Source organism: Rhinatrema bivittatum, chromosome 2 (genome assembly GCF_901001135.1).
Source record: "Rhinatrema bivittatum chromosome 2, aRhiBiv1.1, whole genome shotgun sequence".
NCBI lineage: Eukaryota > Metazoa > Chordata > Amphibia > Gymnophiona > Rhinatrematidae > Rhinatrema > Rhinatrema bivittatum.
The window spans coordinates 203,840,811-203,912,899 of record NC_042616.1 but is presented as its reverse complement, the minus strand read 5'-3'; the positions used below and the strand labels follow the sequence as shown (position 1 = coordinate 203,912,899).

At 44.9% G+C, this 72,089-nt stretch overlaps 1 protein-coding gene across 1 annotated transcript; it reads left to right on the top strand.

The window, feature by feature from the left end:
- The first annotated feature begins 13,067 nt into the window (after positions 1-13,067).
- Positions 13,068-54,043, top strand: TWISTNB (TWIST neighbor). Its single transcript, XM_029589044.1, has 4 exons — positions 13,068-13,449; positions 22,201-22,342; positions 35,236-35,444; positions 53,646-54,043. Exons 1-4 carry the CDS (start codon positions 13,211-13,213, stop codon positions 53,890-53,892), a joined length of 837 nt encoding a protein of 278 aa, XP_029444904.1. The 5' UTR covers positions 13,068-13,210; the 3' UTR covers positions 53,893-54,043.
- Positions 54,044-72,089: the final 18,046 nt, after the last annotated feature.

The window sequence follows — 72,089 nt, the reverse complement described above, 5'->3', positions numbered from 1 at the left end:
TGCTCCCTAGTCTTTCTACTATCCGAAAGAGTAAATAGCCGATTCACATCTACCCGTTCTAGACCTCTCATGATTTTAAACACCTCTATCATATCCCCCCTCAGTCGTCTCTTCTCCAAGCTGAAAAGTCCTAACCTCTTTAGTCTTTCCTAATAGAGGAGTTGTTCCATTCCCCTTACCATTTTGGTAGCCCTTCTCTGTACCTTCTCCATCGCAATTATATCTTTTTTGAGATGCGGCGACCAGAATTGTACACAGTATTCAAAGTGCGGTCTCACCATGGAGCGATACAGAGGCATTATGACATTTTCCGTTTTATTCATCATTCCCTTTCTAATAATTCCCAACATTCTGTTTGCTTTTCTGACTGCCGCAGCACACTGTACCGACGATTTCAATGTGTTATCCACTATGACACCTAGATCTCTTTCTTGGGTTGTAGCACCTAATATGGAACCCAACATTGTGTAATTATAGCATGGGTTATTTTTCCCTATATGCATCACCTTGCACTTATCCACATTAAATTTCATCTGCCATTTGGATGCCCAATTTTCCAGTCTCACAAGGTCTTCCTGCAATTTATCACAATCTGCTTGTGATTTAACTACTCTGAACAATTTTGTGTCATCTGCAAATTTGATTATCTCACTCGTCGTATTTCTTTCCAGATCATTTATAAATATATTGAAAAGTAAGGGTCCCAATACAGATCCCTGAGGCACTCCACTGTCCCACTCCCTTCCACTGAGAAAATTGCCCATTTAATCCTACTCTCTGTTTCCTGTCTTTTAGCCAGTTTGCAATCCACGAAAGGACATCGCCACCTATCCCATGACTTTTTACTTTTCCTAGAAGCCTCTCATGAGGAACTTTGTCAAACGCCTTCTGAAAATCCAAGTATACTATATCTACCGGTTCACCTTTATCCACATGTTTATTAACTCCTTCAAAAAAGTGAAGCAGATTTGTGAGGCAAGACTTGCCCTGGGTAAAGCCATGCTGACTTTGTTCCATTAAACCATGTCTTTCTATATGTTCTGTGATTTTGATGTTTAGAACACTTTCCACTATTTTTCCTGGCACTGAAGTCAGGCTAACCGGTCTGTAGTTTCCCGGATCGCCCCAGGAGCCCTTTTTAAATATTGGGGTTACATTTGCTATCCTCCAGTCTTCCGGTACAATGATGATTTTAATGATAAGTTACAAATTTTTACTAATAGGTCTGAAATTTCATTTTTTAGTTCCTTCAGAACTCTGGGGTGTATACCATCCGGTCCAGGTGATTTACTACTCTTCAGTTTGTCAATCAGGCGTACCACATCTTCTAGGTTCACTGTGATTTGATTCAGTCCATCTGAATCATTACCCATGAAAACCTTCTCCATTACGGGTACTTCCCCAACATCCTCTTCAGTAAACACCGAAGCAAAGAAATCATTTAATCTTTCCGCGATGGCCTTAATCTTCTCTAAGTGCCCCTTTAACCCCTCGATCATCTAAGGGTCCAACTGACTCCCTCACGGGCTTTCTGCTTCGGATATATTTAAAAAGGTTTTTACTGTGAGTTTTTGCCTCTACAGCCAACTTCTTTTCAAATTCTCTCTTAGCCTGTCTTATCAATGTCTTACATTTAACTTGCCAATGTTTATGCTTTATCCTATTTTCTTCTGTTGGATCCTTCTTCCAATTTTTGAATGAAGATTTTTTGGCTAAAATAGCTTCTTTCACCTCCCCTTTTAACCATGCCGGTAATTGTTTTTCCTTCTTTCCACCTTTCTTAATGTGTGGAATACATCTGGACTGTGCTTCTAGAATGGTATTTTTTAACAATGACCACGCCTCTTGGACATTTTTTACTTTTGTAGCTGCTCCTTTCAGTTTTTTTCTAACAATTTTTCTCATTTTATCAAAGTTTCCCTTTTGAAAGTTTAGCACGAGAGCCTTGGATTTGCACACTGTTCCTTTTCCAGTCATTAAATCAAATTTGATCATATTATGATCACTATTGCGAAGCAGCCCCATCACCGTTACCTCTCTCACCAAGTCCTGTGCTCCACTGAGAATTAGATCTAAAATTGCTCCCTCTCTTGTCGGTTCCTGAACCAATTGCTCCATAAAGCTATCATTTATTCCATCCAGGAACATTATCTCTCTAGCGTGACCCGATGATACATTTACCCTGTCTATATTGGGGTAATTGAAGTCTCCCATTATTACTGCACTACCAATTTGGTTAGCTTCCCTAATTTCTCTTAACATTTCACTGTCCATCTCACCATCTTGACCAGGTGGTCGGTAGTATATCCCTATCACTATAGTCTTCCCTGACACACAAGGGATTTCTACCCATAAAGATTCAATTTTGTATTTAGTCTCATGCAGATATCATGCAGATATCAAGACATCCACCTTTGGGAATCACGACTGATCCCTTACCTTTGGATCCAAGGGGTGGAAACCCACTAAAGCACACTCCTCTTTAAAATTTGCCTCTGGGGCACCCTATTCAAGGTCAATCAGCTCTTGAATTGGATCTAGAAGGGAAAAGAAACAGGATGCCTTGTGTAAAATGACTAATATGGGATCCTTCTTTTGCAAGTCCGCAGCATCACCCCATCCACACCGAGAATCTTCAGGGTCTCAGTCAACTCGGCAACTCAGCTTTTTAAAAAAACTGGAGCAGAGTGATTCATTTCCAAATCAGGTGAAATTTCTCCCTCTTCCAAAGGGGAGAAACCAAAGTCCCTATCAAGAGTCATCCGAAGTACCATGATCCACATCCTCTGGAACATCACCAGGGACAGCCTTCTTATGGTGCTTGCCTGCAGTGGCTGACAAATGGGAGCCTGGAGCACGTAAACCCTTCTTAGTAAGTTGCTTCAGCTCCACAGGGCGCCCCTGCAAAAAAGCCTGCAGAACCTGGAAAAATTCCACCCAGGGAAAGGAGGAGGGATACAAACTGGAGATGCTCCAACCCTTTTGCCAGAGATGTCTCTGTCATCGGGAACGAGGGGGGAAGAGAACCCATCCGTATGTTGCCTTTCACCCCACTCCCCACCTGAAGGTATGGCCCAACATCGTCAAAATCTGAAGTGGCCAAATTGCCTTGAGCATCCAAGCAGCACTGAGACAGGCAAAGAGAAAGTGATGGCTGGATTGTCCTTATATGGCAACTGTCAGAGATAGCCAGGCTCTTAGACCGTTTTGTCGCTGGCACCATAGTCTTTCTGCACTGGGCTCTAAGTAGCCTCCTGCTCACCCACCACCACTGTCCTGGAGTAAACGCACAAATAAGCGCCCAAAAAGAAGGCTACAGTTGTACGCGCACAGGTACCCCAGTGTGTAACGATGCAGCCAAAACTAGGCTACTGTTGTACACGCACAAAATACCCTCGTGGCATATATGGGCCACGGTCTCACGAGCTTACGTCAGAACACCGCCAGGCAACGAGACTGCACATGTATGCCTGCACTTGGGAAAATCTCCGCAGCCTACCACACAGTTGACAGGACCGAGCCTGAGTGGGGCCTAGTCAAACGATGCTCAACCCGTGGAGCCCAAGCTGCCTCCACTCTACACTAACTCCCTACAGAAGTGAGAAGGAAAGGGGGTAAAGACTTAGAGCCATCAGCACTGAGAGAAGAAGACCCGGTAATGAAAAAGAGAGAGGGACTAAAAACTTTTTTTTACCTGAGCTCAGCCCTCTCTGGCTGAGAGCACGACAGGGTCACTGGCTATGGGGGAGAGGGCACAAGCTTTTAGTGTTGAGCGCTCCCTCGTCTACAAATTGCTTGTTTTTTGTTTTTAAGTCTATGCCTGTCCGGCTCCCAAACTTAAAATGCTTAACTGAGGGAGGGACCAAAACGTGGTGTCACCTCAGGAGCTCAAGCGGTGCCCTGAAAACTTCTATCTTCTCCTTTCTTCTTTCCTTTTTATTTATGTATTTTTACTATAAGCAATCTGCAGTAGGGAGATGCATGTCCCCCACCTCCTGGAGAATACTGGCGGGCCGATGTCAGGGAAGGGCTTTATATATCCGTGATGTCAACAAGTCAGTTTTACTCTGTATCCATCTACTGGTAGATGTGCATAAGTCACTTGTGTGGATTGGCCTGCCTGAGTTCAGAGGAATTTCATCTGTCATTCAGATGCCCAGTCTATTAGTCTCACAAGGTCCTTCTGCAGTTCCTCACAATCCACTGCTGGTTTAACAACTCAAAATAATTCTGTCATCTGCAAATTTGGTCAATTCACTAGTGCCTTTTTCCAGATCATTTATAAATATGCTAAATAGCACACATCCCAGTACAAACTTCTGGTGTTGCAGTCTGACACTGCAGGTGAGGGAGTGGACCCTTGGGCCGGCCCACCTAGAATAACAGGGTAGGCCTGGAGGCGGAGCCACAGGCTGGCGGTGTTCACCCGGGAACCAGGAACCCCCCAGGAGGAGCCCGTATGGTCCTGGAACCTTGGGACTTGGGCAATAGGCTGAATGTCCAGTGGCAGGGATGGCCTTAGGCCGGAGCTGTATCGAAGGAAGTCCAAAGGTATTTGGTAGTCCGAGAACCGGCTGTACAGGTAGGAGTATAGTGATAGGAGTATACTACCGTCCACCTGGACAAAATGGTCAGACAGATGATGAAATGCTAAGAGAAATCAGGGAAGCAAGCCAATTTGGCAGTGCAATAATAATGGGAGATTTCAATTACCTATCAATAAAGAGGGAAACCAATTAGAATTTAAATTTTCGCCTATAGTGACGGTGTCATCAAGCCAGACGCTGTGATTTCAACCCAAAATCCAACCGGACCTCTGGGTAAATGTAACATCAGGACTTGCTAGAGACATAAAGTTCCTGGATGTAATAAATGATTGCTTCATGGAGCAATTGGTTCAGGAACCAACAAGAGAGGGAGCTATTTTAGATTTAATTCTTAGTGGAACGCAAGATTTGGTGAAAGAAGTAACGGTGGTGGGGCCACTTGGGAACAGTGATCATAACATGATCAAATTTAAATAACTGGAAGGGGGACAATAAGTAAATCTGCAGCTCTAACACTAAATTTTAAAAAGGGAAACTTTGATTAAATGAGGAAAATAGTTAGAAAAAAACTGAAAGGTGCAGCTGCAAAGGTTAAAAGTGTTCAACAGGCTTGGACATTGTTTAAAAATACAATCCTAGAGGCGCAGTCCATATGTATTCCGCACATTAAGAAAGGTAGAAGGAAGGCAAAACGATTACCGTCATGGTTAAAAGGTGAGGTGAAAGAGGCTATTTTAGCCAAAAAAACATCCTTGAAAAATTGGAAGAAGGATCCATCTGAAGAAAATAGGATAAAACATAAGCATTGTCAAGGTAAGTGTAAAACATTGATAAGACAGGTGAAGAGAGAATTTGAAATGAAGTTGGCCATAGAGGCAAAAACTCATAATAAAAACTGACAGAGGGGTTAAAGGGGCTCTTAGGGAAGATAAGGCCATTGCAGAAAGACTAAATGAATTCTTTGCCTCCGTGTTTACTAATGAGGATGTTGGGGAGATACCAGTTCCAGAGATGGTTTTCAGGGGTGATGACTCAGACGAACTGAACGAAATCACTGTGAACCTGGAAGATGTAGTAGGCCATATTGACAAACTAAAGAGTAGCAAATCACCTGGACCGGATGGTATGCATCCTAGGGTTCTGAAGGAACTAAAAAATGAAATTTCTGATCTATTAGTTAAAATTTGTAACCTATCATTAAAATCATCCATTGTACCTGAAGACTGGAGGGTGGCCAATGTAACCCCAATATTTAAAAAAGGCTCCAGGGGCGATCCGGGTAACTATAAACCAGTGAGCCTGACTTCAGTGCCGGGAAAAATAGTGGAAACTATTCTCAAGATCAAAATCATAGAGCATATAGAAAGACATGATTTAATGGGACACAGTCAACATGGATTTACCCAAGGGAAGTCTTGCCTAACAAATCTGCTTCATTTTTTTGATGGGGTTAATAAACATGTGGATAAAGGTGAACCGGTAGATGTAGTGTATTTGGATTTTCAGAAGGCGTTTGACAAAGTCCCTCATGAGAGACTTCTACGAAAACTAAAAAGTCATGGGATAGGAGGCGATGTCCTTTCGTGGATTACAAACTGATTAAAAGACAGGAAACAGAGAGTAGGATTAAATGGTCAATTTTCTCAGTGGAAAAGGGTAAACAGTGGAGTGCCTCAGGGATCTGTACTTTGACCTGTGCTTTTCAATATATATATAAATGATCTGGAAAGGAGGTTATCAAATTTGCGGATGATACAAAATTATTCAGAGTAGTTAAATCACAAGCGGATTGTGATACATTACAGGAGGACCTTGCAAGACTGGAAGATTGGGCATCCAAATGGCAGATGAAATTACTGTGAACAAGTGCACATTAAATAACCCTTAATGTAACCCTTGCTGTAGTTACATGATGTTAGGTTCCATATTAGGAGCTACCACCCAGGAAAAAGATCTAGGCATCATAGTGGAAAATACTTTAAAATTGTCAGCTCAGTGTGCTGCAGCAGTCAAAAAAGCAAATAGAATGTTAGGAATTATTAGGAAGGGGATGGTTAATAGAACGGAAAAAGTCATAATGCCTCTGTACCGCTCCATGGTGAGACCGCACCTTGAATACTGTGAACAATTCTGGTCGCCGCATCTCAAAAAAGATATAGTTGCGATGGAAAAGGTACAGAGAAGGGCAACCAAAATGATAAATGGGATGGAACAGCTCCCCTATGAGGAAAAGCTGAAGAGGTTAGGGCTGTTCAGCTTGGAGAAGAGACGGCTGAGGGGGGATATGATAGAGGTCTTTAAGATCATGAGAGGTCTTGAACGAGTAGATGTGACTCGGTTATTTACACTTTCGAATAATAGAAGGACTAGGGGGCATTCCATGAAGTTAGCAAGTAACATATTTAAGACTAATCGGAGAAAACTCTTTTTCACTCAACGCACAATAAAGCTCTGGAATTTGTTGCCAGAGGAGGTGGTTAGTGCAGTTAGTGTAGCTGGGTTCAAAAAAGGTTTGGATAAGTTCTTGGAGGAGAAGTCCATTAATGGCTATTAATCAATTATACTTAGGGAATAGCCACTGCTATTAATTGCATCAGTAGCATGGGTTCTTCTTAGTGTTTGGGTAATTGTCAGGTTCTTGTGGCCTGGTTTTGGCCTCTGTTCGAAACAGGATGCTGGGCTTGATGGACCCTTGGTCTGACCCAGCATGGCAATTTCTTATGTTCTTAAGTGAACCGGTTCAGTGGTGTCAATAAAAGTTCACGCTAACTATATAGGGCGCGTTTAAATGCATGTTTCAAAAGATAGTGTGGATCACCTCGTGCTTCAAAATGAGCCGTCATAGAACGGGCTTGAATAATAAAGTCATCACGTGAGTAGCAAAGGCGTCATAAACGAAAGAATTGTCCGACTGGTATATTTTCATGGAGACACCTCGGGTGAAAACTAGAAAAATGGAGAAGTGTATTACGATCTGTTGGTTTATGAAAAATAGAGGTAGAGAGAACACCAGAATGAAAGGTAATAAAGAGATCCAGAAAGGAGATGGAGGACGAGTGTATATGTGCCTGGAAACAGAGATTGGTATCACAGGAGTTCAAAAAATCTAGATACATGTAAAATTGAATATAAGTGCCTGTCCATATAAAGAAAACGTCATCGATGTATCGAAGCCATGTGATAATGAACCCATAAAAGGAAGAATTGTAGACAAATATCTTCTCGAAGTTATCTACATAAAGACACACGATATCGGAGGCCATAGTCGCGCCCATGGCTTTCCCCTTTCTGTTGATAAAATTGGCCATCGAAACAGAAAAAATTGTTTGTCAAAGCGATTCTAGTGAGTGCGACCAAGAAGTCCGTACGTATAGGGCAGGGGGCATCTCTACGGTCCAAGGTCAACCTCACTATCTCAATGACCTCCTCCTGCGGAATGTTGGAATACAAGGACTCAATGTCTAAAGTAACTAGAAAAAGTGAAATGCTGGGTAGAGAGAGAGCCTGAATCAAGCCAATGAAATGACTGGTCGTGGACAAAGGAGGGAATGAGTGGGACAAAAGGAGCAAGAAATTTATCAACAAACATTGAAAGTAGCTCAAGGAGAGAGCCTATACCGGAAACTATGGGACGACTAGGGGGTTGGTGACAGATTTATGAATTTCCCCCTCCTTCCCCTCTCCCCCTTCTCTCTTCCCTCCCCCCCTATTGCTTTCGTGCCTCTTCTCGCCCCTTGCTCCACCTTCTCTACCTGGGATGCGACTCCCTTCGGCTCTGACAGACAGTGCAGCCATGGCTTCTCTCTGCCTCTTGGTCCCGGTTCCCCCGGGCTGGCCTGATGCTACGGATCCGCCATGTTCCCGATGACATAAGGGCGTGCGCGTTCCAGACTTTGTACCAGCAAGGGCGCAAACCTCAGGGGCATCCCCCCGTAGTGACATCGTCCATTTGCACTTTAAAAGGTCTTTGTTTGCTAACCTCTAACGAGTTAGCAAGGAACTCCAACGGGACTTGCTTCGGCAGTCCACGATACTTGCAACAACGATTCGAGTCAGCCGGGGAACCCATCCCCACTGCCCAGCCTTTTCAAACTTACCAGGAGTACCCCGCTCCATGGGGGCTCCGCTCTCTCTTCTTGATTTCAGATTGCCAGAACACTCGGAAGACTCCTCATTTCCTGGAAGCGATCGCGGATGTGAACATATTGAGTTCTATTACATAGCAATCGGTACTTGCTCCACGAGGGCCTACATTCCTATTGCTCTGAAGACTCCCTTCCGTCCAAGACGTTATCACAGGTACAGAGATCAAGAGTTACATTGGCAAGATTACAGATAGGAACCGGTACTCGCTCCACGAGGGCCCATGTTCCTAGAATCTTATACAGACTCTCTTCTACTCTAGAAGCCATTTCATATACAGCAATTGTGAGTTCTTATTACAGACTGTTTGTGGGAACCAGTGCTTGCCTACGACTTCTGTTCCTGAATGTACTGAAGACTCTGTGGCATGGAGACCATTGCAGACATCTACTATTGTGAGTGTACCATCTTGTATCCAGTATACCCTGTCTACTCACTACTTCTAGTCTCTCTCTCTACAGCTCAGCGACCCAGAGATTATATTCCAGTATCAGAAGGACTTCAGTCTTTCCAGACACAGCGACTCACTACTGCTACCTCTGGTGGTCCAGCTTCCAGTCTAATAAAGAACTATTGTGTTTATCTCATATTCTAGCCTAGCCGGAGGTTCCTCTTAGGATCTCCTCCTGGGGGCGCTGTCATCTGCCATCAGCCCAGGGATTCATCATTTCCTCCAAGTGGTCATTCTTTTCATTATTGTCACCTTGTGGGAGCCAACCACTACAGACCACTGACTCCGCTCACGGAAGTATTATATAGACAGCTACTCCTCTTTCTCTGAGACTTGCCAGCAGCTTATATATATATATATATATATATATATATATATATATATATATATATATATATATATATATATATATATCTACAGATTGCTACTCCGAGGCGGGGGGCATGATCGACTGCTATCTCAGTAGCGAAGTACTATATACCTATTGCTAACTCCTCTTCCTTGGAGAGTTGATCCATAACAGATTGCTACTCCTTAGCAGATTGGTAACAGCTTGCTACTTCCTTTCCTTACAGGAGCATCTAACAGCAGTTCGCTAACAGATCTACAGATAGCTAACTCCTCCCCTCTGGAGGAGCAGGTCATGTCATATCGCTACTCCTTCCCCTTTCAGGAGTACAGCAGAACAGCTTGCCAACTCCGCCCTCCTGGCGGAGTGAGCGACAGCAGATTGCTAACTCCTCCCCTCTGGAGGAGGCAAGCATAACAGAATGCTAGCTCCTCCCCTTTGGAGGAAAGCGTAACACCCCCTTTCCCCCTCCCCTCTTCCCCCCCCCCCCCGTTCTCTCCTCTTCCCTAGATCATCACTATTTCTACCATATTCATTAATATTTGATTTTTTATCAATTTTTGTTTTTTTCAATTTCTTTCAATTTTTTCATTTTTACCCTCCCTTTAATTCACCTGCTTCTAAATATTGCCGCTTCTCATAGTTGAGCGCTTTTTTCACTCTCCCAGTTGGTTCACTATTACACCGGATTTGCCTTCATCTGTCAAATTTTCACGCATTTCTCTTGCTGTCTCTTGCGAGAACCTACGCCTTCTCTCCCTTTTAAAACCGCGATATACCAATGCGGCAGCAGCCCTGCAGAGCCGCCATACTTGTTCGTCGAATCGGTAAGTCCCTTTGTTTTGATTTATCTGTTTCATTTTCACTTCTCTTTGCTTTTGTTTTGATTAGCCCCGCTCTGCTCTTCTTCAGCAGTTTCAGCCACTCCTCTTATCCCTTTTACTCAGGCTAAAATTTGAACATTTCGTTTGAAACCCTTCCTTAAGGAGATGCTGCTGCTCATATTTGCAAGATACCCATTTCACTATATATTTCATGTTCATCCATCATCCTCTCCGAGTTTGGTTTTAATGTTTCTATATGCTTTTGTTTTTTGTTTCCAGTTGCTTTGGATCCCCTCCATAGGGCTCTACACCTATTCCTGACGTTCAGCATCCAACACATTTCACCTTGTCAAGTTACACATTTCACCGATATTATTTCTCTGTTTTTTGCTTGTCCTTTGCTCTTCTCTGAGTCTTTCTGCCATGCTCTCACCTGTTTCTCCTTCTTTCCCCTACCCTCTCTCTTCCCTTCCTTCCCCCTCCCTTTCCCTTTTTTTTCCCTTTTTCTCTCTTCTTTTAGATTATTATTTACATGCTTAATTCTTATGATTTACACATCAATATAATTCTCTATTGGTTTTGTTTTGTTGTGTTTATTTTTTATTATTATTTACTCATTGTTAGTCACCCAATTTCCATGTTACCCACTGTTCAACCACATTTATATGTATGCTTTATGTTGTCAATCATTCATATGTACTGTTGGTATCTTTGTTATTATTATGGTTCCTTATTAGAGTATTGTTTTAATTTTGTCTTTTTAGTTCTACCATTGGGCTTTGTTCCTCCTGATGCAGCCCTTGTGGCGAAGCACGATCCGTGTCGGGGGACCTAAAGATCTCTCTGCAAGAATATTATTTAATAAATGACGGATGTGTTGATCTCATCAATCTCTTAAGTTCGATTTATTGAATCCTTTAAAAATTGGATCCATGAACCTTTATAGCGCTATACCCTCTTTGATGGTGTTTACCTAACTGTATACCGCTCATCACCTCCACTCCTTATTAGCCTATGTATATACATAAACATATGTGTGTGTGTGTGTGTCTGTTACCCTTGGTGGAATTCTGCGCGTGGAGCAAAGAATTTGCGCACAATTCCTCTCCTGCGCAGAATATCCATTTTCTGCACAGAATTTGGAGCCAGCTCCAGCTTGCCATGAGTGAAGCCCAACCCACTCGTGGCAAAGATGGAGCAAGTCCCAGCGGTCGTGAACTGAGCCATCACACTCCCAGCAAAAATGAAGGCCCCACTTATGGTGAGGATGGAGCAGGGCATGGTGAGAGTCTGTATGTAGAGGTGTGTGTGTGAGACTGTGAAGCTATTGTAGGATATGCGTGTGTGTGTGTGAGGGTGGATGGGTGTGTGTGCCAGAGAGAGCTAATGTGTGGAGATTGTGAAGGCGTGTGTATGTGTGTGTGAGAAATTGGGAGCTGGTGTGCAAGAAAAAGGGATTGTGTGCGAGGGAGTGAAAGTGTTTGTTTCTGAAACAGGGAGCCTGAATGAAGGGGTGCATGTGAGAGAGCACCTGTGTGAAGGGATGTGTGTGAGGGAGCCTGTGTGTGAGAGGCAGCCAGAGTGCAAGGGTGTGTGAGAGATAGGTAGAAACATATATATATATAGAAACATAGAAACATAGAAATGACGGCAGAAGAAGACCAAACGGCCCATCCAGTCTGCCCAGCAAGGGTGTATATGTGGGAGAGGGAGCCTTTGTGGGTGGGTGTGCAAGAGAGAGGAAGCCTGTATATGTGGGAGAGGGAGCCTTTGTGGGTGGGTGTGCAAGAGAGAGGAAGCCTGTGTGAGGATGTATGTGCAAGTCAGATGGGGCCTTATGAGGGGATGTGTATGTGCACGAGAGGGACAAGAGGCACCTGTGTGAGGGGCAGTAATGAGCGAGGGGTCAAACTCTGGGAGTGGATATAGAGTGGAAAGGGTTGAGCTGGGGGGGGGGAGCCATAGTGGATGGTGGAGGAATTGGGGCCTGAGAGGGCAAAGTGAAAGGACAGTGGCCAGTGCAGTAGAGAAGGAGGGTAGAAGGGGCACTCTTACAGTGTACTTCTAAGAAAATTCTGCTCAAAATATTTAAATCTCTGCATCGTTTAAGTAATAACTTTTCTCTGTATTACATTTTAATCATTTAAAGACTGACCCAATATAAAATATGCAGAATTTTAAATTTGTTTGCAGACATTAAATGATTTTGCGCAGAATTACAAGCTTAAAGCCGCTGGTGTGAAGGAGCTGTCAGAGCATATCAGTTAATTAAAAAGGTAATGGAAAACCGCATCACTCTGACAGGCCCCGTGTCTCTCCGTCACTTCGCCGTTTGTTTTAAAGTTGGAAGAAACTCTGGGGCGGCTTTCACTGTTTCCTTAAGTTCTTCTTTTGGCCATGAGTCCTTTCTGTATTTGTAATTGCCTGCTTCGTCTAGGATAGTGTGCCTCACAAATATTTCATTATTGCAGGCGTACCTAGGTCTTAAAAAGGTTGGGAAACACGCTACTAGTAACCAAGCTGCACCATGCAGGCTTCTCATTTTAGCTTTTACTTCATCGTCAGTTATCCACAGTGAAGTCTGAATTTTGCAGGCTGACTTTCAAAAATAGTTTGCTCTCGACCACTGGCGCCCCTCAAACAGTTTCAAGTAGAGATTATTAGCCTTTTTAGACTAGCCTATCACGCCACACCCTCCAAGAAGCGCGCTCCAGTCCTCCCAGAGGCTAATGCACAACAACACATCAAAGCGCGTCAGAGAAAATGGAAGAGGAGGAGAAAGGGCAGAGGCCTGCGGCGAAAGCCAACGTGCACCGTCCCACGCACTTTCTCCAGCGACGCAACGGGCTGGTGCGGGACGCGTTTCTGTGACGTCTCGGACAGACGTAGCTGCAGCATGGCAAATGGAACGAAGAGTGCGGAGGCACTCGGAGAGTCGGGGAGGGTGGAATCCCTGCCTCAGTGCCTAGAGGTGCCGTCGTTCGCGGCCGCTTCCGCCCTGCTGAGCCGCCGCGGCTCGTGTCTGGTGCTGCAAACGCACCGCAGGCATCTAGCGCTGCCACCCCGACACCTGCGCACCAAGCGGACGGGCGTCCGGCAGGAGCTGGACTCGGAGCTGCTGCGCTACTCAGACGGGTACGGCGGGCGAATACCCAGTCGCCCTCGATTCGGGTCACAGACCTGGCATGGATTCCGGAGGTGGGGGGGGACAGCTAGCTCCAGTCTTCCGTCCAGGCTGATCCAGGCCTAGTTTTACCGCTTTGGCATGTATGGAAATGTACTTCGAGTTTCCCTTAAGAAAAACGGGACTCTGGCTCCGCTCCTTCAATTTATTTATGACAATGTTTCTTTGAATCACCTTGTTTGTGGTCAAATCAAGGGTATTTACAGATTTTAAAATACAAACTAGCATTATAGGGGCGTGAAGCCAAGACTGGATCACCGTGGACGGAAAAGATGGAACTAGCTGGCTACCCTAATGTTGATGTCTGATTGTACTAATAAAAAACGTATCCAAAGATGTAGGTGAGCTTTTGAAGCCACACATTTCTTTATTCAAATGTTTAGAAGGTGCAGTCTTCCAAGCTGAGCTACTATGTCATCTTTGGATAACTAAAACATTTCACATTCAACTTTTTTTTATAGTGCTGTTGGGATACTGTACTGTACATGAGTAGTGTTAAAGTCACTAGGTTTCACCACCAGTATGGCAGTTTAGCATTGTGTACAGATTTAGTGTGAGGAAAACCGAATATATATGTAGTGATAGTTTTAACAGTAATATACACATTTGTTATTTCTTATAAAAACACATACAGGAAGTCCTCAGACATAAGTCACAATTGTTTCTTGAAAACAAACAGGCTGATGCAATATTGGCATGCAGAAAATGAGTGTTTATGATTGAGCACCCGTACTGCTAACCTGCACCGAAGCACCTATCTGGAGTGCCCGATTGTAATATTTAAATGGGCTGCCGCGATACAAAGGAAGCGCTAGGGGAAACTGTACGGTCCTAGCACCTCCTCTGCAGCAGGCGCACTTGAGAGGTGGCTGTCAGTGCAAGTTAGGAAAACGACACTCAATGAACGAGCGTCCATTTTCCTAACCTGTGGCGGTGCACAGGTTAAGAAAATGGACACTCGTAAAATTGAGTGTCCATTTTTCTAACCTGACCACCGGTGACTTTAAAAAAATTGTTTTTTCCTTACACCTTTTTTCTGTTCCAACTTAATATCTCCACAATATTAAGTCAGAGGAGCTGAAAAGAGGGACAGAAAAGCAGTATTTTCTGTTTTTCTCTTAATTTTCGAGGAGCCCCTACAGTTAACACCTGCTCCAGGGCAGGCATTAGTTTTCAAGAGTAAAAATGTGGGTGCTGGGTGCACTCTTTCGTTTTGGACATGCTAATCTATTGCATAAGAGGTTTTGGACATGCGTCCAAAACATGCATCTTAAGCAGCACACTTAGCTGAGCGCACTATGTTGTGTTGGCCTGATTGTCTTTAGTCGAAATGACTGAAATCAAAACCACTTTTGCCATTGAAAATGGTTTTATGCATTGGGAATGGTTCCAGCACCAAGGCCCAATACCTTGGCTTCACCAAAATAACCCTGAATTTATTACAGAAACAAATTCAAATTCAGTCTTAAAATTCAGTCTGAGAGCTGCCTGTACATGTAGATCAGTTCTGTATGGATTTTGTGAGTGGGGGTATACAAACCTTAAACAAGAGGGTAGGTGTGCTTGTGATTTGGATTGATCACTGTTGGGAGACAGGACACTGGGTTTGATGGACTCAGAATGTCGTATCTTATGTTCTTATCTCCTTCTGATGTCCTCTTTTGTCTGCTGCAAACATATTGCCCTGTTCAATTTTTCCCCATTCATGTTTACAATAAGAATTCACTGGAGCAGAAAGCTGATATTTTAAAGTTGTCATCTCTCCTCCTTTCTCATCTCCATTCTAATTTCACAGCTTTTCAGTGTTTCAGGAAGAATGGTGATGGAGCGAGCTGGCACCACAGCTCACTGGTCAGTGTGGGGCAGGGTCTCCTGATGCAGAATCATGTCTTCCCCCGCTCCCCCCCCCCCCCCCCCCCAATGAGTTCCTCCTGCACAATGAGCAGCAGAATCCATGTTTAGGAGTGCTGACATCAGTGCCCAACTCCTCCTATGTGCTGCACAGTGGGCCTGAGTTTAGTTGTGCTGAAGTAGATGCCTGGCCCTGGGGGAACAGGTTTAGTTGTGCTTGAAGTCAGCACCAGGTTGCCAGCAGGTCGTAAAGTGACTCATGCGTTTCAGTTATGAAATAGGGTCTAAATTTTGCCATGACATAACCGTGGGATGTTGCAAGTCAGATGATCGAGAGGATCATGACATGAGGTTGAAAGGGGCTAGAATCAGGAGTAATCTTAGGAAATAGATCATTACAGAGAGGGTGGTGGATGTGTAGAACAGCCTCCCAGTGGAAGTGATGGAGAAAGTATGAGATGAATACAGATCTCTAAGGAAGTGATGAGAATTATAATGCTAAATTAATTGGACGGATGGGCAAACTGGATGGGTCATATGGTTTTTTTTCCTGCTGTCATGTTTGTTTGTTTCTATAATATGTTTTATCATTTTGAAAAGGTCACATACTGTTTTTCTTGCAGGTTTCAGTTGCGTCATGATGCTACACAGTCTGTTTATATGATAATGCGAAAAGGGTTCAGAGGTCAGATAAAAGACAAAATGAGGAGTGGGATGGGGAAGTGTATTTGGATGCATATGGGTATTTATACACTCATCTACCCAAGGTGGAAGAATCTCAACTGGGCAGATGAGGTGGTCTTTTTCTTAGAAACATAGAAACATAGAAATGACGGCAGAAGAAGACCAAACGGCCCATCCAGTCTGCCCAGCAAGCTTCACACATTTTTTTCTCTCATACTTATCTGTTTCTCTTAGCTCTTGGTTCTATTTCCCTTCCACCCCCACCATTAATGTAGAAAGCAGTGATGGAGCTGCATCCAAGTGAAATATCAAGCTTGATTAGTTAGGGGTAGTAGGGGTAGTAACCGCCGCAATAAGCAAGCTACACCCATGCTTATTTGTTTTACCCAGACTATGTTATACAGCCCTTATTGGTTATTTTTCTTCTCCCCTGCCGTTGAAGCAGGGAGCTATGCTGGATATGCTTGAAGTATCAGTTTATTCTTCTCCCATGCTGTAGAAGCAGAGAGCCATGCTGGATATGCATCGAAAGTGAAGTATCAGGCACATTTGGTTTGGGGTAGTAACCGCCGTAACAAGCCAGCTACTCCCCTCTTTGTGAGTGCAAATCCTTTATTCCACATTTCCTCTACTGTTATGTATACAGGGTGGGGTTATCTGATTGGCCAAATACCTTGAAAACCAGCATTTATTAAATGTATATAGTTATTCTAGTGGACTATAATAGGTGGGTAATAAATCCAGATAAAAATAAATGCATAATTTACTTTTCGTATGGGCCCCAAACAGATACACTTAAGGACATACATGCTTTTACTTCTCAATAAATTGTTGCAGCTCACCTGAGCATTAAAGGGAACTCCAAGTAAAGTATAGGGTGCACAGATGGCTGCATGACAAATCACAAGAGGCTGTCAGTGTGACATGGCTAGAACAGAAAAATCCATTAGGGCAAGCAATTTTCTAAGGCATGTAACCAAATCAACATGACCAGATTGAAAATTGCCTGCCTCAAATATGCAAAGGTTCCAAGCTGCACTTACTTTTAGCCATAGGAAAAATAGGCATTTCTGTGGGCATGTTTAGGTCTCTGGAGGGAAACAGCATTTGTACATTTGATTTTCAAATGTATGTGTGCTATTTTGCTCCCTTCCCCTATACATATAGCAAGTACAAAGTACGGAGATGCTTTTAATACATGTACTTTCCGCCTGTTAATTTTCAGAGAGAAACATGAGCAGTTTTTCTGAAAATTTGCATTAAGTATACATGTTTAAAAACAAAACACAGTTTGCAACCACACAGGCTGTTTGAAAGTTGCTCCCTTAATTACACTGTCCACCGCTTACTGTATATTACTTTCATAGAATCCCTTAACTCCTCTGTGCTCAGACTAGGGGCTTGAATTTGGAAGGGTGTGTACCAGAAGCAATGTATGAGATAAAACTGGAATTCATCTGATTCTTTAGACCAGTGCTTCTCAACCGGTGTGTCGAGACACACCAGTGTGTAGCCAAGCACTGGCAGGTGTGTCATGTCTTCCGGTGTCCTACTGCCCCATTGTACTTTCTGTCTCCCTTTTTCCAGCCCTCACGGACCAATTGGAAGCCTCCTTTCTTCTACCCCCACTGCCTAATGGGAAGCCTCCTCCCTTCTACCTGCCAGTAGGAGTAGGAAGAAGGGAGGAAGCCTTTGATTGGCCGGTGAGGCAGGTATTGCATAGGGTGGGGTGGGAGGAATGGCGCCGGTGCGCCTATGTTCAATAGGCCTACCGGCGCGCGCAGACCCCGGGACTCGCGTAAGTCCCGGGGTTTTCCCGAGGGGGGCGTGTCGGGGCGGGCCCGAGCCGCACGGCGTTTTGGGGGCGTGTTGGCAGCGTTTTGGGGCGGGCCCGGGGGCGTGGTTACGGCCCGGGGCGGTCCGGGGGCATGGCCGCGCCCTCCGGACCCGCCCCAGGTCGCGTCCCGGCGCGCTAGCGGCCCGCTGGCGCGCGGGATTTTACTCCTCCCAGAGGGAGGCGTAAATCCCCCGACAAAGGTAAGGAGGGGGTTTAGACAGGGCCGGGCGGGTGGGTTAGGTAGAGGAAGGGAGGGGAAGGTGAGGGGAGGGCGTTAGAGGATTCCCTCCGAGGCCGCTCCAATTTCGGAGCGGCCTCGGAGGGAATGGGGGTAGGCTGCGCGGCTCGGCGCGCGCCGGCTATACAAAATCCATAGCCTTGCGCACGCCGATCCAGGATTTTAGCGGATACGCGCGTATCTACTAAAATACCACATACTTTTGCTTGCGCCTGATGCGCCAGCAAAAGTACGCCTATTCGTGCGGTCTGAAAATCTACCCCTTTTAGTATAGCTTTACAGTTATTTCTGTATGGTGCTTGGCTTATTCTGTTTTCCCAATAGGAAATGACTTAGTGATTAGGGCCTGGTTTAATAGTTGTATTTCTTAGATAGGATTGTTACTTTATTTATTTAAAGGTTTTTTACCGACATTTGTAGGTACATCTGAGTGTGTTCCATAATACAGGTGTAACTTTGTGCGGGTTAGTTTGTGTGCATTATTGCAAATCCTGAGGTTCACACTGCATGCAGAGTGGCATTTTTTGTTTACCATTCCAGTTTCTGTCTCCATATTTATGTGTGGTCTTTCTGTACTTGGTGAAGGTTATTTCTGGGTGTGTGACCGAGGTGAGGTATTTTACTAGCATGTAGGCATTTGTATCAATCTTATTTGTTGTGTTTTCTCAATAGGATATGCATTAGTGGTCAATTACTGTCTTTTCATAAGGAAGGCTATTTTGCCTGGTAGTAAAGGGAGTTTGTTTTGTTTTTACTGAGATGTCATCGAAACCAGAATATCTTTTTTGTATGGCGAGTTGTACAGGGTAATGCCCTAGATCTGCTCTGCACACATTGCTGGGGTTTGAGGGGATTCCTGTGGATGCAGAGTGCATTTTTACATTTAGCCCCGTGATGGTCACATGTTCAGTGTGTCACGCATGTGAGAACAATTTGTCAGGTGTGTCCCCGCCAAAAAAAGGTTGAGAACCACTGCTTTAGACTGATGGCTTTTTGGGGCTAAGGTGAAATAATCATGCTGGTTCATATAAACAGGAAAAGGAATTGCTAAGAAGTAAAAAATTGGAATAACAGTCTCTATGAAAAGTGCATAATTTGGAACATGAAAGATTAGTGAGAATTTTTTTTTTTACCAGTCTCTGGAGTCTCCTGAACTCAGCATTCCTAGATTATGCTAAAAATATGAATTATACTATTCTTAAAAGAAATTAAAAACACCACTAAATATTTTAAGTTAAAAAAAGAAAAAGAGAGCCATTTTAGACTGTTTTTATTAAGCTATGTTTTCCATTGATCAGCAAGTCGAATTAGCCATGACATGGGAGTGACATCAACCGAAGGCACATAACAAAGTCGTCTCCTAGCTAGTAGAGTTTTAGTTCTACTGAGCATGTGCGGGAGTTGCCAGTGTCACTCCTTAGTTGTTTTTTGTCCAAGTTCTGCACAGACTGTTTCTGTCTCTGTGTATTTTTTTTATCTCTAATTGCCTTTTATTTTAATTTCCTCTTTTTTTTTGTTGCCTCACTGCCTCCGCAGCACCCACAACAGCCCTTCTTATTGCTATTTTTAAAAAAAAATAATTACAAGAAGAAGAAAAAAGAACCTAAAGGAAAGTCTTTTTTTCCCATCTCAGCGTGTCGAGCAAAAAGAAGGGTATCATGAGTGGTTTTAAGAGCTACATATGCGCTGAGATTATATCCCTGACGGACAGGAAGAGCTCGGTTTCATCTGCCTCAGTCTTGAACATGACAAGGCAAATTGTGTTTTGAAGAAGAAGCGCACCGCAGCACAGGATGAACTTTGGCTGACTTCTGAAGTGCCTGCATTGGAGGTGCGCCATGCGTTGAAGCAGACCTTGGCTGAATCGATGCATCATGCTTTGATGTAGATGGGGAGCGTGTGTTGGCAGTACCAGAGTGCTGCGTTCTCTCCAGAGCCAGAGGCCCTGGAGCAGCCTATGCAGATGCCACTAATGCATTGTGCGTTGATCGCGTTGGTGCATCAATGCATCCTGGTTCATTTTGTGTTTGTTGGCAGCAAGAGCGCCGCAGAATGATGATGCATTTTCTTTTTTGATGCAGACCGATCCCCCCCCACCAATTGATCTCATTGCTTTAGCCCGATGCATTGATGGGGGAGTCTTTGAAAAGCATTGGTTTAATTCCTTGTCCGAGGAGGCAGTGAGACTGCACTGAGGGTCGAGGAATGACTGCAGCCCCGAAAGGCTTTGTGTGAATATTAGAGCAGCATCGTTTAGCAATAGAAGGACTGGAATAGCAGTGCTTGACTGAATTATAGAGCCTTGCACACTGAAGAAAGAGACATTTTACTGATGAAAGCTCTGTGTATTTAATCTGGTCCTACCAAGGAGTATTTCCTTACCTGAGAGCATTTCCAACCAAGGAGTTAAAATATAATAGCCATACCCCACCCCAGTGAAGCTTTGAGCAGAACAAAGGAAAGTCACCAGATTAATGGAACCGAGGCAACATAGTAGCCTTCTGATGGAAAAGAAAAACACTCAGTGCGTTGACGGGTTTTGTTTCATACATACCGTATGTCAAAGTCCCAGACTAAGGAGTGAGAGAGAGCGCTTAAATGTTAAAAGGAACTGTTCTTTCTCAGAAGGTAGGATTAAATTGATTATCCTTTGATTTTGTTAGACTATACACAGTCCCAGCAAGCCTTCATGGAGCACACATTGAGGGAACTGTACATACTTAGCTGGTGGAAGAACAATGATGTAAAAAGGAGGCAGTTTCTTTTTTATGCATAGGATAGTAGGATAAAGATCCCAGAAGAAAAGAGTACAGCAAAACCTACAGAGCCCTGCAGCTCCAGCGACAAGCAGAGTTGACTTGGAACAAACAGATAAGTGAATACATATCACAAAATATAGATAGGCCTGTGCTTAAGCAAGTGAGAAAAACATGCAGAAAAAGTAAAAAGAGAGAAGAAAAGACGTTATATCATACTTAACCTTGGAAAAGACTTTCTTCATACAAGTTGTCTGCCACCACTAAAAAGAAAACACAAAATATACATAGCATATAGAAACAAAGTATTGCAGGGTTTTAAGTATTTAATATTCAATACTTTTCTGATAGTAATCTGGAGTTCTGGAGGTCTTAATTTCTCCCTTGCTAACTTGATGTACTAAAAAGGACTAGAATACGGTATGTTTTAAGAGTATATATAGTTTGCATACCGTAAATAGTTTTTTCCATAGATAGCAGGATGAATTGGCCATACTTAATACCCGCCCACCTCCCAGGAGAGTCAAATTCTTACCTCTATTAGTTTGTTACTGACTGTGGAGGTTCACGAGGGTCCCATGCATGCTTAGTAGAGCTAAAACTAAAGCTCTACTAGTTAGAAGAGATGGTCCCATTTGGAGCCATTGGAGTACATCACCTACTTGTCATGGTTAATTCATCCTGCTGTTTATGGAAAACACTGTTTATGGTAAGCAAACTTGCTTACTTCACAGATGGGTCAGGTGACCCAAAAGCATTCAGGGAAGGAGCCTAGTATCTTAAAATGTTTTAAGCTTTCAGTATCCAGGGTGTATATTTTCTAACAAATTGGGGGAAAAATAGGCTGATTCTTTACAAAGGGTTTCCTTCTTTTCTTTTTTTTTTTGGGGGGGGAGGGGGTGATTATTCCTGTGTGCACTCAATTTTAAGAGTTGACCTGTTGCCCTAACATTTGTATTTTACACTGCACTTTTGCTCTGATGCTTGCTTGCTAATTATGCTGGTTGTAAGAGCACTTCCTAATAATATGTCCTAGAAGCCCATACCATGACATAAAACTGTGCTGAGCTCAGCTGAGCGAACCAACGGGTATCTGAGCACAGCTGTGGCCTTAATGTGAACTGTGCTCTATAAGTAGTTGTAAAATAAGGCTTTATGTTAAAATTGTAATGTGTGCTTTAAGATGATCCTCTGAACATTTTAAAGCAAAAGGGTAAGAATGTAATGACTGCAGCATGTTTGGGCTTTAAATGTAAAATATTCTGCAATGTTATTTTTTATTTATTATATATGTTGACTAATAGATTAATAAAACATTCTTTCTAATTATATTTAGACTCAAAGGTGTTCCAGTTGCTTATGACAACATCAAAATAGTGGGTGAGCTCGGAGATATTTACGATGATCAAGGCTATATTCATCTCAGTATTGAAGCAGATTTTGTCATCTTCTGTCCTAAGAAAGGTCACAGGCTTGTGGTAGGTCAGCTGTTTTCTGGGTAATGTATTTCCTTCTTGTTTTCTTCAAAGTTGTGAACTGGCAGTATGAGTTAAAGGGGAGCTATCATCATCCTGAAGATTACAGATGAGTTGAGGTTATTGTCTAGCTAAATTACGGTCCCGGCTGGGCAGTCAGTTCTGAACCCAAGCTTGTCATGAGCTCGCTTATGCAGAAAAGGGTTGCCTGATGTGGCAGGGAGTCTTCATTGTGCACTGCAGTAGCAGTAGAGCAGAAGTATTGACATGTCCAGCTCTGTGAACAAAATGGGGCATTTCCTAGCATGTGGATAGATGGATTTAGGACCATTGGGTTATGCATCTCTACCAGCAGATGGAGACAGAACAAGCTGTTGTGACATCAACCTGCCAGTATTTTCCGTTTCCAGCAGAGGGTGGACAAGTATTTCCCTACTGGGGATTGCTTCGAGAATTGAAACAATTAGAGGAGAATAGATAGGAACTTTGAATTACCTCGCTCTCCTGCGCTGATACCTTACGGTCCCTCCCCCAATTGAGAACTCCTGAGGTGATTTCCGTGGTCCCTCAGATGAGTGCCTTGGTCCAGTAGCTGGTTTTTCAGCCGGCTTGGACTTAGCTGATTTAAACAGCTGAAAGGCAGCGGGTGCAGGAAGCCGAGTACAGTGGTGACAGTATATACCCTCTTCCCCCCACAGCCGGAGACAGTCTCTGTACTCAGCTGGGAAAGGCTGAGCTCAGGTAAGTATGTGGGGTTTTTTTTGTTTTTTGTTTTTTTTTAAGTCAGAGACAGAGTAGAGAGGTTGTTGCAGTCTCCGTGCTTGGCGCGCCGTTCCAACGTTCGATCCACTCCCTTGGGGATTAAGGGGACCTGGGTAGCCTGGCGGGTTGAGCAGTCTGGGTGGGCTAGGCCCTGCTGTTAGGCGTCTTGCTGTGTGTTGCATGGTAGGCCGCGGCGGCGTTTTCACGTGCTTTTTTTCTGCGCATTTGGCTACCGTCTGCAGGACCATTGGTGCGTGCAAGTGCATCCGGCTATGCATCTGAATTGTGCACCCAGTTCTTTGGGCGCGCTGCCTGTGTGCACATTTCTGGAGCATATTGGTTGTGCGCCCAGGATTAGCATGGTGACAGTGCACTTAAGTTGTGCGTCACATAGCTTTGGGGTGTGGACGTTTTGTGCGTTAAAATTTTTTAGTGCGAATTGAACTGGATGCACATCTTCAGTTGCCTGTTAAGAGTACTGACGGAATAATGGTGCCTATGGCCAAGAATCCTAAGAACCTTTCCCTTTGTGCTGCTTGTCATATTCGGGCATCTCAGTCTGGAGTGCCCTCTAACTCAGTGGTTCTCAACCGGTGTGTCACGACACACCAGTGTGTCACCAAGAACATGCAGGTGTGTCGCCACACTTCCCTTGTCCCCCGGTCCTCCTCCGCCCAGGCTTAAAATGCTGTCAGCCCGGGCAGATCGCGGCAGAACAGGTGGAATCAGCGGCACCGGCATGGTCTTTTCTTCCCGCCCCGCAGCCCGGAAGAGGAAGTGGTGAGCAGCGGGTGCGTGCGCAGGAAGAGGAGACCATGCAAGTTTGGTCAGCATCGACCCGAAGAACAGAAGAGAGACGCGGCCGGAGGAATGAGCAGCGCGGCTCAGAGAAAAAAGATGAAAGTCAATCCCCGCGGCCCATGGGGCTCCTTTCTCTGCGCGAAGGCTGAAAATGAAGGAGGTTAGGGTTGGGAGGAGGCTGCTGCTGCCGCTAGTTCTGGGGAGGGAGGGAGAGAGAGTGAATGAGCAAGCATGTGTGTTTGAGATCCTGTGTGTGTGAGTGAGAGATTGCATGTATGTGTGTGATTGAGAGCCTGCACATATGAAAGAGAGTATGTGTGTGATTGAGAGCCTGCCTGTGAGAGAGAGAGCATGAATGTAAATTTACGATTGGGAACCTGTATGTGTAAGTTTGTGATTGAAAACCTGTTTGTGTGAAAGAGTATGTGTGTATGATTGAGATCCTTTGTGTGTGTGAGAGAGATCATGTGTATGTATGATTAAGAGCTTGTGTGTATAAGTAAGAGAGAGAGCATGTGTGTCTGTGTGTGATTGAGAGCTGGTTTAGGTGAGGGAGCATGTGAGTATGTGATGAGAGCCTGTGTGTAAATGAGAGAAAGAGAGAGAGCATGTTTGTAAGCATGTGAATGAGAGTCTGTGTGTGAGAGAAAAAGACAGCATGTATGTGTGTGATTGAAAGCCTGTGTGTGTAAGCCTGAAAAGATAGACAGCATGTGTGTAAATGTGTAATTAGGAGCCTATATAAGTGAGAGAAAAAGCATGTGTATATGTGAGTGACTGAGAGCATGTGTGTATAGGTGTGTAATTGAGAGCCAGTGTGAGAGAGAGCGCTGGTATGTGAGTGAGAGAGAGGAAAAAGTTCCAAGTAAACCACCCCTCCTCCTGCTAATTCAAAACAATCTCAGGACACCTGGATATCAAACGTTCCCAGGTATGCAGAGCAAAACATTTTTGTATCCTTATTTTTCATTACTGGGTCTTTGTGTCTGCTATTTTGAAATATTTTATTGGTATCTAGAAATTTTTTATGAGTTTTTAATTATTGGATATTCCACTCATCGGTATTTCGAAATAATCTGTTCTTTTTGTTAGTACAGTTTTACTGCTACTGATTTTATATTTCTTGATTTGTTTTATAAGGATGGGTGATGTTTCTTTTTTCCTTTATTACACTGCATACAGAGACTCTGGCTTGTTGCAGTTTCCAATTCAGTGTTTGTCTGCATGCTTCTAGTTATGCATTTTGGTCTCTTTATTCTTTGTTAGGTCAACACATGTGAGTCAGGTGAGGTTTTCTGCTGGTGTGTAGTTTCTGTGTAGGGCTCTATAGCAGCCTGGCTTGGTCCGTTTTCCTAATAGGAGGTGTATTGGTGTCTTAAGACCTGGTGTAATATTTTCAGTGTTGCCTTTTCTTAGGTAAGGTGGTTACTGTTAAGTGCTGGAAATTGGTGCTGTTTTGGTGTGGGAAGTTTACTATTTATGTAATTTCTGTTCAGACAGAATACGTATCTTTTTTCCTTGTGGCATTTTAAACAATAAAAATAAATTCCGGACCTTTACTTTTTATTTCCGCCGTGAATTGTAATGAGCAGTGTCACACATGTGAGCGTGGCCTGTCAGGTGTGTCACGATGGGAAAGAGGTTGAGAACCACTACTCTAACTTGTGCCAATGCTGCTTAGAGGCTCAGGGAGAGTTATCTTCCTCTGATTTTACTAAGCCTGGTTCTTCCCAGCCTGATGAGGGCCTGGTTAAGGATATGTCAGGTGGGACACCTGACCTTGAAACTCCCTTGACTGGTTCCTCAGCAGGGGAAGGCAACTCAGTGGGCGCCGCTCAAATGCCTCCTGGTTTTGACATGGATCCTTCTGCCTTTTTTTGGGTAGACTTTTTTCAAGGATTGCAATCCTTTCTTCAGGCGCACTCCTCAGCCCAGTCTAATCATATCAGGTCAGATTTTCAGGTGGTGGCCTCCCCTTCTCCCTCTTCCGTTACTACCATGAAGCATCGGAATACACCTCAATTGACTGCAGGTACTCCAAATAGAAATCCAGACACTGATGATGAGGCTGATCCCGACTCTGGAGGATGGGGCAATTCCTCCGAGACTGGAACCGTATAGGACTATGTTGCGGATCTTTCATAGCAGTAAACTGCCGGCTCTGATTTCCCAGACATTGAAGATGCTGGGAGTACCTGGGGCAGATTCCATGTCTGAACCAAAGAAAAATCCTATTTTGGTTTCTTTGCATAAAGCCTCTTGTTTTTCCCCCTATTATGGAGGCCATTTAAGAATTGATTGATATTCAGTGGGATGCCCCTGAGGCAAATTTCAAAGGGGTTCAGACCTTGGAAGGCCTGTACTCTCTGAATTCAGTGGTGAGAGAGTGTGTTTTCCAATGGATGTGCTTGTCTGTGCCGTGTCTAAATGGATGACTATCCCTTTGGAGGGATAAGCGGCCTTGAAGGATGTGCATGATAGGAGGATTCAGGCCATCCTTAAGCAAACATTTGAAACGGTGGCAATGACCTTACAGATAGCTTCTTGTTGTTCCCTGGTGGCTCACTCGTTTGCTTCTCTCTCAGGAGGTTGATGACTCTGGTGTGAATTCCAGGGCAGTTATGGAACCCGCTGCCTTTTTAGCAGATGTGGGCTGCGATTTGGTCCGCACCTTGGCCAGAGGAGTGGCTTCGGTTATAGCGAAAAGGCGTCAGGTATGACTGAGAAATTGGTCATCTGATGGGACCTCTAAAGTTTAATCTTACAAAATTGCCCTTTAAAGGCTCGCTCTTGTTTGGGAGTGAGTTGGGAAAACGGGCCCGTAAGTGGGGTTCCTCTGTTGCCAGAGGATAAGAAGCAGTCTCCACGCCCCTTTGGTATGAGGGGTTATCTTAGGGGTTCCAAACGGTTTTGTCCCTTCAGAGGGGCAACCTTTCAGAAGACTCAGCCTTTTGATAGGTCTGACCTTTCGTCCCAGACAGCCCAGGTAGAGCATGGGCTCGAGTAGTGCTACCTTCCGAGTCTTCCAATGAAGGTCCAACCCACCCCCAGGAAGAGGAGATGGGGGGGCGCTCTCTCTCTCTCGTCAAAATTGACATTGGATCAGTGGGTCCTGGAGGTGATACGAGAGGGATATGCGCTAGAGTTTCACAGTGTTCCTTAGGATGTGTTTATGGTGTCTCCCTGCCACTCCCCACAGAAGAAGCAAGCAGTGTACTCTGTCAAGGTTCCTCAGTCTGAGGGTTGTAGCTCCAGTACCCACATCTCAAGAAAATACAGGTCGATATTCCGTCTATTTAATTGTGCCCAAGAAGGTGGGCTTCTTTCATCCCATCCTGGATCTCAGTGGGGTGAACCATCATTTGCAGGTGACTAATTTTTGCATGGAAACTTTACACTCAGTGATTATGGCCATGCAGTCAGAATTTCTGACCTCCTTGGATCTGTCCTTGGTGTACCTTCATATTCCCATCTGATTGGAGAACCAACGTTTTCGGCGTTTTGCGGTGTTGAGGGTGCCATTATCAGTTTTGGACGCTGCCTTTTGGTCTGGCCACAACTTCCAGAACTTGTTCCAAGGTTATGGTGGTGGTGCAGCAGAGTTGAAAGAGGATGGGATCCTGGTACACTCGAATTTGGACAACTGGCTGATTCAGACCAAGTCTCTGGAAGAGAGTAGCCTGGTGACTCACAAGGTAATCTCCCTGTTGTAGGATCTCGGTTGAGTGAAGAACCTAGCCAAGAGCAGTCTTCAGCCATCTCAGTCGGAGTAACTGGGTGTTCAGTTCGACACGAAGCAGGGCAAAGTTTTCTGCCAGAAGCTTGTGTTCAGAAGTTGGTGACACAGGTTTGCCTCTTGATGAACACTATTCACCAAATAGTGGTCCTATCTGCAGGTTCTTGGTTTGATGGCGGCAACCCTGGAAGTGGTGCCGTGGGCAAGAGTATGTATGCGTCTTCTTCAGCGCTCCCTACTATCTTGGTGGGACCCGCAGTCTCGGAACTATTAGATTCACCTACCGATGGAAGTCTGCTCTCACCTCCCAGTGGTGGTTGCAATCGGATCATCTGAGAGAGGAAGTTTCCCTGACATCGCCGGACTGGTTGCTACTTGCAACAGATGTGAGTTCAGCATCGGGAACTAATGGTGCAAGGGCACTGGAATACAAAGGAGTCTCTCTGGAACATCAATCGCTGGAAGCCTGGGCAGTCCGGTTGGCGTGCTTTGCAGTTCAGCGGCAAGCTGCAGGGTTGAGTGGTCCAGATAATGTCTGACAACTAACGACTGTGGCTTACAACAATCGGCAGGGAGGAAACGAGCCAGCAAGTATCGCAGGAGATAGACCAACATGAAATGGGCAGAAGTGCTTCTTAAGGAGATCTCTGTCTCGCACATTGCAGGAAAAGACAATGTAAGAGCAGACTTTCTCAGAAGGGAGAGTCTGGACCCAGGAGAATGGGTATTTTCAGGCGAGGCATTTCAGCTGATAGTGGATCGCTGGGGTCTTCTATTTCTAGACCTGCTGGTGACTTTTCACTGTGCGATGGTTAATTGATTCTTCAGTTGCAGGAGAGATCCGAAGTCGTTGGGTATTGGTGCTCTCATGCAGTTTTGGCTGGAGATCAAGTACGGTACACCTTTCCCCCATGGCTCATGGTTTGTAGGTTCGAAGGTCACAGGGGGATTGTGCTTTTGGTGGCACCGGTTGGCCCAGGAGACCACGGTATGTAGATCTGCAAAGGCTCATGGTAGACTGCCCCCTCCGCCTTCTGGTGTACAGGGATCTGTTGTTCACAAAGGTGATTTGTCTAACTGTATGGCCCTTGAGAGGGCTCGCTTGCTGAAGTGTGGTTATTCTGCTGTAAGAACATAAGAACATGCCATACTGGGTCAGACCAAGGGTCCATCAAGCCCAGCATCCTGTTTCCAACAGTGGTCAATCCAGGCCATAAGAACCTGGCAAGTACCCAAAAGCTGTCTATTCCTTGTTGCTGCTGCTAGTAAAAACAGTGGCTATTTTCTAAGCCAACTTAATTAATAGCAGGTAATGGACTTTTCCAAGAACTTATCCAATCCTTTTTTAAACACAGCTGTACTAACTCCACTAACCACATCCACTGGCAACAAATTCCAGAGTTTAATTGTGCGTTGAGTGAAAAGAACTTTCTCTGATTAGTTTTAAATGTGCCACATGCTAGCTTCATGGAGTGTCCCCTAGTCTTTCTATTATCTGAAAGAGTAAATAACAGATTCACATTAACCCGTTCTAGACCTCTATTATATCCCCCCTCAGCCATCTCTTCTCCAAGCTGAAAAGTCCTAACCTCTTTAGTCTTTCCTCATAGGGGAGCTGTTCCATTCCCTTTATCATTTTGGTCGCCCTTCTCTGTACCTTCTCCATCGCAACTATATCTTTTTTGAGATGCGGCAACCAGAATTGTACACAGTATTCAAGGTGTGGTCTCACCATGGATCAATACAGAGGCATTATGACATTTTCCGTTTTATTCATCATTCCCTTTCTAATAATTCCCAACATTCTGCCACAGCACACTGAACCGATGATTTCAATGTGTTATCCATTATGACACCTAGATCTCTTTCTTGGGTGGTAGCTCCTAATATGGAACCTAACATTGTGTGACGATAGCATGGGTTATTTTTCCCTATATGCATCACCTTGCAGTTATCCACATTAAATTTCATCTGCCATTTGGATGCCTAATTTTCCAGTCTCACAAGGTCTTCCTGCAAATTATCACAATCTGCTTGTGATTTAACTACTCTGAATAATTTTGTATCATCTGCAAATTTGAATACCTCACGCGTCGTTTTTCTTTCCAGATCATTTATAAATATATTGAAAAGTACAGGTCCCAATACAGATCCCTGAGGCACTCCACTGCCCACTCCCTTCCACTGAAAAAATTGTCCATTTAATCCAACTCTCTATTTCCTGTCTTTTAGCCAGTTTGTAATCCACAAAAGAACATCACCACCTATCCCATGACTTTGTCAAACACCTTCTCAAAATACACTACATCTACTGGTTCACCTTTATCCACATGTTTTATTAACGCCTTCAAAAAAGTGAAGCAGATTTGAGGCAAGACTTGCCTTGGGTAAAGCCATGCTGACTTTGTTCCATTAAACCAGGGGTGGGCAGTTCCGGTCCTCGAGGGCCACAAACCAGTCTGGTTTTCAGGATATCCCTAATGAATATGCATGAGAGAGATTTGCATGCACTCTGCCTCAGTTGTATGCAAATCTATGTCATGCATATTCATTAGGATATCCTAAAACCTCGACAGGTTTGTGGCCCTCGAGGACTGGAATTGCCCACCCCTACATTAAACCATGTCTTTCTATATGTTCTGTGATTTTGATGTTTAGAACACTTTCCACTATTTTTCCTGGCACTGAAGTCAGGCTAACTGCTCTGTAGTTTCCCGGATCGCTCCTGGAGCCCTTTTTAAATATTGGGGTTACATTAGCCACCTTCCAGTCTTCAGGTACAATGGATGATTTTAATGATAGGTTACAAATTTTTACTAATAGGTCTGAAATTTTATTTTTGAGTTCCTTCAGAACCCTGGGGTGTATACCATCCGGTCCAGGTGATTTACTACTCTTCAGTTTGTCAGTCAGGCCTACCACATCTTCTAGGTTCACCGTGATTTGGTTCAGTGCATCTGAATAATTTCCCATGAAAACCTTCTCTGATACGGGTACCTCCCCAACATTCTCTTCAGTAAACACCGAAGCAAAAAAATCATTTAATCTTTCCGCGAAGGCTTTATCTTCTCTAAGTGCTCTGACTCCCTCACAGGCTTTCTGCTTCAGATATTTTTTAAAAAGTTTTTACTGTGAGTTTTTGCTTCTACGGGCAACTTCTTTTCAAATTTTCTCTTAGCCTGTCTTATAAATGCCTTACATTTAATGTGCCAACGCTTATGCATTATCCTATTTTCTTCTGTTAGATTCTTCTTCCAATTTTTGAATGAATATCTTTTGGCTAAAATAGCTTCTTTCACCTCCCCTTTTAACCATGCCAGTAATCGTTTTGCCTTCTTTCCACCTTTCTTAATGTGTGGAATACTTCTGGACTGTGCTTCTAGGATGGAATTTTTTAACAATGACCACGCCTCTTGCACACTTTTTACCTTTCTAGCTGTTCCTTTCAGTTTTTTTCTAACTATTTTTCTCATTTTATCAAATTTTCCCTGTTTAAAGTTTAGCATGAGAGCCGTGGATTTTCTTACCATCCCCCTTCCAGTCATTAATTCAAATTTGATCATATTATGATCACTATTGCCAAGCGGCCCCACCACTGTTACCTCTCTCACCAAATCCTGTGCTCCACTGAGAATTAGATCTAAAATTGCTCCCTCTCTTGTCGGTTCCTGAACCAATTGCTCCATAAAGCTGTCATTTATTCCATCCAGGAACTTTATCTCTTTAGCATGTCCCGATGATACATTTACCCAGTCAATATTGGGGTAATTGAAATCTCCCATTATTACCACACTACCAATTCGGTTAGCTTCCCTAATTTCTCTTAGCATTTCACTGTCCATCTCACCATCTTGGCCAGGTGGATGGTAGTATACTCCTATCACTATAGTCTTTCCCAACACACAAGGGATTTCTACCCATAAAGATTTGATTGTGCATTTAGTCTCATGCAGGATGTTTATCCTGTTGGACTCTGCCATCCTGTACATAAAGCGCTACACCGCCTCCTGCTTTCTCCTCTCTGTCATTGCGATATAATTTGTACCCCGGTATAGCACTGTCCCATTGGTTGTTCTCCTTCCACCATGTCTCTGATTGCCACCTTGTTACGAGCATGAAAGTTCTTCACTTTCTTAGCCTCTGTGTGGGTTTGGCAAGTGTTTGAGGCTTGGTGTGAGGATTGAGGAATGCTTCCTCGTTCAGTTAAGATTCCGCTCATTTTGGAATTTTTGCAGGATGGGTTGAACAAAGGGTTGGCCCTTAATTCCTTGAAGGTACAGGTAGCGGCTCTTGTCTGTTTCAGGGACCAGGTGAATGGTGAATCCTTATCAGCTCATCCGGATGTGGCCCGTTTCTTTAAGGGGAGTGAGAACATCTTCATCCTCCCTTGCGGTTACCAGTACCCTTGTGAAGTCTTAAATCTTGTGTTTGGATTTTTGGTGGGCCCTACGTTTTGATCATTTCTGGTGGCAATAAGTTCTGTGCATCGAATTTCCAGGCTGCTGGCCTTGTCTTGCCAGGAGCCATTCCTTCAGGTGACTGTAGGAGTGATATAGTTGCATACCGTTCCTTTTTTTTTGCCTGAAATGGTCTTTGGATTTTCGCTTGAATCAATCCATTTCCCTTCTGTCCCTGGATAGGGAAAGAGATGCAGAGGATATCACCTGTTGCGTCCTTTGGATGCCAAGAGACATGTTGGGAGGTATCTGGAGGTTTCTAAACCTTTCCAAAAGACAGAATTGCCTGTTTGTCCTTCATGGTGGAGGTAAACAGGACGAGCCAGCTTTGCAGGCTACAATAGGGCACTGGAATAAGGATGTGTTTACAGCTGCATATGTGGCCGCTGAATAGCCGTTGCCTATTCAGGTTAGGGCTCATTCCACTCAGTGTCATGGGTGGAGGTTAGAATGTTGTCTCCCATCGACATTTGCCAAGCTGCAACATGGTCCTCCTTACACATCTATTCCAGGTATTATCGTCTGGATGTGCAGGCCCGGAAGAACGCAGCCTTTGCACGTGCGGTGTTGACTGGACTGCAGGCAACCTCCCACCCTATTTGGGAGTAGCTTGGGTACATCCCACTGGTCCTGAATCCATCTATCCACATGCTAGGAAATGAGAAATTTCGACTTACCTGATAACTCCCTTTTTCCTTAAGGTGGATAGATGGATTCAGCTTCCCGCCCTTGGCTGTTGAATGATCGTGTGATGGTCCTCCTGTGTGGTTACGTATTCCAAGGGATTACTGGTAAGTGTTCATCCCTAGCCTAGTATGCATACTTTCTTGCCTGAGTTCAGTGTTTCCTGTTGGCTGAGTACAGAAATGGTTATCTGTTTTTTAATCAAGTTGTTTGCTAGTCTGCCCACAGTTGCTTTGAAGAGAACACTGGCAGGCTGATGTCGTGGCAGGACTACCGTATTTCCACGACAATAACCCGCCCACGTATATAACCCGCCCACACACATAACCCGCAGGTTTTCAAAATTTATGTAAGAAACCTTTAATATACCCCGCCTCCTCATATAACCCGCGGGCAGACAGGGCGCTTGTCCGAGGGGGCGGGGCCGCCGGCACACTGACCTTGCGCACTCTGCGCGCCGTGTACAGCCCCATGCCGTCCTGCACGCTGGACGCCTTCAGCGAGAAGCGCTCCGGTACGTACATGCCCAGCATTTTCATGGCCTGCCCCGGGGTGCGAGCCGCTCCCTCTCACATCGCCGGCGCTTTGCTTCCCGAGGGAGTTTGACCCTCCTCTCTCGTTGTCCCCTCGTTCCTTCCTGACCAATCAGGAAGCGGCCGGGCGCAGGGATAGGACGGACTCCTCTCAGCTGCAGCCTATCAGATGCGCGCTCTCCTTGACGCTTTGTTTTGTTTCCTCCTTCGCTTCTATTCAGAGTCGGGAAACTTTATTGGTCGGAAAGTTTGTCCACGTGTAGCCGAGTCAATGCCCGCGGCGGAGTGGGCGGAGGGATATACAGCGTGACGCGCCGGGGCGGGGGGAGAGAGATGTTAACCGCTGCTGTAAAATTTTTTCTGGATAACCCGCCCACGTTTATACCCCGCGGGGGGCATGCGGGGTAGGTAAAAACGCACATTACCCGCGGGTTATATGCGTGGAAATACGGTATATATACTGGGATTTCAGCTTGCTTCATCTCCTCCTGCTGGTAGAGGTGCATAGCCCACTGGTCGTGAATCCATCTGTCCACCTTAAGGAAAAAGAAATCATCAGGCAAGCAGTAACTTCTTATTTGCTGGCATTTGTGAGCTGCTGCTGCTTGTGGCATAAAATGGAAGCTCCCAGCAGCAGCAGGAAGTGGTTTTCTACTGGAATATTCCACATTGCATGTGAACAGTCCAGATCCTTAAGGGCTGGAAATAGGCCTGGTTTTCAGGGGATCTAAAATTAATGTCCATTAGGCATATTTATGTACATTTAGTCAGAGAACCAGATGAACTTAAATAGCCAGTTGAACCTGCAACATCAAGTCTGTATGTAGCCTTTTATGGACCAATGTATTGCATTGTTGCTCGGAGAGGCAGTTACTACCCTAAAAAACTTGTTAAGCAGACTGGATGGACCATTTTGCTCTTTTATCTGCCATCTTAATCTATGTTGCTATGTTTTTGCCCATACAATTTGCCAGTGTTCCTTTAGAACAATTTTATCTATATAATCCTGGTTGTTTTGTTTTGTTTTATTTATTTATTTATTTATTTATTTATTTATTTTAAAGTCAAGAATTGCATATCATTTTATAGAAGTCAAAATTCTGTATAGCAAAGAGATGTATTTTTAAAGTAGCACAATTTTGTTGCTTTATTTAGTGTGAAGAATCCTAAATATGATTTCAAAAAACACTTTTATAAATGTAATTTCAGGAGTTTAACACATCCAAAAGTTATGCAGGCCTTTAATTTTGGGTTCTTGTATTGTTTATGCTGTGACATTAACTTGAAAATGACTTAAGAGGCATATTAATTTAAAACATGAGTTCAGTACATGAAAAATAGTAAGTTACTCAAATTTACAATTATTTCATGGTCTTAGTCTGTCTAAAATTAATTCACTAGTGGAACAGGCTGAAATTCAAAATCCTCCTTAAAAATATACCTGAGATGGGGCTAGCCCTGTGGTCAATAGCAAGCATAGCTACGCAGCTGGCTTGAGTTTGATTCCTAGACAGATTTCTGGTCCCCTGAGCAGCCAGGCTTGGCAATGCTGTGACTGTAGCTTTCGCAGCTCTTGGGATGAGGAGGGAGTCCAGACATCATGCAGGGGCAACATCTAGTGACCAGACCTGGGGGTCCATGATTGCAGGTTCCTGGAAGGATCCCTGAGGCATGGCTCTCAGCTGAGGAACTGTCGCTGCAATGACGGGGCTAAGGAAATATAAAATAGAGGGAACAGCCCTGGGTAATTACAAATGAAGACTTGCAGCATCATCACCAAACGGAGGCTGATTCCAATTGATTTGGAAGCACAAGGTGCAGAAGAGAGATGCTGCACTTGAAAAAAAAAATTCTCTTGTTTTTGTGTGCTTTTTCCTTTTTGAATTTGGCATAGCTTTTGATGGTATTGTATTCTATTTCTAGGGTGTGGTCAACAAAGTGGCTTTGAGTCACATAGGCTGTTTGGTTCATGGCTGTTTCAATGCTTCCATACCAAAGCCATATCAAATGTCAGTTGAGGAATGGCAAGGCCTTGAGGTGAAGGTTGGAGATCAACTGGAGTTTGAAGTGTTCCGCCTAGACTCTGACGCTGTCGGCGTGTTCTGTATTTGGGGAAAACTAATTAGTGACAGGTAAAGGTCTATCGATATAAGCAATATCAGACACAATAATGTAATTTGCTCTTTCTTTTGGTTGATTCTAAGCTAAAGTTGCTCTTTCTATCTTGGTTTATGTTCTTGAAATTTTAAAACCCAAGACAAAATGTAGAAAGTGAGTACTATTTGCTTGTCAAAAAATATTAAATAATGAAAAGAAAATTAAGTAGTGGGTAGAGATAATGGGGTAGATTTACAAACACGGCGCGTTTGTGTACTTTTGTTGGCGCTCCAGGCGCAAACAAAAGTACGCGGGATTTTAGTAGATACGCGCGTAGCCGCTAAAATCCAGGATCGGCGCGCGCAAGGCTATCGATTCCGTATAGCCAGCGCGCGCCGAGCCGCGCAGCCTACCTCCGATCCCTCCGAGGCCGCTCCGAAATCGGAGCGGCCTCGGAGGGAACTTTCTTTTGCCCTCCCCTCACCTTCCCCTCCCTACCCCACCCTTACCTTTGTCGGGGGATTTACGCCTCCCGGAGGGAGACGTAAATCCCCGCGCGCCAGCGGTCCACTAGCGCGCCGGGACGCGACCTGGGGGCGGGTCCGGAGGGCGCGGCCCGAAAACGCCATGTGGATCGGGCCCGCCCCCAACACGCCCCCTCTGAAAACCCCGGGACTTACGCGAGTCCCGGGGCTCTGCGCGCGCCGGTAGGCCTATGTAAAATAGGCCCACCGGCACGCAGGGCCCTGCTCGTCTAAATCCGCCCGGATTTAGGCGAGCAGGGCTCTTAAAATCCGCCCCATTACCTTTTAGGTTAAGAAATCTTTAAAGATGCAGGTTTTTCGGACTGCTGCGGTCTCTTCCTTGGGTAGTGTTGATGTAGGATTCCATCCTGTCCTGTGCATCTCCCAGCCTCCCTCTCTCCGACATCATTCCAGTATCCCACCTGTTTCTTTTCCTTTCTAACCCTGGCTTTATCTTCTCTTCCCTAAGTAGCCACCTTTCCTCCAGGTCACAGCTCCATTTAGTAATTTTGAGGTCAATATAACAAAACCCATGTTAAAACCTGTGGCATTTTTTAGCGCAGACTTTCTTTTATTTGTGTGTGTGTGGGGGGGTGGGGAACACATGAATGTGGGATCCCGTAAACTGATGAAATCGAAATGGGGGTTGCATGTAAAAAAACAAAAGCTCACGAAATGGAAAAAGTGTGAGTAAAGTGAAAACCCATGCTAAACATGGAATAAAAACAGAAGGAAGCAGAAAAAACAAAGTGGTTAGCTTGAATCGGAGCAGAGTAGAAAACAGGATTTTTAAAACAACAATTAGTGAGAGAACTGTCCTAGTAACTTGCTTTTGCAAGGTAGAAAAGTGAATTTTCAGCAGTAGTAGGAGCCATCCCTTACCCTGCTCAAAGTGCACATCAAGCTCAGCTTTTATAAACTTACTTTTGCAGACTTGAGCAGGAGTGATTTTTCTTTCAGTGCTTGTGTTTCTAGTCTTTCAAGATTTTCTTTCAGTGCTTGTGTTTCTAGTCTTTCAAGATTGAGCAAGTTTAATTAATGTTCAGCCATATTGTTAAATTCCATGAAAAGTCTTCTAGCCTAGTGGTAGTTTTCAAATAACCCAAGAAGCTTAATTTGGCAGTTTACCAGCGTGCAGCCAGTTAAAGTGGAGCATCTGGAAGTTGTAAAGTAAGAAGAATGACTTTGGATTTGATTTTTTAATCTCTGTATTTAAGCTGATTTTTGGAGGTGATCTGGAGCAGTAAGTTTGAGGTTATTCATGACAAGTGAATCCCAGGGATGTGGCTGGACTGGATCTTGGGATCAGCCGAGCTGAATTTCTCATCTCTGGCAGATCTGCTCTTCTCTTGGGTTCTGCTCAGTTGAGTGCTGGCAGGGGCAGAAATGATGCAGATCATTACTCAGCTCAGGCAGTCCTCTGGTAGGATAATCCCCGAGGAAACAGGCCTATTCTGGCATCCCAAGAGCTAAAATTTGTGACGAGATTTCCCACAACCAGTTTTCCCAAAGCTTGATTTCACCCAAATGAAGATCACACGTGAGTTAATTTTTACTCCACACATGACCCAGGCATAAATTTTCCAGTGATTTAAAAAAAAAAAAAAAAAAAAAAAAAAAAGGAAAATGGACCCAAGCAGTCTGGCCCATTGTATCTCCGTGCTCTGCAGGCTAATACCTAATTACTTCATTAAAACTGGAATTTGCATGTACCCATGCTAATCCTAGCACAAGTTTTTATATTTTATATTTTATAGAATTTTTTCATTATTACAAGAAAACATAATTACAATATGAATCTTACAGATACAGATACACCATAAAAAAGAAATTTCAAGCATTTATGTCAGCGTTCAAAAAGTAAAGCGGAATACCCTATATCTGTAATCATATTGAATAAATCCCCAAAGAAATCTATGGGGAGACCAAGAGGAAACTAGAGCAATACTCCTAAGAAATATTTATATCCATTAAATTGCCTAAACCGAACAGAGAGTGACACCATACCCATTTTTTTTTTTCCCCCAACTACTATTCAGAGTTTCTCTAGGATTGAGAGTGAGAATCTAAGAATACCCGCAATTGTTCGGGTTCAATGAAAACATACTTTGCTTCTCTGAAATTTAATATACACCTACATGGAAAACGTAGAAAATATTTTGCTCCACGCTCTATAGCTTCCCCCCTCATTGCAAGAAACTTTTTTCTTTTTATCTGGGAACTCTTTGCAATGTCTGGAAATATCTGTATTGTATATCCATAAAATTTCAATTTCTGAAATCTAAAATATGATCTTAGTACTTTATCTCTGTCAACTATACTTGCAAATTGAATCAATACTGTTGCTCTAGTTTTTATTTCAGATTCAAAAGATTTCTCTAAAAATTCGGTAAGGTTTAAATCCGCACATCCTCATCTGGTTGATTCTCTTCTTGATCATTCCCCTTATCCTTCGGATTACGCTGTGGCAAGTAGTAAATCCTCGATAATAATGGTAAATTATCTTGGGAATATTTCAAAATGTTCATCAAATAACTTGAGAATAAATCTTTTGCCGTCATCATCCTGGTCTTCGGGAAATTTAGTATTCTCAGGTTAGCTCTTTTTATCTGATTTTCAAGCAGTTCCATTTTATTTTCTTGCATTTTTTCTGATGTTATCAAATTCACTTGTATTTTAGCCATATTATCAACTCTACCCTCCATCAGGGTTATACGTTTTATTAATTTTTCATTCTGCTCCTCCATTTTCTGAGATTTCAATATTGCTTCTTGTACTGACGTAGTTAGTGCGTTTATGGACTTCTGCATTGAAAACAGTATATTCCTGATTTCACCCAGGGAAGGAGCTATTAAGGGAGTAGAGCAAGTAAGTGATAACGATCCATTCTCACTTCCTACCTCTGCTACTGCGCCTTCTTCTCGTTGTTCTGTGCAGCGAGCGGTTCCCTCTCCCTGCTTACTGGAGCTCGGGGCTATCGGGCTCTCCGAAGAAGCAAAGTTCTCTTTTGCTCTTCTCTGTAAGTCAGGGGTATGCAGATCTTGAAATGAAAGGAACTCACCACGCGCAGGAGGTTCGGGCGTTGTTGGAGCCCCCGGGCTCAAAGTTGTTTCAAAAGTCAGGGAGCCAGGCAGGTCAGGGAGACCAAGATGGCCGCCGACCACTGAGGACGTGAAAGCAGCAGCTCCTGGTCTGTCGAAATTTTGGCTTGGCTTTTCTGTCTAATTTCTTTGGACTTTCATTTACTTGAACCATGCCGCACACAAAAAGAAAAGCTAAAGTGAGAGAAGGATTACCTAGCACTGAAGACAACCGACAGCCAAGTATAGTTGCTGCTTTTGCTAAGACGCCATCGATTAACCCCGAGGGTGGAGTCGCTGGAGCCGGTATAGAGCACAAGTTTTTAAACCATGTTTTCCTAGCATGTAGCAGATGGACTCAGGACCAGTGGGTATATTGTACTCCTGATAGCAGTTGGAGACGGATCAGATTTCAATCTGATGTCAGCCTTAGTACATATACCCCTGCAGGAAGTGCAGCTCTTCAGTATTTTCCTTCTCCATAGCAGTTAGGGACTCTATGCACGCTAGCACAGCGTTAGAGTAATTTTACCAAAGAATACCAAAATAAGAAGAAATATTACCTCTACAGACGAGCCCCGCTCTCCTGCGGTGACACCCATTGGGTCCCTCCCCAATTGAGAATTCCCGAGGTGATTTCCGGGATCCCTCTGAGGTAAGCCTCAGTCTGGTGGCTGACCCTCGGCTGGGACCTAGCCCCTGACATCGGGTGAGGTTGAGAGGCAGCAGGTGCAACCTTGAGTGCAGCGGTGAAGGTATTTTCCGTCTTCCCCTCGCAGCCAGAGACCGCCCGGAACGAGACCGGGAAGCACTGAGACAAGGTAAGGTAGAAATCTATTTAAAAGTCTCTGCTCTCCGAAGCTAGAGGAGTCGCACAGGTCGCCAGCCGGGACCAGTGCCACCGGGTTGATCTGCCCTAGCAGGGCTAGACCCCGTTCAGATCTGAGGGTCCTCTCACGTGGAGACCCACCGAGGTGGTCGCCATATTGTCCGCGTGGTCGCCATCACCATTTTGATCTGTTCATTGCCCTGTCCGCTGTTACGATCCGTGCACACAGAGGCGAGCCATGCGCACAAATACCTTGCGTGCACAACATTGCTCACACAAGCGATGCGCATAGCCATGCGCTTACCGTGCCGGGTGCATAACTTCGATCTGTGTGCACAACAGCACGCACATCTTCCTGAGCGCACACCAAACCTACGCCCACAACTTAGACGCACCGGAGCGCGCAACTGCATCTTACGCGCACAAGCCATGGCACCATCGGAAAAGAAAGTCAAGGTTCAGGGCCTTTGCCCAGCATGCCACATTAGAGCTGCACAGTATACAGTGCGAGGAGGCCCTAGGGGATCCAACTCATGGCCCTCCCCAGCTAGTACCGGGTTCCAGCCTCACCAGTAGTACGCCGGACCTAGCATTGCACAGCGGGGCTCTCCAGGGACACGGCACCCCTTAGTCTAGACCCAGCATCTCTTTCCTGGGTGGAATTCTTCAAAGGTCTGCATACCTTCGTCCACATGCAGCCGGGGCCTCCTATAATATGGCCACAAGCTCCACCAGAGGACCTCAACATCCCGGGATCCTCTGTGCCCAGGGAAGTGATCCCACTGCCCAGAAGCCTCACCTTCGGGGACACCGACAACTCTGATGAGGATTCAGAACCCCTGGAGGAAGGACAACTCCCGGGGACAGAGCCCCACCGAGCCATGAGACGCTTCTTCACCAAGGACAAGCTTCCAGACCTGGTCACACACAGCTTAAAAGAGCTTGCTATCATGGGCACAAGAGCCTCAGGGGAACCTAAGACAAACCCCCTACTAGTGGGACTCCGTTAGACCGCCCGTCATTTCCCACTATTACAAGCCGTCCAGCAACTAATTGACCTGGAATGGGATGCCTCGGAAACTACGTTCAAAGGGGGGGCGGACTCTGGCAGCCATGTACCCTCTGGACCCAGCCACCAAAGATCTCCTGGCATATCCGAGAGTGGATGCCATGGTCTGCGCGGTTTCGAAGCGCACTACTATCCCAGTGGAGGGAGGAGCAGCACTCAAGAATGCTCAAGACAGACGTCTGGAATCTATCCTCAAACAGTCCTTTGACGTCTCCGCTATGTCTCTACAGATTGCAGCCTGCTGTGCCGTGGTGACACGCGCCTGCTTGTCACAGACCAGGAACAACACTCCTGGGGAAGCCCTGGAACCAGTAGTATCATTCCTCGTGGATGCCACTTCGGATCTGGTGCATACCGCAGCTAGAGGAGTTTCATCTGCTGTGGCAGCCAGAAGACAACTCTGGCTCCGAAACTGGTTAGCCAACGCATCTTCTAAAACGAGACTCACAAGGATGCCCTTCAAGGGAACCCTCCTATTCGGAAGCAAACTAGAGAAACTAGCCAACAAATGGGGCGAGTCCCCACTGCCGCAGCTACCAGAGAAATAAGAGAAACCGGGGACCCTTCCCCCGAACCAGTGACCCTTTCCCTGAACTTCCAGGGGCAGAGGATCACAGCGCTTCAACCCATATAGAAGCACATATCAAGCGACCCGCCCCGCAGGCCGGAGCCAGTCCTTTCAGAACAAGCACAACAAAAGGGAGGCCAGCTCAGGCCCAGGCCCCAGCCGCACCCCACAATGAGAATCAGCCGATCCATCTAAAAGAGGAAGCCATGGGTTGCGATAACTTTGGACAAGTGGGTCCTAGCCATCATTCGAGAGGGATATTACCTGGATTTTCACCACCTCCCTTCGGACAGGTTTGTGGAATCCCCCTGCCACGACCCTTCCAAAAAGATGGCAGTGGAAGCTGCACTGGCCAGATTACTAGCCTTAGAGGCTATAACACCGGTGCCTCCTCAACAAGTAAATACTGGACATTATTCCATCTATTTTATCGTTCCCAAGAAAGAAGGAACGTTCAGGCCCATCCTGGACCTCAAGTCGGTCAACCGTCACCTGAAGATTCCTCGCTTCCGCATGGAAACCCTACGCTCGGTAATAAGGGCGATACAAACGGGAGAATTCCTTACATCCCTGGATCTGTCGGAAGCCTACCTACACATTCTGATCCATCAAGAGCATCAGCGTTTTCTATGCTTCATGACCATTCGGGTTAGCCACAGCATCGCAGATGTTCACCAAGATCATAGTGGTCATGGCAGCAACACTAAGGAAGGAAGGAATCTGTGTACACTCTTTCCTAGACGATTGGCTGATCAGGTTGAAAAGAAGAGAGCCACCAGGCGACCAACAGAGTCAAAACTACTGGAGAGCCTCGGGTGGGTGGTCAACACAAGCAAGAGCTGCCTGCAGCCCTCCCAATCTTTAGAATACTTGGGAGTCCGGTTTGACACCAAACAGGACAAGGTCACCCTGACACCGACAAGGAGATCGAAATTGATGACCCAGTTGTGAACCCTGTTGAGCAAACTTCACCCCACAGCATGGGACTACTACAGATCCTCGGCCTCATGGCATCCACACTGGAAGTAGTGCCATGGGCAAGAGCTCATATGAGACCCCTACAGCGCTCACTACTATCACGATGGAATCCACTGTCCCAGAACTACACCATACACCTTCAGCTCCCAGACAAGGTCCGGACCCAGCTACGGTGGTGGCTACAAGAAGACCATCTGAGCCAGGAAGCGAGACTATCCTGCTCACCATGGATGCCAGCCTACGAGGATGGGGAGCACACTGCCAGGAACTAACCGCCCAAGGACAATGGAACGAAGAAGAGTCGGAGTGGAACATCAATCGCCTAGAGGCCCGGGCAGTCAGACTAGCCTGCCTACGGTTCGATCACAGACTCCAAGACAAAGCCCTCAGAGTAATGTCGGACAACGCCACAACAGTGGCCTACATCAACCATCAGGGAGGAACCAGAAGCCAACAGGTGTTTCTGGAAATAGACCTCCAAATGTCATGGGCGGAAGCGAATCTTCAAGAGATCTCGGCCGTCCACATCGCCGGGAAAGACAACGTCACTGCGGATTACCTCAGCAGAGAAAGTCTAGACCCAGGAGAATGGAGGCTGTCAACCACAGCATTCCAATTGATTGTAAACCATTGGGGAACACCAACCATGGACCTCCTGGCAAACCGGTCCAACGCCCAAGTGCCCAGTTTCTTCAGCCACAGGTGGGAACCCCAGTCCTAGGGAATCGATACCCTGGTACAGACCTAGCCACAGGAGACTCAGCTATAACACCTTCCCGCCATGGCCCCTGTTTGGCGCAATCATCCACAAGATAGAACACCACAGGGGACCAGTACTTCTAGTGGCCCCAGACTGGCCAAGAAGACCATGGCACGCAGACATGCGAAGACTGCTGACAGGGAGCCCCCTTCTGCTACCTCCACACAGAGACCTGCTCCACGAGGATCCAGCTCGATTCTCTCTTACGGTCTGGCCATTGAGAGGACTCGCCTGAGGAAGAGCGGATACTCGGGGGCAGTAATTGACACCCTACTCCAAGCACGCAAGTTCTCTACATCCCTAATATACATAAGGATTTGGAGAGTATTCAAAGTCTGGTGCGAGGACCACGACATCATACCATGCTCAGTCAAAATTCCTGTAGTTTTGGAATTCCTGCAGAACGGCCTACAGAAGGGATTGTCTCTCAACTCCATCAAGGTACAGGTGGGCGCATTGTCATGCTACGGAACCAAGAGCGAGACATCCGGGTGAGAGCATAGCCTCTCACCCGGATGTCTCCCACTTTCTGAAAGGAGTCAAGCAGATCCGATCACCCCTCTTTGGAACCTCAACCTGGTCCTGGATTTCCTAGCAGGAACCTCCTTCAGACCTCTCCGCGGCCTGTCTCTCGGACTATTAACATTAAAGACAGCCTATCTGCTGGCAGTCTGTTCGGCCCATCGTATATCCGAGCTACAAGCACTGTCCTGCCGGGAGCCGTTCCTCAGACTCACCCCGGGAACCATACAGTTACGCACAGTTCCGTCGTTCCTCCCCAAAATGGTGTCTCACTTCCATCTCAACCAAACCATCTCGCTACCATCGCCAGATGAGCATAAGAATTCGGAAGAGGCTCGAAGTCTATGCCATCTCAACATCTGCAGACTCCTAGTCTGATACCTGGAAAGGTTGGAATCCGTATGAAAGGCGGACCATCTGTTCGTCCTTCACAGCGGGAAGAAGCAAGGGGAAGCGGCCTCGCGAGCAACCATAGCCCGCTGGATCAAAGAAGTCATCAAGGTGGACTACGCAGAAGCAGTCAAGCCACCGCCTTTACAAGTCAAGGCCCATTCTACTAGAGCCCAGGCAGTGTCCTGGACGGAAACCAAGATGCTGTCACTCGCCGAGATCTGCAGGGCAGTGACATGGTCCTCCATCCACACCTTCTCCAGATTTTACTGCCTGGATGTTCAGGCTCGGGAGGACATAGCATTTGCAAGGGCAGTACTAAGTGAGTCACGGGCAGCCTCCCACCCGGTTTTGGAGTAGCTTTTATACATCCCATTGGTCCTGAGTCCATCTGCTACACGCTAGGAAATGGAGAAATTACTTACCTGATAATTTTGTTTTCCTTAGTGTAGACAGATGGACTCGGCATCCCACCCACGGCTGCCGAAACTCATGGAATTCTCGGGTGACATCCCCAAGAGCGAGTGATTCACGGGTAAGCCATGCTTTCCTTCAGATAGGTCACCCATCCTACTGGGTATCAACGTTTCTCGGTTGAGGGCACTGGCAGTCTCCAGCTATAACCAATTCAGCTGGTTCAAATTAATTAAGTTAACCAAGTTATAAAGTTAATCAAGTTATTCAAATTAGTCAGTCACACATATATCCACAATGCTTTTCGAGGAGAATACTGAAGAGCTACACTTCCTGCAGGGGTATATGTACTAGGGCTGACGTCAGATTGAAATCTGATCCGTCTCCAACTGCTAACAGGAGTACACTATACCCACTGGTCCTGAGTCCATCTGTCTACACTAAGGAAAACAAAATGATCAGGTAAGTAATTTCTCCAATGTGCAAATGTGCTACCTCATTGCTGCAGAATTTTCAGACTCTTGCCACAGAATGCTGCAGGTAACTGGGGACTGTGGTCCTGTTTTACTCTAATCTGGGTTCCTGGTTTTCAGTGCTGCAACTGCAGCAGCAGTTTCCTTTTGCCACAGAATTGTGGGAAATAGCTTGCTGCTGCTCCTGCCACCACCCCCTCCTTCTCTCTCTCTTTTTTACCTCTGTCCAATTCTGTCAGCTGTACGGATTCCTTCCACTTTCCCTCTTTGTCCCAACATGGCTCATAATAAACAAGTAGCACAGTTTTTACAAGCACAAAGTATTTCTCGTCTGATAGTTACAGACAACTGGGTGCTCTAAATATAAAAGACATCCATGTAGCCTTTTATATATACAAAAAAATAAAATGCTGAAAACTAAAGATTGGGATGTTATAAATGGCCCAGTTTTCAGATGTCAAATAGCGTTCACAAAGTGGCCACAACCACTGTCCTGAAAGAAGCATTGCTATTTAATTTTCAAAGTAATTTCCATGAGTAAACAGTAGCTGTCTGAAAATTGCTTATCCCCAGTAGCTACATTAAGAGGAGATGTTCCTGGATTGCATTTAGATCTAGGGAAGTACACACAGATGACATTCCCACATCTTCACATATACTTTCCAAACACAATTGTACTCCCAGAAAAAAACAGGTAAAGTGATTGCGGGTACTTCGTACCTGTAGCTGTTTTCAGAATGAAAGTACGCGTTAACTTTTGTTTTGAAAATTGGTGCAAAGCCTGCAGGTCAGAAGTGTGTGTGGTGTTTGTTTCAATGCAGACAGTTTGAAAATTTTTCCGATGCTGTATCAATATACAAGTACATGAGTTCCACCTGACGTGCATTAATTTCAGCAAGCCTTCAATGTCTGTGTCAAGGCTACCACACTTATTTAATCCATGCTGTCTTCTGTACTAATAGAAAAGTCAGACACAGTTGTCTTATTGCAGGAATTGAACTTCAGTTCAATCTGTGCTTCCATTCAAATGTCACAGAATCTCAACAGGACATATGGCAGAGCTGAGAACTTCGGTTATATTTCAGCTCTTCTAACATACAACTTTAATGATATTTTTATTAAGCTTATCCTGTATTTAAGAATATAATAACATAAAACATGAGATACTGAGTCAGATCAAAGATTCTTCAGTATCCCATTTCTGATAGTGGCCAATCCAAGTTACAAGTACCCAAAAAATCCTAAAGAGTAGATCCAGTTCTTGTTGCTTACTCCCAGAGATAAGCAGTGGTTCTCGGTCGATGACTTGGCCATAATTTTTGGGTTATGTCATCCAATGGCACCAACATGGACCCAGCTCTCAGAGTAATAGAAAGGAAAAGGAACAGAGGACAGATGTTTTTGGGCTTCTTCAGTTCCTTCAACCCCCAGAGGATTCTGCAGCTATCATGGTCAGAAACTCCTCAAGGACCTGCAGATGAGTATGTGGCAGAGACCAACATATTGCCTTCATGTGACCTGGAAGCTGGATTTAAAATAGAGTCCAGACTTCCTCCAGCATAAAGGGCTGGAGCATGGAAAAAACAAGGTTTGAACAACCTACTCTCGAAATGCTATCAAGAGTCTCTGTAGCGGGAATAAGCGCCCACGAATGGCATGGGGGTGGGCCTTGGATCTCTGACCAGAGGTACAGGAATGACTTGCTGATGTGCCATGCACTGGGGAGAATCTCTTCAGAGATAAGGTGAGGGACACTGTGCCCCAACTTCGGGACCACCATGAAATCCTCCAATAATTCTCTGCCAGCACTCCAGATCCATCCACCTCTTCTAGGAGGCTAGTGAGACTGGAGCCAAGGAATTCTTTCTTTCACTAAAGTACTATCCTCCTCCTTCTTGCTCTCGTCAACACCATCAGGTCTCCCATGGCCGCCCCAGGCAGCAGAGAGCCCCCAAGATCCAGCTGGCGCCTCAATCATCTCCAGGGACAGGATTTTGATTGGGTCTTAGGGAGTATAGGCCAGTTGCCCGTACCCAGGATGGTGGACCCTCTGGTCAGGAGCAGGCTGCAGTTCTTTGCAAACCAGGGGCCCAGTATAATCTCAAACCAGTGGGTTCTTTCAATTCTGTCAAGGATACTGTGAAGTATTGCCCCTAGTGTTCCCCTATTTACCTGTAAATAGGGGAACCTTAAATTGCCTGTAAATAGGGGAACCTTAAATTGCTTAAGGAGAGTATGCTCTAGGGGTGTGAAACTGTAGGGCAGGTGGGGCCAGAGGGCGTAACCAGAGACTGGGGAATAAGAGCTGGGATCCAGGTGCGGATAACCAGACCAGGCTCAGGTCTCCGGGAGGTAGGCAGCTCCTGTAACGTAACACTGTCCAAACACTGAGCTGAGACGAAGCAGTATAAACTGTGAATAGAGAGAGTACACCATCTGAAAGTAAAGGCAGTCTACTGTTATGTATATGGTTGAAGCTATTAATAAAGACTGTTTTAAGAAAGGTTGGAGGCAGACTAAATTTGGCACAGCAAAAAACCCCCAAGCCTCCAAGAAAGTGTCTGTTGGGAATACAGAGAGTTGTGAAGAGGACCTGTGGCTCTAAACAGAGTGCAAGGGGTTACAGAGCATGGTAGCTTGTATGAAAGGGTATGGCTCACAAGCTGCACTGAAATTTAAAAAAAACCAAAAAAAAACCAAAGTGTAAAAGATTCAGGTAGCAAAGAAACTGTGAGTGGGCCTGGTTGCAGGGACAGCCAGGAAGTGGTAGTTTTGTACCGGCTAATGGGAGAAGCCCAGCTGGAGGTAGATAGGGATTAAAAGTGGTTTAGCTATTGCTGGTTATGTAGGCTTTTTTGTTTTTTTGCCTTGAAAAGAGGAAGGGGACACTAGTGCAGCAGCGCTGTGCTGAGTAGGGTGTGGCTCTGGATAAGCTGCCAGAATGGACAGTGAGTGTGGTGAATGGAAACAGGGCACGACCCTCTTCCAGTGAGAGCCACTCTGCAGGGAAGGTGTGCAGCCACAGGAAAATCTGGAGTGAAGCAGTCAGGGTACTGCAGCAATTGGCGAAGCAAAAGCAGCCAGAGGTCTGGAAAGAAAAATAGCATGTATTTCAGTGTAGTGGGAGTTCCCCGGTCCCAAGAGCCGGGTCATGGGGCGGGGGGGGGGGGGGGGGGAACGACCTGAGGCTCGAGGTTTGGCAGTTGGAAAGGCTAGCCAGGGTAATCGAGCAAGGGAACACACTCCCAAGGGTGCAGGCAAGAAAGTAATGCCTAGACTGGCATGGACAAAGGAGTACCAACAGCTCATGGAGGAATTGGATGTGTGGCAGTCCAGAGACTGCTCCCATGAGAAGCCCTGAGAAAGGGGGCTGTGAAGATATCTGATGTGTGGCAGTCCAGAAACTGCTCCCATGAGAAGCCCTGAGAAAGGTGGCTGTGAAGATATCTGAGAAAAGAGTCACAGAGAGCCCTGGGGATGGCAACACAGACTGCTCAATTGGAGGCAGTATTGAGAAGTTGGAAGTCAGTGCCTCAGAAGGTCCCGAGGAAGACCCTGTAGGGTGTCCAAACACTACTGGAAGTCCAGAGACAACTCCCATGACAAGCCCAGAGAAAGAGGGAACAGAAAGGCAAGCAAGAGGGTGGCATTGCAAAGACCCTAGGGAGTGAGACCATGGAGGAGCCAGCAACTGGCATTGGCGAGTGGCCAGTATGTACAGAGGTGGACACTGTGGAGAATCCAGAGGGAAGCTTTGCAGACTTTACAGACGAAACCGTGGAGAGCCCAGAGGGAGGCCCTGTGGAGCCAAGGAGGGGCTCTACATCAGATGCCAGGAAGCGGGTGTAGCTGGTTAGGGAGGAACCAGCACTGGTGGTTCCCCCAGTCGGTCCATAAAGCTCCATCAAGGTGGAATTTGAATCCTGAACTAGCAAAGAACTTAAAAGATTGGGGATGTGCACTGCGTGAACAGTACACTCGGTGGTGGTCGTTATGTTGTCGAAGGTAACCCTAAGAGATGGGGGTGAGCATGTCATGAGATCCCTGTTCCCAAGCATAGCTGGTCGGAAGCCAGAGGACAGGGACTGGGAGGTCTTGGTTTCTCCTGGATGGGATCCATGAGGGAGTAGGGACGCTTGGCCCGACGGGTCCAAGCTGAGGGGGAGGGGTATGTGAGGCAGCCCCTAGTGTTCTCCCTTTTTCCTGTTCAGGACCAGGCTAGATGCCTGGTCCACCTTAAATTCCTTAAGGTGAGTATGCTCTATGGGCAGGACCCTGTGGGGCTGTGGGGCCAGAAGGCATAATCAGAGACTGGGCATAAAAGCTGGGATCCAGGTGGGGATAACCAGACCAGGCCCAGGTCTCCAGGAGAAAGGCAGCTCCTGTAACGTAACACTGTCCAAACACTGAGCTGAGATGAAGCAGTACAAACTGTGAGTAGAGAGAGTACACTGTCTGAATGTAAAGGCAGTCTACTGTTATGTATATGATTGAAGCTGTGAATAAAGATTGTTTTAAGAAAGGCTGGAGTTAGGCTAGTTTTGTCTCCAGGCCTGTGGGAATCACCACTCATTCCCACAGTATCAATTGATTGTATTGGGTATCATGCCAGATTGCCCTCTACGCCTATTTTGAGGCCGGTAATGCATCAGGTAGTACTACTAGCAGAGCTCTCCTCCCTCTTAATGGCCAGGGCTGTTGAGCCGTATCACCAGGGCAAAGAAGCAGGGATTCTACTCCAAATAATTCCTGATTCCAAAGAGAACAGGAGGATTCTGTCCCATCCTAGACCTAAGGGCCTTGAACAAATTTCTAAAAAAAAAAAAAAAAGTTCAAGATGGTTTCCCTGGGCATCTTGATTCTCCTTTTACAAAAAGGGGACTGGCTATGTTCCCTCAATCTAAAGGATACATACACATATCAAGATCTTCCCTCGTCACGGGAAGTATCTCTGATTTGTGGTGGGAAAACAGCACTTCCAGTACCGGGTGTTGCCCCAATGAGTCTTCACAAAGTGCCTGGCCATGGTGGCGGCGCACCTCCTCAGGCTGGGAGTGCATTTTTTCCCTTATCTGGGCAATAGGCTGGTCAAGAGCATGTCTCAGGCAGGGGCCGCCAGGTCAATGCTCTTGACCATCCATGTGTTGGAGTCACTAGGGTTCGTTCTCAACTACCCAAAGTCCCCTCTCAACCCGTCACTTCAGTTTGACTTCATAGAAGCCCTGCTAGACACGGCTCAGGCCAAAGCCTTTCTTAATCTTCAAAAGGCTGTCACCTTGACGACCATCGCAGCAGAGATTCAGCAGAGCTAGCAGGTGTCAGCCTGGCATATGTTAAGGCTGTTTGGCCATATGATCGCAACTGCCATGTCACTCCCATGGCACGTCTACGCATGTGCAGAGCCCATGGATCCTGAGATTACAGTAGCACCAGGCCACTCAGATTGCATCCAAGTCACCCCCATCTCTCCATGACTCATTGACCTGGTGTCAGGTACTTTCAAATCTGGAATGGGAGATCTCTTTTCGGAGTCCCCCTACCCAAATTTTCCTAACCACGGATGCATCCATCCTGGGGTAGGGAGCTCATATAGATGCACCCAGGTCTCTAGTCTGCTCAGGATCTGCTCAAATCAATTTCCTGGAGCTTCGGGCGATCAGGCATGCGCATGGGCTCTTAGAGATCTGCTGTCCAACAAAGTTGTCCGGATCCAAACCAACAACCAGGTAGCCATGTAGTATGTCATCAAGCAAGGAGGCACGAGATCATACCTCCTTTGTCAGGAAGTGGTCCAGATCTGGTCATGGACCCTGTCCCACAGGATGGTGTTCAGTTCCATGTAACTGGCTGGGGCGGAGAATGTGGTAGTGGATGGGCTGAGTTGAGCCTTCAGACCCTATGAGTGGTCCCTGGACCAGTGGGGTAGCAAATCGGATATTTTGCCTCTGAGGGAGCCCAGATGTAGATCTGTTCACGTCCCCCCTGCTGCAGTTCTGCTCCCTGTACAGGTTAGACTGCAAACTAGCCTCGAACGTCCTTGCCCGTTTTGGGGGCAAGAGTCTTCTGTATGCATATCATCTGATTCACTTAGTGGCGAAGACTCTGTTGAAGTTTCGCGAAAACAGGAGGACTTTGATCCTCATAGCCCCTCATTGGCCAAGACAGGTCTGGTTTCCACTCCTACGGGAGTTGTCCATCTGGAGACTGATCAGTCTGGGAACTTTCCCAGATCTCATCATGCAAGATCAAGGCAGGCTTCAGCAGCCCAATCTCAGGACCCTGTCACTCCCAGCCTAGATGTTGAGAGGTTTATCCTGCAGCTGCTTGATCTTTGTGAGGATGTGTCTTGGGTCTTGGTGGCTTCTAGAAAGCCTTCCACTAGAAAGTCCTATGGACTGAAATGGAGGAGGTTTTCCATGTGGTGTGATCAGAAGGCCCTAGATCTGTTCTCCTGCCTCACACAAAAACTGCTTGATTACCTTCTACACCTATTGGAAGCTGATTTAAAGACCAACTCCATTAGAGTTCATCTCTGTGCATTTGGCGCATACTACCAAGGTGTAGATGGTACGCCCATCTTTGTACTGCCTATAGTTATATGTTTCATGTGGGGCCTTCTTCAGTTAAAGCCTCCTCTAAGGCCTCCTGCTATGTCTTGGGACCTCAGCATGGTGTTAACTCCAGCTGATGAAAGCTCGTTTTGAGCCACTGCGCACCTGTGACCTGAAGTACCTGATCTGAAGGTCTTATTTTTGATGGTGGTCAGCGAGCTCCAGGCCTTAGTGTCTTATCCACCTTACACTGTTTTATCATGACAGGGTGGTCTTGCGTATGCACCCTAAGTGCTAAGATGGTGTTGGACTTCCATCTTAACTAGTGCATTGTGCTGACAACATTCTTTCCCAGGTCCCTTTCACACAAATACGAATGAGCACTGCACAGTTTGGCCTGCAAGTGAGCCTTAGCCTTCTATCTGGAGCGGACAGAAGCCCATAGACAAGGGCTTCCCAAACCTGTCCTGGGGACCCCACAGCCAGTTGGGTTTTCAGGATATCCACAATGAATATGCATGAGATAAATTTGCATATACTGAGTCTCCATTGTATGTAAATGTATCTCATGCATATTCATTGTGGATATCCTGAAAACCGGATTGGCTGTGGGGTCCCCAGAACAGGTTTTGGGAAGCCCTTCTATAAAATGTCCATCCGACTTTTTATTTCTTTTGATAAGAATAGGTTGGGAGTTGCTGTTGCCAAACAGACACTGTCCAATTGGCTAGCAGATTGCATCTCCTCCTGTTATGCCCAGGTGGGACTGCATCTTCTTGGTCATGTCAAGGCTTATTCTGTCAGAGCCATGGCAGCGTCGATGGTCCACTTGCGAGCAGTTCCTGTAGAGAAGATCTGCAAGACTGCAACATGGAGTTCTCTCCACACATTCACATCTCATTACTATCTGGATAGAGATGACCAATGCTACAGGTTCGGCCAGTCTGTCCTTTGGAACCTGTTTGAGATGCAGAACCCAACTCTTCCCACCTAGGGCCCATTGTTGGATTCAGGTTGTCTCCTTCTCTGTTACCAATAGCACTGGTGATGGTGTGCCCGTTGGCACCTGGCTAGGTATCTTTTGGTCCCCTTTTGTATTGGGGAGCAGCCTGTATCTAGGAATTCACCCATGTGTGAGGACTACCATCCTACTTATCTTCAGAGAAAGCAGAGTTTAACATTTGTTCTCCGAGGACAGCAGGATGTTAGTCCTCATGAAACCTGCCCACCACCCCGCGGAGTCAGGTTTCTCCTATTTTTTTATTTCAATTGTAATTCTATGTTAAAAGACTGGAGAGGGACCCCGCTTGGATGTGTGGTGTAGGGCATGCTGGGCATTCCCAATGTGCCTAGTCAAAGTTCTGGAAACTCGGATGTAAGTTTTACACATCAGGGCCCCATCTGATGATGTCACCCGTGTTTGGAGACTAATATCTTGCTTTCCTCGAACACCTGTTACATGTAAGCAACTCTGCTTTCTTCCTGCTATCTACAGAAAACATTTACGGTAAACAAACTTGCTTTAAGAAAATATACGTGCAGGGGCAATTTTATGTTAAAACCAAAATGAAATATTTGGTTTTTCATTTTAAAATTATGATAGTACCTCAAACTGCAAAGATATTAGATTTAAAATAACCTAAATTTATCTGTAAATGAACATACTTTGCATTTCCTTTTAAAAACCCACTGGCCTGAATATTTGCTCTTGCTAATGGTGGATTTTGTAGAAATTGATCCCCATGTGATTGTTGCATTGCAGGAAATAGCATCAGTTTGATGTAGAAAATGCCTTTACATAGAAACTTGATGGCAGAAAAAGACCGTATGGCCTATCTAGTCTGCCCATCCACCCAATTAATTTAGCATTACAATTCCCATCACTTCCTTAGAGATCCCCTGGATTTATGCCATTCTTTTTAAATTCAGATACTGGGTTTGTCTCTACCTCCTCCACTGGGAGGCTGTTCCATGCACCCTACACTCTCTCTGTAAAGAAATATTTCCTAGGATTTCTTTGTAAAGAGGAAGATCAAGGTCTGTGAAATTGAGCTTTTTTTCTTTCCTTCTCACTACAGAATAGACGTTGCTGCCGAGGAAAGTGTAAATGGACTGCCTGTGGAAAAACCTAAGAAAAAGAAAAAACGGAAGCTTGAAAATGCTAGAGTTCAGGGAAGTGACTCCAGCGGTTACCAAAGTGACCACACAAGCCACAAGAAACGTAAACGAAAGCATCTTGATGAAGAAGCCAAATTAGTGGAAACAGATCAAGAACCCAAAGCCAAAAAGGCACAAAAGAAATTAAAGGACAATTCTCTTCTGTAAAGTACAGATTGTGTAAAGACATCACAAAGTGCCTGCACAGAATGGGTGTGGGGTTTTTTTTTTTCCTGAACATCTGCTGAAGTTTGAAATAAAAAAATGTACTGTAAATAATTTCTGCCAATTTAAAATAAAGTACCCTTTTTTGTTCTTATTTTGTTCACTGGGAGTTTGAATCCATGTTCTGATGATCTTTTCTCGCTCTTTCTTTAGGAATATCTCAGAATGTAGGGTGCATTTGTTTAGTCTTTGCTTTATCTGTAGGCATCTGTCAAGTGTGCACTCAGGGCCTGATTTTAAAAAGCATTTACTCGAGTAAAAACCAGGTTTACTGGAGTAAATTCACTTTACTTGAGTAAGTGGGTTTTTGAAAATTGCTACAATATATGCCATTGACTTGTCTATAGGATTTACTCACATAAGTGCACTTTACTTGAGTAAATGGCTTTTGAAAATTGCTACAATAGTAGCTACATTTACGCATGTAACTCCTTTTGAAAATTACCCCCTCAGTGAGCAAGCTAGACATTGCAGCTGAAAACATACTCTTCAGTTGTGGGCTCTACCTGCTGCACCTGGTCTGAGAATTCAGCTGCCCCTCCTGGGGTCTAAGGGTTAGCACTACATATGGCTGAAGGCAAGATGGGGAGGCAAGAGTGTTGTGGAGTAGCAGTGGTAGAAGGAGAAATAAAGTACCCCTCATTTGTAATCTGTGGCAGTGCTCACTTGTCAAATTTTGTTGAGTGTTAAGAAGCAGCATTTCTCTGCACTAAGGCAGCACAGTACCCACATGGTAGGCCACGGCAGCACTTTTGCACGCATGTTTGTGCGCATGATTGCCACGTGGCGGTGTGACAAGAATGCACAAGGTTGCAGCATATATGCATGATCTATATTTTGATGCACCTATTTGAGACTGAGTGAGCACTGAGCACGCACTAACCACCTACCCAAGCGCACACTGATCGCCTGCTTGAGTACGAATTAGGTGCCTCCCTGAGCGCATACTGAGCGTGTGTGCTAAGCGAGTACTAAGCACCTACCTTAATGTGCGCTGACTTGACGGTGTACTGAGCACCTACTTGAGCGCATATTGGGTGCCTACTTAAGCGCAAGTTTGCTATGACTGTGTTTACATATTTTATTTGGGTGCATAAGTAAAGTGTGGCAATATGGCGCCGGTGACAACTCTAAGCAACTAGCTATCTGCTGCTTACCATATAAGGGACAATATAGCCAAGGATTTCTGCAAGTTTATGCCAGTGCCGCGTGGCTGCTGGGCTATTCCCTCAATGAGGGGGCACTAGAGCTGAAGGCAACTCATTGTGGGTGTCCCCTTCTTCAGTTGACCCTAGGATGGAAACGTTTTCCCAAGATGTTCAATCTGAAAGCGTCAGATTGAGGCCTAAAGGGCCTGGTATAGACCATTCTCCTTTCCTGAGCGGGATTTTCCAGGAATACAAACCCAGTGGTTGTTACCATGTGCAAGCACTGCGGTACAAGAGTCCCTGATGATTTGCAAGAGGATGTGGGTACAGAGGTTTCTGGTGAAGATTTGGGTTTCTCCCCTCTGGTTGAAGGGGAAAATCCCTCCAGATTTGGAACCACATAGAACTCTGCTTCGTTTCTTTTATGCTGATGAGTTACTGAGTCTATCTCATTTATTTATTTATTTTGAACTTTTATATACAGACGTTCATGTACACAATTACATATCACATCGGTTTACAGTGAAATGTATATAGCATAACAGCTTCACAGAGAACAAGCAGATAAAGGTAGATGAGGGCCTCTAGGGAAGGCAGGCCAATCCCCACAAGTGGATTATGCATCTCTACCAGCAGATGGAGACAGAGTAAAAGCTGATGTCATGGATATATAGCTCTGCTCCGACATCAGCCTGCCAGTATTCTCTAGAAAAGCCATACTGTGGACAAACTGATTATACTTGAAATGATTTAACAATCATGCTTCCAACGCAGAGAACAGTGTAGATCAAAGAATTAACATTCACTAAACTGAAAAACTGGGTAAAACACTTGCCAGTCATCCAACAAATAGCAGAAACATCCTGCAATGTCCGCACCTAAAGAGCAAACCAAAGTAAAACTGGCAGCAGAGGGCAGGTCGAGGATTGGCCTGCCTTCCTTAGAGGAAAGGAAATTATCAGTTAAGTAGTAATTTCTCCTTCCTCTGCACTCAAGCAGATCAATCCCCACAAGTGAGCTGTACCAAAGCTACTCCTAAACAGGGCAACAACGGTTGTGGTCTCTAGCATGGCCTCTTGCCCCAAAAGGTAAGTGATGCCGACTTCTTATCCTCTGGCAAACGAGGGACCTGTTCGCCAACTCACTTCCAAATAAAAAAGGACCCCTTTAAAGGTAACCTCATGAGATTGGACTTAGAAATTGTATCTGCCAACCAAATTTGCAACACTGCTGAAATCTAGCAGCTCTCAAGCCACAGCCTGCATCAACTAAGAAAGTGCATAACAGCTTTACAGAGAACAAGGGTTACAAAGAACTCGGATCCAATAAAATAAATACAGGAGATGTAAATACAAGATGCTAGCATCTGATGCCCAAAACTATCAACAAAATTTAACTGGATATATAGAACCAAATAGATATTAAAAAAAAAAAAAAATAAAAAAAGGGGTGAGGGAAAGGGTGAGCAATTAAACCCAAAACAATTGAACCAAGACAATTAGACCAGATAATGATGAAACGATGATAAATAAGATAACATGTAGTATATAAAGAAGCATATTTTGCAAAAAAGGGGGTAAGCCTAGATCAGAGTTCAATCCTGAGTCCAGTCCTGATCTGCGAGAAGGCGTGAAAGAGAACGTTAGTCTGTTAGGGAAAACAGATAGTTAGAGTTGCTAGGCTGGACCAGTCATGATCGAGGGAGACGAATCATCTGATTAGGGAAATGCTTGCTCGAATAGCCAAGTTTTGAGCCTTTTTTTAAAAGATAATGGGCATGGTTCTTGCCTGAGATCCGGGGGGAGAGCATTCCATTGTGGAGGACCGGCTGTCGATAGTGCGTGTTTCCTTAAAGAGGATTTGGCTTGGGGGGGGGGGGGGGGGCGTAAAGAATACCTCTGTAGGCAGATCTAACTGGTCTAAGGGGCTTGTGGAGACGCAGCAGGATATTTAGATCCAGCGGAGTGAGATTGTGGATGGCTTTGTGAATAATTGTGAGGACTTTGTAGAGAATTCTAAATTTAATGGGTAGCCAATGAAGGTTCCGGAGTATGGGTGTAATGTGCTCTCTTTTGTTGGTATTGGTCAGAATCCTTGCGGTGGCATTCTGCAACATCTGCAGGGGTTTAATTGTGTTTGCAGGGAGTCCGAGAAGGAGAGAGTTGCAGTAGTCAATTTTAGAAAAGATGATGGATTGCAGAACTGTGTGGTCTCAGCCTTTTTAGGACTTGTAATTTGAAGAAACAATCCTTTGTGTTGTAATTGACAAATTTTTTTAGGTTTAGGTGGTTGTCCAAGATGACTCCAAGGTCTCTTATATGGGAGGAGAAATTTGATTGAGAAGTGGGAGGATTGTTGATTACTCCATTGTTGTCATCCCGTGAAATGAAGAAGAGTTCTGTCTTATTTGTGTTAAGGACTAAGTTGAGGCTGGTGAGAAGATGGTTGATTGACTGAAGGCAGCTATTCCAGAAACCGAGGGTTTTGGGGAGAGATTCCGTAATTGGGATGAGTATTTGCACGTCATCAGCGTATATATAGTGCGTTAACTTCAGATTTGCAAGTAAATGGCAGAGCGGGAGAAGGTAAATGTTGAAAAAAGTTGGGGAGAGAGATGAACCTTGAGGGACTCCCAGGGTGAAGCTGACAGGATGGGATTCTTTATTGTTGATTTTGACCTTAAAAGACCTGTTGTTGAGGAATGACTTGAACCAAGAGAGTGCAGTCCCAGTGATGCCTATGTCGACTAGACGATCTATGAGTATTGAGTGGTTCACCGTGTCGAAGGCAGCGGAAATATCTAGTAGAGCAAGGAGATAAGGCTGTCTTTTCTCCATGCTCAGGAGGATGGTGTCTGAAAGTGAAATTAAAAGGGATTCTGTATTTAATGCCTTGCGGAAACCGAATTGAGCCGGGGCTAGGTTTTGTTGTCGTCAAGGTATTCTGTAAGTTGCTTGTTGACAATTTTTTCCAAGAGTTTAGCGATGAACGGTAAGTTTGCTATAGGGTGGAAGTTGGCAGGATCAGCTGATGACAAGTTTGTTTTTTTCAACAGAGGTTTGAGAATGGCGAGCTTTAGCGAGTCTGGAACTAGACCTTGTACTAGAGAGCAGTTTATGATTTCAGCAATGGGCTTAGCAATGGTTTTAGGGATGGATATGAGTAAAGACTGGAGGATAGCAAATGTAACCCCAATATTTAAAAAGGGCTCCAGGGGCGATCCGGGAAACTACAGACCGGTTAGCCTGACTTCAGTGCCAGGAAAAATAGTGGAAAGTGTTCTAAACATCAAAATCACAGAACATATAGAAAGACATGGTTTAATGGAACAAAGTCAGCATGGCTTTACCCAGGGCAAGTCTTGCCTTACAAATCTGCTTCACTTTTTTGAAGGAGTTAATAAACATGTGGATAAAGGTGAACCGGTAGATATAGTATACTTGGATTTTCAGAAGGCGTTTGACAAAGTTCCTCATGAGAGGCTTCTAGGAAAAGTAAAAAGTCATGGGATAGGTGGCGATGTCCTTTCGTGGATTGCAAACTGGCTAAAAGACAGGAAACAGAGAGTAGGATTGAATGGGCAATTTTCTCAGTGGAAGGGAGTGGACAGTGGAGTGCCTCAGGGATCTGTATTGGGACCCTTACTGTTCAATATATTTATAAATGATCTGGAAAGAAATACGACGAGTGAGATAATCAAATTTGCAGATGACACAAAATTGTTCAGAGTAGTTAAATCACAAGCAGATTGTGATAAATTGCAGGAAGACCTTGTGAGACTGGAAAATTGGGCATCCAAATGGCAGATGAAATTTAATGTGGATAAGTGCAAGGTGATGCATATAGGGAAAAATAACCCATGCTATAATTACACAATGTTGGGTTCCATATTAGGTGCTACAACCCCAGAAAGAGATCTAGGCGTCATAGTGGATAACACATTGAAATCGTCGGTGCAGTGTGCTGCGGCAGTCAAAAAAGCAAACAGAATGTTGGGAATTATTAGAAAAGGAATGATGAATAAAACGGAAAATGTCATAATGCCTCTGTATCGCTCCATGGTGAGACCGCACCTTGAATACTGTGTACAATTCTGGTCGCCGCATCTCAAAAAAGATATAATTGCGATGGAGAAGGTACAGAGAAGGGCTACCAAAATGATAAGGGGAATGGAACAACTCCCCTATGAGGAAAGACTAAAGAGGTTAGGACTTTTCAGCTTGGAGAAGAGACGACTGAGGGGGGATAAGATAGAGGTGTTTAAAATCATGAGAGGTCTAGAACGGGTAGATGTGAATCGGTTATTTACTCTTTCGGATAGTAGAAAGACTAGGGGGCACTCCATGAAGTTAGCATGGGGCACATTTAAAACTAATCGGAGAAAGTTCTTTTTTACTCAACGCACAATTAAACTCTGGAATTTGTTGCCAGAGAATATGTTTTGTGCAGTTAGTATAGCTGTGTTTAAAAAAGGATTGGATAAGTTCTTGGAGGAGAAGTCCATTACCTGCTATTAAGTTCACTTAGAGAATAGCCACTGCCATTAGCAATGGTTACATGGAATAGACTTAGTTTTTGTGTACTTGCCAGGTTCTTATGGCTTGGATTGGCCACTGTTGGAGACAGGATGCTGGGCTTGATGGACCCTTGGTCTGACCCAGTATGGCATTTTCTTATGTTCTTATGTTCTTAATCAGGTCTGATGAGTGAGAGGATGGTTTCAGTTTCTTGAGCAAGGTTTCTACCTCTAAGGAAGATGTGGGCTCAAAAGATTCTAGACTCGTGTTATATTGTATCGAAGAGTTGTAAGGGGGAGGGGACTGACCGTTGTTAGAGATAAGCGGGGATATCAGGTTGGTGATTTTTTTTCTGGAAGTAAGTGGCAAGTTCTGAAGCTTTACTTAATGCTTGATCGTCCGGGATAGTTGGAGGAGATGGTATGGTGAGGGCCGAGACGTAAGAAAACAGGGCTTTAGAGTCAAAGATGAAGTGATGGATTTTACGAGCGAAAAAATCTCTCTTAGTTAGGAGGATAGAGATCCTGTAACAGGGCATGAGGGATTTGTAGGCAGCCTGAGTCATTGAGGAAGGGTTTTTCCGCCATCTGTGTTCTTTGCTTCTTAGTTCTTGCTTGAGAGTTTTCAGTTCTGGGGTGAACCAAGGTTTTCTGTTATCTGGGTTAGAGTGTAGAACTTTCGGCGCAATGGGGCAAATTTGATCTGCAACTTTATTCGTGATCTTGAACCATGAGGTGGTAGCCGCGACTGCATCTGAAAGATCAAGATGGACTAGTTCTTTGGATAGATGGGTGCTGAGATTGTCCATAGAACATGGTTTCCTAATTTGGATTGTGGTTTTAGTGAATGATTGGGGAGAGGGTTCGTTGATCTCCAAGGACGTAGTGATCATCCTGTGGTCAGACCAAGGGACAGAGGAGCAAATAGACAAGGAGGAAAGAGTGGCAAATAGGCAAGGGACAAAGGAGTGGCAAATAGGCAAGGGACAGAGGAGCAAATAGGCAAGGAGGAAAGAGTGGCAAATAGGCAAGGAGGAAAGAGTGACACCATGTGGCTTCAGACTCTAAAGCCACATGGTGTCTGGGGGTGACTGTTTGGGTGAGCAAAAGACAGGTCCCTTTTTGGTCACCCTATGCAAGCATCTTGTTTCTTCCCCCCCACCCCTCCCTGGATGCAATTCAACAGCTGATTGCCCTTTTAATAGACGCTCCAGAAGTAAACCTTAAAGGAGGACATGCTTTTGCTGGACAGCATCCCTTGGAACAGTTACATTTACCAAAAGTGGAAGTGCTGGTGTGTTCTGTGTCGAAGCAGGCCACCCTTCTGGTAGAATGAGGGGCAGTTCTAAAAGATGCTCAGGATAGGAGAATTGAAGCTATTCTTAAGCATGCTTTGAGACTATGAAAACTTGCAAATTGTTTTTTGTTGCTCCTTGTTGGCTCGGGCGAGTCTATACTTCTTTCAGGAACCTGGGAGAGCGGTGTTGAATTCCAGACCGTTGTTGCAACCAGTGCCACTTTCTTAGTTGATGCAGGCTGCGGCTTGAGAGCTGCTAGATTTCAGCAGTGTTGCAAATTTGGTTGGCAGATACAATTTCTAAGTCCAATCTCATGAGGTTACCTTTAAAGGGGTCCTTTTTTATTTGAAGTGAGTTGGCGAACAGGTCCCTCGTTTGCCAGAGGATAAGAAGTCGGCATCACTTACCTTTTGGGGCAAGAGGTCATGCTAGAGACCACAACCGTTGTTGCCCTGTTTAGGAGTAGCTTTGGTACAGCTCACTTGTGGGGATTGATCTGCTTGAGTGCAGAGGAAGGAGAAATTACTACTTAACTGATAATTTCCTTTCCTCTAAGGAAGGCAGGCCAATCCTCGACCTGCCCTCTGCTGCCAGTTTTTACCTTGGTTCGCTCTTTAGGTGCGGACATTGCAGGATGTTTCTGCTATTTGTTGGATGACTGGCAAGTGTTTTACCCAGTTTTTCAGTTTAGTGAATGTTAATTCTTTGATCTACACTGTTCTCTGCGTTGGAAGCATGATTGTTAAATCATTTCAAGTATAATCAGTTTGTCCACAGTATGGCTTTTCTAGAGAATACTGGCAGGCTGATGTCGGAGCAGAGCTATATATCCATGACATCAGCTTTTACTCTGTCTCCATCTGCTGGTAGAGATGCATAATCCACTTGTGGGGATTGGCCTGCCTTCCCTAGAGGCCCTCATCTACCTTTATCTGCGTCCCATCTTTTCACCAACCCCACCTCCTTCTCCGTCACTCCTCCCCTTCTGTCATACTGCCCCTTTCTTCTTTCTCATACCCCCTCCCCAGCTTTCTATGCCCCCTTCTTTCGCCTTTTTCCCCAACTAATTTTCACATTCTCACACTCTTCCCTGTCCCATCTACATTCCTCTGCCTCTTATTTTCCCACCGGTCCCAGTTTCTTCTCTGTCCCTCATTCCTTCTCAGCCTTCATCCCTTTCTTCTGTCTCTTAATCCTTTTTCCTCTTCCCCAGCTCCCTGACTTTCACCTTGTCTCACCCCCTTTCCAGCCTATCTAGGTCTTTCACAATTTCACACCAGCTCTTCATCCCCTCCCACTTTTCTATACCGTCTCTCACACCATAGGTGATCTAACATCCTTACACGTACCATCCATCCAATGTCCTAGTATCTACAGTCCCCCTAATCCTGAGTCCCTACTCAGTCTTTCAGTTTCCATTCCTCCATCCTCATCCAGTCACTGAGTTCTCCCCCATCCTCAATTCCCTACCTAATCTCAATCTTGCAAGACATTTTTTTTTTTTTGGGGGGGGAGGTATTTGCCATCCCTGGCTCCCCTTCTCCCCCAATAGCAATGCCATTGCACTAGGCTCATCCCTTTGCTGTTGTTTCCTTTTCACTACATCTCTCCCACCAGTCACCCCTTTTAAAACTCCTCATCCCTAAGCAACATTCAGAGCCATCAGGAGGAAGAAAACAGGGACAGGTTTGAGCAATCTCCTCCTCTCTTGCAGCTAGTAATGGTGGTGATTGCAGTCACATGGCAGGGAGGAAGTTCCCATTTGTCTGAGCTAGGCTGGTGGCAGCAGTAATCATGGGCATGGGGGAGGTAGTAGTATGCAACATTTTCAGCCTAGACTGGTGGTGGCACTGATCTTGGTTGCTGCACAGGATGTGCAGACAGTGATCTCTGTAGGGTGGGAGGTGGAAAAAGCATAACTACACCATTTTCAGCTTGGACTGGCAGAAGCAATGATTGTTGGAGATGAGAGAAAAATAAGCAACTGGAAGCAGCAATGGTGATTTCAAGTATCTGACTCTGCTCTGCACTTTCCTTATCTAGCAGGCACATATGGATGTTATAGAAAGCATAAATTGTGTCACCAAAATGTGACATAGACAGCCACTGGTTGACTACTCCTTTAAGGGATGGGTTCTCACAATTGAACCCTGTTCGCTAGATGTGGTCTGAGAAATGCCTTATAAAGAAGAAAAATGATATTCTCATTCCTTTCTTCAACCTTGTGTGATGAAAATCAACATGCATTCAAGTTCAGCTCATGCTGCTTGGCCTTAGCATAGTTATTCTCATTTTATCAGCTACTATACCCAGGTCTTTAGTAATATAGGTATTCATTTATAGCATAATGAAATTGAATTAAATAAAGCTGGGATTATGTTTTATGTGAAATTTGCTCATCTCATCTGAGACTGCTGCCTGAGGAAAGTGAGTGACTTAGCCAGTATACAACAACAGAGCCTGAGTTCTTTACAAATAACACTATGATCCTTTCTGTCCTCACCACACCATGCAAACACCTTTTATCCACGCTTGTAAAATAGTAATTGACCATTCATTATATTTTGTTTTAAATATTTTCAGGTCACCTGTACTTATCAAAAGTATTTCTGTGCCATCAGAATGTTGGCTACCTCTTATTTCTGATTAACAGCACAGAACAGCATCTAAGGAGTTAAAATTTGCAGTGGCCATGAGCCAGTGAATATTGAAGCTTTATAGTCTCAGCTGGCCAGCACTCTATGACAGCTTTTGGGGGAAAGCATTACACCATAAAAGTTGCATTTGGGTTGGGGAGAGGAATTAAATGCTGAGAAAGTCAGAGACTGAGCAGATCCAGAGAAGGCCAGCAAGTACAGGTAAAACCAAGACAGCACTGTTCAGGTCCTAAAAGAAGGAAGAGATGCAAGCGAGAGGCATGTTCATTGGGCATGGGGGCTAGCAAACTCATATTCACAGACAGTATGACAACATATTCATTTTATTTTATATGCCAACCAGAATTCTCCTGCATGTCACCAAGTTTGGTCTGTTGAGGGACCTGACAATCTGGGAAACATAATTGCCCACAAGCCACATTCAACTAATGAGCAACATTGTTGGGAGATCTTGAATCAAGCAGAAAACATCTAAATTGAGCTTTGAACTACAGTTTCTTTGTACGGTTCATCCCTGTTCTTTTCATGAAGTGAAAATTAAGAGGAGGAAGCATCTGAAATGAATGAATGGTAAGCAATTTGTAAAATGTCCTTGGAAAAATAGCCTCTGTCTTTGAAAGTGACTTCATGTGAAATAAACTGTCAATGATATCTTAACTAGTGAAATGGCACATCTGTTTCTAGTTTGTTTTCTCTTCCCCTTGTTCACTTCAGCTGTGACTTCTAAGGCTGCTGAGGTGGCTGGTGCATGTGCCAGAACTGTGAAACTGGCGCAGTTGTTGCATCTGTTAGCAACCTATGGCCTGCCCTATTCTGTGAGGACCTCCTTTATTCGAAGAATGACTTTCAGCAGACTGGGAAGAGTAGGCAATGAGCAGTCTTACAGCAGCCCTATTTTCAAAAATGTTGCATTGTTTTGTTGAAACCTGGGGCTCAGTTTTAAATTACCTTTCGTTTTGTAATCTAAAACAATGCATTTCCTAGCGTGTAGCAGATGGACTCAGAACCAATGGTATAGTGTACTCGTGCTAGCAGTTGGAGACGGATCAGATTTCAATCTGACGTCAGCCCCTAGTACATATACCCCTGCAGGAAGTGCAGATCCTCAGTATTTTCCGTCTCCAAAGCAGTTAGGAGCTATCTCACGCTCTCTGAGCGTTCTACCAAATTTTAAAGAAAATTCCTACCTGAAGATGAGCCCCGCACTCCTGCGGTGATACCCTCGGGTCCCTCCCCCAGTTGAGTTTCCCGAGGTGATTTCCGTGGTCCCTCGGAGGTAAGAACCTCGGTCCGGTGGCCGAATCGCAGCAGGGACCTAGCCCCCAAGTGAGAAGGGCTTGGGCGCAGCATAGAGGCAGCCTCGGTCCGGAGCCGTTCGCGGTGAGGACTTAGCCCCCGAGCGAGACGAGTTCGGGCGTGGCTTAGAGGCAGAGGGTGCACCCTCAAAAGCGGCGGTGAAGGTAGTTGCCCTCTTCCCCCGCAGCCGGAGACCGCTTGGGACGAGACCGGGAAGCACCGAAGATAAGGTAAGATAGAAATCTTTACTTGTGCCGGTCTCCGAGGATTGAGGATGAGCGCAGGCCATCGGCCGAAGCCAGCGCCACCGGGTTGATCCGCCCTAGCAGGGCCAGACCCCGGCATTTCCAAGGGCTTCCCACGTGGAGACCCTCCGAGGTAGTCGCCATCTTGCCCACATGGTCGCCGTTGCCATCTTGAAGGGCTTTAAATCCAAGCTCCAGCCCGGCGCCGCACGCCGAAGGAGTGCGTCAAAGGGGCAGGCCCCTTTGTGCGCCCCTTCGTGCAGCCCCGCAGGGCTGCCCCTCTATATTAGGTGCGTTACTCCTCACACCTTTCCCCCCGAGCTACCTTCACCGGTTGTTCTCCCTGCAGATCGCCCTCGACTCCCTCCCTCGTACTAGTGCTCATATTCCAACAAATGAAGAGTACCTTCCCCATCCCCATTATCAGGAACCTCACCAGAACTTAACCCAATCTCTCAGTTTACCACACCCTACACCAAAAAAGACTTATGCCAATCATGATCTCACCCATCACACAGCTTCTGGGCCTGTCCTTATTCTCCTTAACTTTGTTCAATGCCCAATCTCTCTCAAAAAAAATCCCACATCCTTAACGACTTCCTCCTAGACTCCAATCCTGATATCTGTGCAATCACAGAAACTTGGCTAAAACCGATGGACACTGTTCTCACCAATCAACTACCCATGCAAATCTATGACATTTTCTCAATCACAAGACTCAAAAAAAGAGGAGGCGGCTTGCTTCTAGCAGCAAAAAAAGGCTTTAGACTAACCCTGCAACACTCCACCTCAGTTTCCAAACTAGAATGTGCCTTTTTCAAATCCACCCACCTTCAAATCTGCCTTATCTATGCCCCACCAGGAATAATTGAATCTGACCCCTCTCCCCTCATCGAATACATCGCAAAGCATCTCATACCGGACACTCCTGCAATTATAATGGGAGACTTCAACCTACATGTGGACATCTCACCGCACTCAGCCAATTGTGATACCTTTCTATCCTCCCTTAGCTACATGGGATTCAAACAGATCATCAACACCCCTACTTACAAAGCAGGCCACACATTGGACCTAATCTTCATTAATGACGGCTTCTCCCTTGCTTCCAATCCCACATGTTCTGTAGTCCCTTGGTCGGTCCATCAGATCATCACTACCACCCTACAGTCTTTAAACCTTCCTCCTCTCAACTTACCTAAATCTACAATACAATTCAGAAAACCCTGCTCTGCGGACTTTCTAGGTAACCATCTCTCTAAGGAACTAACACAACTGGACCTCTCAATCGCTACTGATGCCACCTTATCCTGGTTCAAAATAACCAACAAAGTAGCAGAAGTAACATGCCCTCTCACCACAAAAGCGCTTCACCCTTCTCCAGACAAGAGAAAACCGTGGTTCACACCTGAATTAAAGTCCCTTAAACAAGAACTCAGAAATAAAGAACACAGATGGCGAAAAAAACCCTCTTCCACCACTCTAGCAGCTTACAGAGCATCACTAAACGCCTACAGAAACACCATTCACAAAACAAAGAAAGATTTCTTCACCAAAAAAATCTACCACTTCATCTTCGACACCAAAGCTCTCTTCTCCTACGTCTCAGCTCTCACCAAACCTACTCCTCCAATTTTTCAAGACAACCAAGCTCGCAGTAAAGCAATAGAACTTGCAAATTACTTCGAGAACAAAATCATTAATCTCATCAACCCTCTTTCTTCATCCAACCCAGCTCGCCTGCCCCCCTCACCTCTTCCCCCCACCGTTCCGCTACTCTCACAGTCTTAGAAACAACTTCACGGGAGATAGAAAACATCCTAAAGAACCTCAAACCCTCATCCCACCCCTTAGACACCATCCCTTCAAACCTCCTCATATCCATCCCAAACATCATTGCTAAACCTATTGCTGAAATTATCAACTGCTCCCTAACTCAAGGTCTAGTTCCTGACCGTTTAAAGCTGGCCATCCTAAAACCTCTACTAAAAAAACCCAACCTGCCAACAGATGACCCTGCGAACTTCCGTCCTATTGCCAACTTACCTCTCATTTCCAAAATTATGGAGAAAATTGTCAATAAACAACTCTCGGAATACTGGAGGAACACAAGATTCTATCTCCTTCCCAGTTTGGATTCCGTAAATCTCTTAACACAGAATCCCTTCTGACTTCCCTTACAGACTCCATCATCATGAACATGGAAAAAGTCAACCCTACCTACTGGCTCTCCTAGATCTTTCTGCAGCTTTCGACACTGTCAACCACACAATTCTCCTAGACTTTCTGGCAGATATAGGCATAGCTGGCACGGATCTGGTTCAAATCTTTCCTTAGCAACAGAGCCTTCAAGGTCAAAATTAACAATAAAGAATTCACCCGGTCATCTCCAACTATGGAGTCCCACAAGGATCTTCCCTTTCACCAACCCTTTTCAACATTTACCTCCTACCCCTCTACCACCTTCTCTCTAAGCTAAAGCTTACTTACTATCTCTATGCGGACGATATACAAATTCTTCTACCGATCACCGAATCACTTCAGCAAACCCTAAGTTTCTGGAATAGCTGCCTCCAATCAATTAACTCTCTTCTCTCCAGCCTCAATCTCATCCTCAACTCAAATAAAACAGAAATCCTCATAATCTCCCAAGATGAGAACAACAATCTTCTCAATACTCCATTATTGTCGCCTCCTCATAACCTTAATCACTCGCCCCACGTAAGAGATTTAGGCGTTCTTTTGGACAACCATCTCAACCTCAAAAAATATGTTAACAACACCACCACCAAGGAATGCTTCTTCAAGCTGCAAGTTCTAAAAAAATTGAAACCCTTCTTACATTTCCACGACTTCCGTCTGGTACTTCAATCTATTCTCTTCTCAAAAATCGATTACTGCAACTCCCTGCTTTTCGGCCTTCCGACGAACACCATCAAACCTCTACAGATGTTGCATAACTCAGCGGCCAGGATCCTGACAAACACAAAAAAAGAGATCTCATCTCTCCTATCCTTTACAATCTACACTGGCTTCCCGTCAAATACAGAATTCTCTATAAAGTCCTCACTATAATCCATAAATCCTTAAACATCTCGCCTATCGAACTTACCATCCAGCTTTGTCCTCACACATCTATCAGACCAATCAGAGGAGCCTATAAAGGTAGACTGCACATTCCCCCAGCAAAAACATCCTTTAGAAAACGAGCCCTCTCCATAGCAGGACCCTCTCAATGGAATACTCTCCCGCCAGACCTCCGACAAGACCCATGTCATCTGTCATTCAAGAAAAAACTGAAAACCTGGCTGTTGAAACTAGCATTCCCAGAATCATAATTCTCTGTGCTCCATCCAGCTTCCCTTAAGCCATACCCTAGTCGATCCTTGTTAACTGCAAATTATTAAGTCTGATCAATGCCTGTTAGAATGTAACTAACTATGTATTTATCGATGTTATAAACTATTTAGAGTTGGTTACTTTTACATAGGGCAAGTTAGTAGTCCTGGTTTCCTATTCAATTATTTGTTCACTCACAATGTTCCATGTAACGCTCTTTTGCATTGTTTTTTTTCATTGTAAACCAGTCTGATTTATAATTTTTTTACAAGAAGGTCGGTATATAAAAATCCAAAATAAATAAATAAATACATAAATAGAGCATCAACCTGGTGCAGCAGAAAAGGATCCTGTAGCAAGGACCTGCTTTCCAGGTGGTTCATTGTCCTTTCACACTGAGGATGTGTCTCCAATGCCTACTGTCCAGAAGGGAATGGTTAGGTCGGCCATCATAGTCGGTGATTCAAGTATTAGGAATGTAGACAGCTGAGTGGCTGGTGGGAATGAGGATCACCTGGTAACATGCCTACCTGGTGCGAAGGTGGTGGATCTCAAGCGTCGCCTAGATAGGATTTTAGATAGTGCTGGGGAGGAGCCGGCTGTCGTGGTACATGTGGGCACCGACATAGGCAAATGTGGGAGGGAGGTTCTGGAAGTCAAATTTAGGCTCTTAGGTAGAAAGTTTAAATCCAGAACCTGCAGGGTAGCATTCTCTGAAATGCTCCCTGTTCCACGTGCAGGTCCCAGAGACTGGCGGAGCTCTGGGGTCTCAATGTGTGGATGAGACAATGGTGCAAGGAAGAGGGATTCAGTTTTGTAAAGAATTGGGGACCTTTTGGGGAAGGGGGTGTCTCTTCCAAAGGGATGGGCTCCACCTTAACCAGGGTGGAACCAGACTGCTGGCGCTAACCTTTAAAAAGGAGATAGAGCAGCTTTTAAACTAGAACAAAGGGGAAAGCCGACAGTCGCTCAGCAGCGCATGGTTCAGAGGGAGGTATCTTCAAGGATACTAATGATGCATTACAATTAGGGCATCCCGACAGTGAGGTTCCAATAATAAGAAAAGTAGTCCAAGTGCCTGTAACTAAAAACTTACCTGAGCTAAAACATTCTAACATCCCTATCAACTAAAAAACAGAATGAAAATACAAACAAACTTTGTAATGTTTGTATGCTAATGCCAGAAGTCTAAGAAGTAAGATGGGAGAATTAGAATGTATAGCAGTGAATGATGACAAAAACTTGATTGGCATCTCAGAGATATGTTGGAAGGAGGTTAGCCAATGGGACAGTGCTATACCAGGGTACAAATTATATCACAATGACGGAGAGGAGTACCCAGGAGGCGGTGTAGCGCTTTATGTCTGGGATGGCATAGAGTCCAACAGGATAAATATCCTGCATGAGACTCCATGCACAATCGAATCTTTATCGGTAGAAATCCCTTGTGTGTTGGGGAAGACTATAGTGATAGGAGTATACTATCATCCACCTGGCCAAGATGGTGAGATGGACAGTGAAATGCTAAGAGAAATTAGGGAAGCTAACCAAATTGGTAGTGTGGTAATAATGGGAGATTTCAATTACCTAATGCAGAAATTGTGGAAATCAAATTATTATAAATGTTAGCCTAAGAAGGTGTCAGCAAGCTTGACGTTATATGTCTTTGTAGCAGACACTAACCGGTCTACTCAATCATCCATCTTCATCATTTTTTAATGCTTTAATATTCCAAAAATTATTTTTATGAGGTTTTTTTCTTTTAATTAAAAATGTCCTCCATAGAATTCAAAGAAAAGCAGACTCTTATCAAACAACTGGTTCATATTGCCCTACACGGGCCGGTGTTTCGCTTACTCAGCTTCATCAGGAGCACATCAAAAAGATGTTTAAGCAAGAGTCAGTTACCGTTCAAAATGGACCTCACGTCTCGACCGAGACGTGAGGTCCATTTTGAACGGTAACTGACTCTTGCTTAAACATCTTTTTGATGTGCTCCTGATGAAGCTGAGTAAGCGAAACACTGGCCCGTGTAGGGCAATATGAACCAGTTGTTTGATAAGAGTCTGCTTTTCTTTGAATTCTATGGAGGACATTTTTAATTAAAAGAAAAAAACCTCATAAAAATAATTTTTGGAATATTAAAGCATTAAAAAATGATGAAGGTGGATGATTGAGTAGACCGGTTAGTGTCTGCTACAAAGACATATAACGTCAGGCTTGCTGACACCTTCTTAGGCTAACATTTATAATAATTTGATTTCCACAATTTCTGCATTAGATTACTTTTGTGGTTATCCACTGACTCCTAGTCTGTTTGTTGTGCTCCAGATTTCAATTACCCCAATATTGACTGGGTAAATGTATCATCGGGACATGCTAGAGAAATAAAGTTCCTGGATGGAATAAATTACAGTTTTATGGAGCAATTGGATCAGGAACCGACGAGAGAGGGAGCAATTTTAGATCTAATTCTCAGTGGAGCAGAGGATTTGGTGAGAGAAGTAACGGTGGTGGGGCCGCCTGGCAATAGTGATCATAATATGATCAAATATGAATTAATGACTGGACGGGAGGCAGTAAACAAATCCAAGGCTTTCATGCTAAACTTTCAAAATGGAAACTTTGATAAAATGAGAAAAATAGAAAAAAACTGAAAGGAGCAGCTACAAAGGTAAAAAGTGTGCAAGAGGTGTGTGTGGTCATTGTTAAAAAATACTATCCTAGAAGCACAGTCCAGATGTATTCCACACATTAATAACGGTGGAAGGAAGGCAAAATGATTACCAGCATGGATAAAAGGTGAGGTGAAAGAAGCTATTTTAGCCAAAAGATCTTCATTCAAAAATTGGAAGAAGGATCCAACAGAAGAAAATAGGATAATGCATAAGCGTTGGCAAGTTAAATGTAAGACATTGATAAGACAGGCTAAGAGAGAATTTGAAAAGAAGTTGGCCGCAGAGGCAAAAACTCTCACAGTAAAAATGTTTTTAAATATATCCGAAGCAGAAAGCCTGTGAGGGAGTCAGTTGGACCATTAGATGATCGATGGGTTAAAGGGGCACTTAGAGAAGAGAAGGCCATCGTGGAAAGACTAAACAATTTCTTTGCTTTGGTGTTTACTGAAGAGGATGTTGGGGAGATACCCATATCAGAGAAGGTTTTCATGGGTAATGATTCAGATGGACTGAACCAAATCATGGTGAACCTAGAAGATGTGGTAGGCCTGATTGACAAACTGAAGAGTAGTAAATCACCTGGACTGGATGGTATGCACCCCAGCGTTCTGAAGGAACTCAAAAATGAAATTTCAGACCTATTAGTAAAAATTGTAACCTATCATTAAAATCATCCATTGTACCTGAAGACTGGAGGGTGGCTAACGTAACCCCAATATTTAAAAAGGGCTCCAGGGGTGATCTGGGAAACTACAGACCAGCTAGCCTGACTTCAATGCAGGGAAAAATAGTGGAAAGTGTTCTAAATATCAAAATCACAGAACTTATAGAAAGACATGGTTTAATGGAACAAAATCAGCATGGCTTTACCCAGGGCAAGTCTTGCCTCACAAATCTGCTTCACTTTTTTGAAGGAGTTAATAAAGCATGTAGATAAAGGTGAACCGGTAGATGTAGTATATT

Coding starts and splice junctions, on each gene's coding strand:
- TWISTNB (XM_029589044.1), top strand. CDS start 13,211: ATGGCAAATGGAACGAAGAGTGCGGAGGCACTCGGAGAGTCGGGGAGG. Junction 22,343..35,235: donor AGAAAGGTCACAGGCTTGTG/GTAGGTCAGCTG, acceptor TTCTATTTCTAG/GGTGTGGTCAACAAAGTGGC. Junction 35,445..53,645: donor GGAAAACTAATTAGTGACAG/GTAAAGGTCTAT, acceptor TTCTCACTACAG/AATAGACGTTGCTGCCGAGG.